Source organism: Capsicum annuum, chromosome 10 (assembly GCF_002878395.1).
Source record: "Capsicum annuum cultivar UCD-10X-F1 chromosome 10, UCD10Xv1.1, whole genome shotgun sequence".
NCBI lineage: Eukaryota > Viridiplantae > Streptophyta > Magnoliopsida > Solanales > Solanaceae > Capsicum > Capsicum annuum.
Window position 1 is genome coordinate 17,300,090 of NC_061120.1, and position 72,089 is coordinate 17,372,178.

The 72,089-nt window shown below is 31.6% G+C and overlaps 1 pseudogene; it reads left to right on the forward strand.

Annotated features, from left to right (window-relative positions):
• The first annotated feature begins 1,911 nt into the window (after nt 1-1,911).
• LOC107855742 lies at nt 1,912-51,480 on the forward strand (annotated as a pseudogene).
• Nucleotides 51,481-72,089: the final 20,609 nt, after the last annotated feature.

Here is a 72,089-nt window from a genome sequence, read left to right on the forward strand (position 1 = left end):
ATTTAACCATGAAACATTGGATCAGAGCGCTAAAGTTAGGAGAAACATCTGAGAAAATAGTAGAGTGCTGAGACATTTGGTGACAAGTTCAAGCCTTCTTTGAAAATTAAGGCCATTTATGTTGAGAATCACAAGAATAACTTGGTCATCAATTGAAAGACATGTCTCAATTAGGTCAAACAGTGTCTGCGTGATCCTATCAAGAGGAACAGAAAAAATCAACTCCACGAAAGCATGAGTCATTTAAAGTAAGGGATGTACAACAAATGTGGAGTTGTATGTTTGAAAAGTATAGAAAAAGAGGTGACACACATGCTCGGGGCAAGTTAGTGATGTAAAACATGTCATAAGTGATGTTGATCGTGCACTTTCACATTGTATGCTATGTACTAGTATTTTCAAGGATTAATATGACGAAGGCATTTCATTCTGCTATCCAAACATCGTGTTATCCTTTGTTTACCCCATTTAAGCTTTAGTCCTATTTTCTTTCATACCCATCTTTTGGAATCAAGATAAAGTCAGCAAAGCTCAAAAGAAAAATGTCGAGCAAAATAATAGAGTCAGAAAGTTTCAAAAAGAAATGAGAGAAAAAATGTGTCCAAACGAAGGAAAAGAAAAGAGCGTCAAGAAAAAAGTAGAGTTAGAAGGTCCCAAAAAGGAAAAAAGTCAATAAAAGAGTTAACAAAAGAAAAAAAATCAGAATCAAGCAAAAGAATATGCCGCCAGAACTACGCATGACCTGATTCTCCTCTCTCGAGGGTCAGATACGTAGGCTGCCATACTCTGGGCTCGGTCTAACCAAATAAATAATTTAGAATTGCCCAGTCAAAAGAAACTGGGACATGAGTTAATCCTCATTGTTTGAGTCGATTCCAAAAGTTGTAAGTCCCACCCCACTTCAACTTTCGTTTGGGCCGCATGCCATCCTTTCTTTCTAACCCTATTCAAAAACCAAACTACAACGAAAGAAAGGCCTTCAGATCAATCTTTGAGAATTCTAAGGCTAAGCATGCAATGGATGTGATGACGTATTTTAGGAACTACTTGCCTTCCTCAGCATAAGGAATTAGGAGAGAAATGAAAATGAGAGAGTCTTATCGGTGAAAACCCTCACGGGCACTATAAGATGATGGTGAGTTGAGATTAAAAAAATGAGAGAGTTTTATTGGTGAAAATCCTCACGGGCATCGTAAGACGACTGTGAGTTGAGAGAAATAAAAATTAGAGAATATCATTGGTGAAAAAACCTCACGGATACCATAAGACAATGGTGAGCCGAGAGAAAGAAAATGAGAGAGGCTTGTTGGCGAAAATCCTTCAAGGTGTCACTAGCCGAATGAGGTCTCTGAATGCAATTGACCTAAGAAAGTAACTCAATTTCAAGGTCGTTAGCTCAACAACAATTGGTGAAAGTTTGGATGAAAATATCAGGCAGCTTAATCCAAATGCATGGCATAATCATTAGAGTTGATTGTCATTTTAGATAAATTTTTCGTTTCTTTGTTTCAAATGAGGACATTCATTGTCTTTTCTTTCTTCTCTTTATCTTTATTTTTATTTTTATTTTTCTTGAGTTAGTTATCCAAATTAAAAAAATCATTGTCATTTTTCTCGTGTCTTTGAGTCAAGTCCATGACAAAATAAGTGAGAAAAGATTTCAAAACTGGCTACCAGCTTCTTCAATTGCACAAAGCAAGACAAAGTCAGCATATGAAAAAGACATGATTGTGAGCCGAATAAGACATGCAGAAAGTTTTGTTAACAGACAAGCTTGGGAACTGATGAAAATACCAAGGTTTAAAGAGTTTATCTGAGAAACATGGCAAAGCAGAGATACTATATTTGTTTCAGTCACTCTTAATAATCTGAGTTCGGGTTAGTGATTCAATAAGTCAATGATATATGTTAATGGTTGGAAGCAAAGTTAAAGGTGACGAGGGCAAGAGCGATCATCGCGAAAGGTAAAGCCACAAACCAACCACCATATTTTAAAATCACAAGTTTTCTTTGATGAAACAAGAAATATATTACCTTCAAAGAAGGGACTTCAGAGCATAAACATCAAGGGCTGCAATGCCTCACTTTTACTAATGCAGGAAGCAATATTGCTGCACAGGTTTGATAATAAAATCATGGTAAAAATTTATCATCCTATATCCCTCAGAGACACACTTGTCCAGGGATTTCAGTTTTAATTTGCTAAGTGATACACTTTTTAAATTAAACCTTCACTCCTAGGAGACGTACCTTCTAGTCGAGTCATTTCCCTTGAATCTTAGAAGGCGTACCTTTTAGTCGAGTCATCTCCCTTGATTCCTATAAGATGTACCTTTTAGTCGATTCATTTCCTTTATTCCTAGAAGACGTACCTTTTAGTCGAGTCATACCCCTTGATTCTTATAATATGTACCTTTTAGTCAAGTCATTCCCCTTGACCCTTAGAATACGTACCTTTTAGTTGAGTCATTTCCTTGATTCTTATAAGACGTACCTTTTAGTCGAGTCATTCCCTTTTGATTCCTATAAGACGTACCTTTTAGTCGAGTTATCCCCTTTGATTCCTATAAGATGTACCTTTTAGTCGAGTCATTCCCCTTGACCCCTAGAAGACGTACCTTTTAGTCGAGTCATTTCCTTGATTCCTATAAGATGTATCTTTTAGTCGATTCATCTCTTATGATTCCTATAAGACGTACCTTATAGTCGAGTCATTCCCTTGATTCCTAGAAGACGTACCTTTTAGTCAACTCATACCCCTTGATTTCTATAAGATGTACCTTTTAGTCGAGTCATTTCCTTTGATCCCTAGAAGACGTACCCTTTAGTCAAATCATTCTATTTGATTCCTATATGACGTTCCTTTTAGTTGAGTCATACCCCTTGATTCCTATAAGACGTACCTTTTAGTCGAATTATTCCCCTTGATTCCTATAAGACGTACGTTTTAGTCGAGTCATTCCCTTGACCCCTAGAAGAAGTACCTTTTAGTCGAGTCATCCCCTTTGACCCCTAGAAGACGTACCTTTTAGTTGAGTTATTCCCCTTGACCCCTATAATATGTAACTTTTAGTCGAGTCATTCCCCTTGACCCTTAGAAGAAGTACCTTTTAGTGGAGTCATTTCCCTTGATTCCTATAATATGTGCCTTTTAGTCGAGTCATTTTCCTTGACCCCTAGAAGACGTATCTTTTAGTCGAGTCATTCCCCTTGACCCCTAGAAGACGTACCTTTTAGTCGAGTCATTCCCCTTAACCCCTAGAAGTTGTAACTTTTAGCCGAGTCATTCCCCTTGACCCTTAGAAGACGTACCTTTTAGTCGAGTCATTTCCTTTTATTCCTATAATACGTACCTTTTAGTTGAGTCATTCCCTTGATTTTTATAAGACATACCTTTTAGTCGAGTTATTCCCTTTGATTCCTATAATGATGTGACTTTTACAGAAGTCCTTTGATGATAAATTGGGGCAAAATTTAATTCTTGTGTTTGGAACTTCACTTTCCTGACATATGAATTCTCTTTATAATAATATTGGTCTGGGATAATTTTCTTTTAGTTTTGATATGATCTCTGGAGCTCACCAGAAGAACAGGGCGAATAAAATGAAAGTCAAGAAACAAAGTGAAGAAATTGAAAGACAACATATGGAAATACCAAGTCAAGAGCCCGCCTGAAGAACAGGGTGATGAAATTAAAAGTCAGGAGACCGCCTGAAGAACAGGGTGATGAAATTGAAAGTCAGGAGCCTGCCTGAAGAACAGGGTGATGAAATGGCAAGTCAGGAGCCCGCCTGAAAAATAGGGTGATGAAATTGAAAGTCAAGTAACAAGGTTAAGAGATTGAAAGTCAAGCAATAAGGTGAAGAAGTTGAAAGTCAAGCAATAAGGTGAAGAAGTTGAAAGCCAAGCAACAAGGTGAGGAAATTGAAAGTTAACAAAATGAAAAATAGCAAGTCAGGATCCCACCTGGAGAATAGGGTGAAGAAATTTAAAGTCATGCAACAAGTTGAAGAAATTGCAAGTCAGGAGCCCGCCTGAAGAATAGGGTGATGAAACTCAAGTCAAGAGTCCAAAAGAAGCTGCATAGATAGGATTTTTGTAATTTCATTTATGTTTTTAACTTGTAATTTTTATTTTTAATGTAATGACAGAGCTGTGGACTGGAACCTCGACAGGGACCTCACTCGACTCTCCAACTCGGTTGTCCTTCTTCCTTTTATTTCTTCCTTTAAATAATGGTCGGGTCAAAATTTGGTCTCGTTGTCTACTTTTTTTGTCTAACAACACTCTGTGTTGACACTCAAAAAGGGGCATGATGTAGACACCTAATTTTGTCTCTCCTGAAGTCCAATTTTATCCATTTTCAGCTCACCTTATCACCCTCACCCATGTAATTATCCCTTCATAAAATGACCAAAAATATCAACCCCTAACTAATTTTATATTTTCTAACAACCCTTCTCTATTAAATTTTAACACCTCACATACCCCACCTCACCACCTACCCACATGCCCCCCCTTCCCTTTACATTTTAATTATCATTTAACAGAATAAGGCACAAAAAATTCTTCCATTTTCTTATAGACACACGGGCCCACAGAATACTACATCACTCTTTTGGACTAAATATAATTCTCACAGCAAAAGGAAGGTTTTGACCATTCTTTTTCATTTAGCATACACACAGACTCCACTCACGTAATAGGCACCAGAGTTGGAAAAACCTCAAAAAAATAATCATAATCCTTCATGACTACTCACAGAACACAACAAACACAATAAGCACACACCACCGTCTTCTCCACAAGCACCCGATTCCCATCTATTCACAATACACACTCAAGATACTCACTGAAAAAAGAGAATCCCACACGCACAACTGATCAAAAATTCATACGGACACTGGTCATTGGAAAGGGGGGAGAGAGAGGAACAAGGGGTGAATTGGAAAAGTTGTTCTCCAGCGAAATCCTGCCTGAAAACTTTGGTTCAGCCAGCAAGTTGGCCAAATCGATAGTTTACTTTGACTCTGGTGAAGCTGTCAGTCTCATCCCATCCCGAAAACATTGAAACAGCAATAAATAGCCAATTAATCGAGCCTAGCCCCCTGTTTCTTCTATTTTCAGGACCAAAATCCCATATCTTCGTCTTAATCTTCGCTGATTGAATTTTTCTTGTCGACGTCTAGAGTTACGAGATTTGGGGTCGAGTTTGGTGTTGTTGAGGTTCTGCTCGTTGGTCGAGGTTTAATTCGCGGATTCGAAATGTAAATTTATTCTTTTCATCCAAATAATATTTGAATCAGAAAAGCTTTTGAGGTCCACTCTTCATCTCTATTTCTTTAATTTTATATGATTATAAAGGTGTTTTGATGTGTTTGTTCTATCGGGTCATTTGTTGCTTGATATATGTTATGTTGAATGATTGACTTTGAATGGCATAAATTGGATAAAAATGATATCTGGTTGAATAATTAAAATTGGTAATTGAATGCCAAAATCGAGTTTGAGAATGCATTTGGGGGTGGGATTGAGAAATTAATAAAAAGGGTGAATTTAGATTTCTTTTGATTTACTGTTGTTTCGTTTAAATAAGCATGAATGTAGTTGGAACGTGATAGAATTATGACATGTTGAAATGAATAGGCAAATAGTAGGGTCAGGTAGGTAAATTTAGAACTCATCGAATGTTGAAAAATGTGTGTTGAATGGCTTGTTTTTTTTATGGTGTTTTTGGATCAAAGTATCATTTGGCCGGGGAATGCCCCAAGATATTCGTATTTATTCGTTGGGGAATACTCCAAAGTATTTTGTACCCGGAGGACGTTCATGATGAAGGCCCGAGGTGTCGGGTAGAGCATTAGTCTAGGATTAGCTTAGAATAGGATTTATTTTTACGCATTTTTCTATTTTTGAATTGTATAATTGGACTGGACTTTATATTTTTTGGGATGCATTTTGTTTGATTTGTTTATTGCTTGTTTTATGTGTTTTATGTGGTTTGTACATTTATAGTGTTAAATTAGCCGATATGCCCCACCAAGCGACCGTGGTCGAACCACAGGATCGCGGGGTGCCTAACACCTTCCCCTCGGTCAACAGAATTCCTTAGCCGGAATCTCTGTTCGCAAATCAGTTTTAAAGAGTCAAAACAGTTTTGAAAAGGATTTTCCAAAGGTGACTTGGCACACCAGATTATGCCAAGTGGCGACTCTAAGCAAAAATTTAAATAATCCTTTTTTGAAACAAATTTTCAATCTTTTGTCACTTTGATAATAAAACCCTTTCGGAACTTAAAACCATTTTCTTTTTGGTTGAAAAAGGGGTGTGATATACTGAATAATACACGTAGTTAAATGCACTAAATACTGAACATTAACTTTGGTTAAACATACCATTGACAACATGGATAAACCTCAAGACCATATTGACCCAGTACATGATATTAAGAAATAGTAGATCTTCAACCTGCTATCCGGATTCTAGCTCAAAATCTATCAACAGCTACACATTCGAACCGAATATATAGATTCTGAAGCTAGAACTCACTCTAGCCTCTTTCCTTTATTTTAAAAAGAAGAGTTAAACTTCAAATTTCATTTTTAATAATTCAAAAAACTAAAATCAAAGAAGAAGGTCACAGTTAGCTGACAATCAATCAATGTAACATTAGTCTAATTTTGATGAGTCCTTCTACAACAACAACAACATACCCCGTGTAATCCCACAAGTGAAGTCTCGGGAGGACAGTGACTTCGCAAACCTTACCCCTACCTTGGGAGCTAGGGAGGTTGTTTTCGATAGACTCAGCTCAAATAAAAGCATTCAAGAGAAATTCAGAAAAACGAAAAACAACGAGAGTGAACAAGCCAAGTCTTGATGAATCCTTCTAGTTCTAACAAAATTTGGAATAAAGTATAATGCACAAGATTCATTAAAAAAAAATGCTTCACCGGATAAGAGTATCTAATTCAATCAATTAGGATTGAGATATAGTTAATTGATTAAGCTAAGTAAAAATAAATAAGATTGAAACTTAAACACGAAAGCAAACCTGAAAATGTGATGGCCGGAGCTCGCTAGTAGGATGGTGTGGTTCTCCGGCGTGGGGAAGAGAACATAGCAGCAATGGAAGCTATGTCTTCCTCGCTAGCTACTGCTGGCGTTAGGCGGCGGCGACGTGCTCGGCTGAAGCAGTGGCGGCGTCGGCTTCAATGAGTGGGATGGATCAGTTATGTGGAAAGTAATGAAGAGATAACATTGATGGATCAGTGAAACATAACAGTGAAACAGATATTAGCACGAGGAATATATAGATGTGAAACTATAAAGTCAAGACATCTAAGAGAATAACCTGCCAAAACTTCGTTTACATTCCCCTGTGTATTTCCTTCTCTAAATCCTTTGAATAGCTCATCATTAATCTGAGCAAAGCTGTTGCACCACAAATATAAACCTTCCGCACATATGATGTATAAATATGGCGTATAAGTGAAATTAGTGCACGTTACATACTTCTGGTGTCGAAAAAATCTCACAAACAGAATGGATACATTATAAACAAGCAAATAGAAGATCTGACGGACAGGGAATGGGTAAATACAACTTAACTTACAGTTTTGCGGAGTAAGCATGAGAAATTATTGGACTCCACTGACTTCTTTTTAAAATTATTTTCAAATGCACACATTTGATGGCATTGCGACATATGAAAAATAAACTAGAGGAATTGGTGTACATAGTAAAAAAGATAGATATAGCTATGCTTTAAAGACATTAGCACTAACAAATAGTATTAAAGGACGTAACTTAGTCCAAATAATTATGTTGGCAACTGAATATCACTTGCTAGTTGGACATGGGGACAAAGACAAACTCCCAACTACTACAATACATGTCAAATGGGAGCCCACAGACCCAGGAAACTTCAAGAAAAACACAGATGGTTCTGCATAAACAATTGCAGCAGGGCATTGGAGGGATTGGTGGAGTTTTGAGAGATCGTAAACACACTTGGGGAGCAGCTATACCAAACCTTGTGTCAAACCCAATGCAGCTCACACTGAAGCTATGTTGCTCAGACTCTTCAAGGATCCGATAGGGGTGCGACAACATTTTTGAAGAGTCCGAGCAACTTAGCACTAAACTACTTGCCAGACTATATGGCCTCAAATTCGCGCTAAAAAAATGTCTGTACCCATTAGAGATCAACACAGACTCCACCACAGCTACTTCCATGATAATGAATGGTCACTTCCCATATGATGACATAATTTTTGAAAACAGGTCATTAATGCACAGATTGGGCTGCCCAGTGATCAGACATGTGTTCAGGGATCAGAATAGGGTCGCAGACATATTGGCAAAGGAGGGTGCTAGGAGTATGTATTTTGGAGAACCTCTTGTTTTGAAATTTTGCAAAAGAAATGAAGGTAGACACTCTTGGAACTACATATGCCAGGAAAATTTCAAGTTGTCATATTAATACTACTGGCCTTTACTTGGGCCAAAACTTCTCTCATGGAGCAACCCCCACCTCTTTCCCTGATCTATTTTGTTACCAACTGTTAACTAGTACTAATATATATGAAATTTAGCTTACCAAAAAAAGAAAAGGACATTACCAGTTTCTGATGTGAAGTTTCTGAGATATGAAGGAATTGCTGCAAAACAATGAGGTCGAACATGAAAGAGTAAGTCGTAGTATGACACGTTCGTCCCCTGGAATATTTCCAAAATAATGTATTACATAGTGATAATAAAAAACTAATAAGAAGAACAAATACTTCAAAATTTCTACAACCTGATCCAATAACCAAAACCAAGATACAAGGATAAGAAACAAAAAGAAAAAAGGAATAATCATAATCAAAAGGAAAGAAAACTCACGAAAATGCCATTGGCAATAGCTTTATAATCAGAAGCTGAATTAGGTTCTGGAGAATCTATGAACATCTTTCCAGCCACACCTATCAAAATTCACAAATTAAATTTAGAAAAAGAGAACTCCTAGTCCTATCTTCCTACTTTTTTCATAACCGTGATGTCCAGTCTATAGCCTCAAAATTGGGAGAAACATGAATGTCACCTTTGGCTCTATAACTTTAAAAATTATGAACTATATTCCTTCCTCCTTGGACCTTAGAGAATTCTATTCCTGCAAATTTTCAAGTGGGTTAAAGAAATTTTATATGCAATCTGAAAAAACACATATATACCTAAAAGAATTTTGACCACATACCTTATAAAGAACAAACTTTGAGAACCCTATTTGAGAAAACCTAATAATTTCTAGCAAAGAGCTATTGTGTTTCTGCAAAATAAATAAATTGCATGTGAAAATTCAAAAAATGAATAGAAAAAAGGCATCGTTTCCACTCCAAACTATACAAGAAAAGTCAAAGTCACACATAAACTATACTAGTGAACTATTACACACCTAAACTATAAAAAAAGTGATACTTTTACACTCTGTCAGGCATTATATCACTTACATGTGATGTGGTATTTTACACGCGCTGCCACATCAGTGCCATTTCAGCGCCACATCAGCGCCGCATCAGCATAATTTGAAAAAATAATAAATTTATTATTTTCATAAATTTTTATTTTTTCTTTTTAATTTAATTTTTTTCCCTTCTTCTTCAATGTCTAAAACCTCCATTGTTGTCAATGTCCAAAACATCCATTACACCATATTCACCATCATAAACTCTATCCCACCAACAAAATTACCATAACAATTAATTTCTTCTAACAATGTTCTTCATCCGTAACCTATGTCTTTTCTTAAAAAGAAAAACTAAAACCTCCATTGTTGTCAATGTCCAAAACCTCCTTTACACCATATTCACCACTATAAACTTTATCCCACCAACAAAATTACCATAACAATTAATTTCTTCTAAGAATGTTTTTCATCCGTAACCCATGTCTTTCTTAAAAAAAAAAAAAAAAACCTCCATTATTGTTAATGTCCAAAACATCCATTACACCATAGTCACCACCACTGTTTCATTACTGTGGAGACCACTCGAGTTTCGATATTTTTTTCTCTGATTGGTCCTTTGGGGGTTGGTAAACATCCTTATCTTTCCATGTTTAAAGTCAATGTTAAGTGAAATTAATATCTGTTGATTTGTATTATAAAATGGTTTGTTTTGGTACTAATGAAGGTCAGAACTCAACATGAGGCCATGAAAAAATTTGAAAACAGAATTGCAGCAAAGTAATGAGCTGAATTGGCACTATATAAAGAAATCTTATTTGAATTGGACGATGAATAAATTGGAAGGTGAAATTAGTTTCAATTTGATGAGGGGTGGAGGATGGGATGTAAAGAAATTACATGATTTGGGGGCGGGGTTGGACCTTGAGGGTGGGGGTGATGAAGAAGATGACTTGGGGGTGGGGGGGAGATGGATGCTGGGGGCAGAGGCTGGAGTATTTTAATTTTTTTTATGTGTGTTATTTTTAAATTTTGACACGCCATTTTTTAATTAAATAATTATGTATTTTTCATGTCAGATCTAGGGAGTAAAAAGTATCATTTTTTTATAGTTTGTGTGTGATAGGTCACTAGCATAGTTTAGGTGTGGCTTCGACTTTTCTTATATAGTTTGAGGTGAAAACGATGCTTTTTCCCAAATGAATATTACCAACAAATCAATTTGAGCAGATACCTGATAGAATAATAACTTTAGACAACCCTATTTCATCAAAGGGGAATGAGTTTGAGCAAAGCGGAAATTTTAGGCTTTAATAAACAAATTTGAGCAGCTTTGACCAACAAATCTAACCCATTTTATTTCAAATCTGAGATTTTGATTTAGTTTAGAGCAAAAAGGAAATGGTGTTGAAGATTTTGAGAGTAAAAAAGATGAATTGTTTGAGCTTCCGTGAGTAAAGAACAGGCGGTGTTGAGAGCAAAGAGACGACTGCTTTTTTCTTTTAATTTTTCTAAAACTTTACCTATATAATATCTACTAGAAGGTTCCACTATTATAGTTATTAATTAAAGTTAGAGGCGACAGGGTCACCACATAATAACATTCAGTGGAGACATTATATTTGTTGCCACTGTAAAATTGGAGCCAAAATTTTATTATTTGCGGGAATTAAAAATTTCAGTATAATGACGCCTATTAGAGGCAAAAAGAATTAGTCGACGCTAAAAGATGATGTATTGCAGCGACAACATTTGTCGCCACTGAATATGACATTTCTGCAGCAATAAATTGACTCGCCACTAATTATCACCACTATAAAGCCAAGCTTTTTTGTTGTAGTAAGAATATAAATAGGATCTAATAAGATCTATCAAAATCTAGTTGATATGTATCAGGATTTGAATTATCTATCTTTTAGTCAGAAACTAGGAATATTTTCTCCTATAAATAGAGAAATTGTGTTCACTGTATATCCTTGATAATCTCTTATCCCTCAAGAGAAATAAAGAAACCTCATCTCTCTCTATTTATTCTTGTTATTCTTAGTTTATATTTCATAACAACTATAGTATTTTATTGATGAGTTGTTATATAATAAGAATAGATGGAGAATTTTAACTCTCTATATAGGTATTTCCATTTAAGTAGGATTTCGTGATGATCCTTTCTCTCTCTCTTCATGTCTTTCTACTATATTTTTTTCATATCTGTGATGTATTTTACTTTGAGACGAAAATTTATTGAAAATAATCTTTCTATTTTCCATTACTCTCCTCAAATCTTACTTATGATTTATTCGATATATTGTTATTTTGTTTTCTCGCTTTGCTTGCTCATCTTTTCTTTTGTGATTTTATCCTACACATGAACCAACAAATAATACTTCCTCCGCCCTCCATTCATCTTTACTCAACTTGACTTTTTATTTTATTTTGAAATGTTCAATAATATTTGTCATGTTTATAAAATTAATGGATAATTTATTTATTTTTATCTATTTTATTTTTATTATTAAATTTAATTTTCATTATCTAATATATTTCTCAAAATATTAAATTAATTATATTCAAAAGGTAATGTGATAAAATTATTCTGTCATTTACTCTTCTTATGCCTGTGTCAATAAAAAATGGAAGTATGTGTCAATAAAAAAATAAACAAATTTATTGCTTCTTAAGCCTGTCTCAATAGAAAAAAAAAAAATGAACGAAGAAACTATTTTGGAGCATATATTTTTAGACATTGACTTATGTCAATAATGATTATAATTGGGTGAGTTTGAATTTTTTATAGCTGCCTTACTAAAAATGTAAAGATTCCCTTTTATATTTATGGTCTATTTTCCTCCTCTCTTTTTGTTTGTTTTGTTTCATTTGCCACCTTTCTTTCTTTCCCTCTACTTTCGGTTGCTTTCGCTCCACGCACTCATGATCACTATCGTTAACCTACCTGTTACATTCTCCTCTTTCTTCAACCTTCAAAAATATACTCTCCATTTAAAAACGAATGATTTATTTTTTTTTTTAATCTATTTCAAAAAGAATGATTCTTTCTGTTTTGGATAATACTTTAATTTCTACTTTGCATATGACATGTTTAGAATCATAATATTAAAGGACATTTTTATATATTTGACACAAGTTTAATTTAAGGCCACAAGATTCAAAAGTCTTCTTTATTTTCTTAAACTTTGTGTCAAGTCAAAGTAGTCATTCTTTTTTAAACGAGGTCATTCTTTTTGAAATGGAGGGAGTACTATTTAATTTTATTTTTCTATTTTTGTGATTTCATAGTTTAATTATTAATTATTTTTATGTATATTTTTGTCATATTTTCGACCAACAGAATTGTAAAAAGAGTATGTTTATTTGTATTTTATTAGACTGAATCGAATGAGTTAGATTAGAGTTTCTTTTATTTTTAAAAAGGAATATTTAACGTTGATTTGAGCTTTTCTATTATAAGGTACAGTTGAAAAGTTTGTTAGCAGTGCGGATAAATTTGATACCAAAGTATATATCAATGATAAATTTAGCTCCAAAAAAATAAATTATTTCATTAATATTTCAAAGTAGAAAAATAAATTTGACTTCTTTTCCCTTTAGTCTATCATTATTCATATATTAAAACATCTCAAATCTGATCAAGTTAAATTATCTTCATGTATTTAAATGTGTGTTTCATAAATGCATGATAGTATTAGTTAGGAAAATAGGAAAAAAACTAATGATAGTTCGGATGTGTTTCTTTTATCATTATCTCTTCTTTTTGTTTACCATATTTATCTTATATCCTTCTTTTTTCTATCTTTTATTTAGGAAAAATAAGACGAAAATATGCTTTGAACTATTCAAAATAGATTAATTATTTTTTATTATATTTTTTTTCAAAAATATTTTTTGTTAGTTAATTAGCTCAGATGCTCTCCAATAAGATAAATAGCTAAAAAGAGGCCAATAAACTATTTGAAACGTATTTTTATCCTCTATTTGATTAGTTGAAGGACATTTTTGAAGCAATTAACTTACATACATGGCATCTTTAGAAGAAAGTCAAATAAAAAAAGAGTTTGTTAGAATATATTCCACACCATCAAATAAAATTGATTTGCTATTATAAACTATTCCTTTTTTATAAGTTTTTTGTTTCTTTTTCAATTTTTAAGTTACTTATTTTTTTCTACAATTGAAATGAACTGCACTCATCTATTTCTCCGCCAGTGCCCTTCCTCCGTGTTATCTTTCTACCATGTATTCGTGTCTTCTTAGATAGAAGCATACATAATTCACTATAAGATTTAGATGTAAATTTTTATGTGATGTTTGTCATAATTCACTATAAGATTTAGATGTAAATTTTTATGTGATGTTTGTAATTTTGGATGTGGATGTCTTTTAACTTTTTTTTTTATTAAAACTAAAAGAAAAAAAACTAAATTTCGTTTGTAGAGCTTTTACAAATTTTAAATTTTGATGCAAGTTTTCCCTGCCCCCAAGATCTACAATTGAAGCATGAAATAACTATTTCTTACAATTTTAATAGTATTTGCACGTGAAGAATTTGAATCATGAAAAAATTACGTCTTGCAAGTCTAATATCATTTGAGGTGTGAAGAATTGTTTTTAACTGAAATAATTTTGTTGTGAAAGAAACATGAAAAAAATTAAATTTTGATTTACATTATAAAAGGAAACAATAGCTAATTTTGTTACAGTTCAATTAGGATTCTTCTTTTAATATTTCTGTTCTAAATTTAAATTATATAAATCTGATGCAACTCTCTAATTTGACTTATGATGTAAATTTTTTTTATATATCTGACCCTGTATAAAATTTAAATTCAATAAAAAATAAAATTGACCTATAATCCAGGAATATCTTTTGCCCCTTCTCTTTTATTGATCAAACAACTTATGCCATTTTCATCTGGTGTTTCTCATTTGCAACAATAGCAAGAACAATTACATTGTGAGATTCTCATTTATGTTCTTTCTTTTCATGTTTGCGCCCCCCCAGCCCTACCCCCCACCCCCAAAAAAAAAAAAGACAGAACATATATATTTTAATATATTTAGCCAGAAAAAGCATCATGAACTCTACCTTTTATGGATTGCACTTGTTTCTGTTAATATTGCTAATTGCAGTAATTAATTGATCTGATCTTTATATTCTTTAGCCAAATTAAACGAAAATATTATGTTTGTACTCCCTCCGTTTCATATTAGCTGGTCCCTATGGATTTGGCATGTCTATTAAGAAAAATATTTAATAGAGATTTATTTTATCAAATTAATCTTTTTGATTATGCTTTAAAAATATAAATTTGAATATATGCACTTTTTTTAATCATTTAATTATACGGGTAGAATTGAAAAAAAATATTCTGAAAAATAAAATAATTACATTTTAATATTTTATAACCAAAAAGATCCTTAAAAATGTTGGTAGATTGAATTTCATTGTTTTTTAATTATAAAATTGAATAAACAAGGGTTATTATTTATGTGTCAAATAATTAATGGAGGGTCACACAACTTTTGTTGGTTGTGACTCTCCCATTGTAAAATTTTTCATTTGGAAATGTTTGCTCATTCTGGGGATGTGATATGGTCACCTTTTTTCCCCTTTCTTGGAAATAGGAGGATCAAAAAGAATATCTCCAGGGCAGACAGTTTGGTTTACCCATGAGAGCAAATTAGTTACTCAATTAGGTAAGGGTCCTTTAAATCTTAAAAATTGGATAAAAAAAATAAATTTCTTTTTAGTTTTTTTTTTAAAATATTTTCACTCTAACAATTAAAAAAATTATCTCAGCAATTATATAAGTTATCTCAATAACTATCAAAGTTGTTTGATAACTTTTTAAAGTTGTTTGACAACTATTAAAGTTGTTCGATAACTATCAAAGTTATTGGACAACTTTAATTGTTGAGACAATTAATGCAGTTGTCGAACAACTGTCCTAGTTTTTTAAGCAACTTTATTTCTTTTAACTTAATAATATTGTGGGATCCACTTATCTCTTTTTTCTAATTAAAGACTTGAGAGGATCTATAAACTCATTTTTCATAACTTGTTCTTTTTGTTGAGCTTGATGACTCTGGTTTTTCATTAGCTATTCTTTTCGTTGTACTTATTCTATCATTTACTATTTCTAAATTTTCTTCTGTATCTATGTCTCTATAGGTATAATCATTATAATCTATTGTTTTTACAATTTGTTCGAATGGGCTTTCTATTTGTATTTTGTTAATCTTATTTTTTCCTGTTATTTTATGTTTTGTTGTTAATACATATAGATTTTTACATCTTGCTGTAAATATTTTACTTCCTGGGGTTAATTCTATTCCTGATATTTTTCAATATAATACTAGTGATTTATCTATATTTCTATCTGTTACTGCTACTGAATAATTTGCACTTATTATAAATTTAACTTTTTGATATATTAGATTTCCTTTTACGGCAGTTATTATGCTTTTTTCTATAGGTTTTATAATTTTATCATCTGCTAAATATAATTCTATTGGTGTATCTATTCCTTCTCTAAAACATGCTTTTATTAATATCTCTGTACCTCCAAGGTGTACATATTTTATTGGATCTCCTTTACTTTTTATATCATTTATTTCTTTATTAATTATTCTTTTTGTTACCAGTGGTATACTAGCTTTTTCTTTTGCATATCTGCAATCTATTACATGTTCTTTTTGGCATACTACATAATATTCATCCTTTTTCCTAGTAAAAATATTTTTTATTGTTGGTATTTTAAATATTTTCTCTACACTTAAATCTAACTCTTTTCCTTTTATTTCATCAAATATGTTACTGTCGAATATTATTTTTTGTTCCGTTCCTTCATCATTTAAATATTCTTCCTTTGTTATTATTTTTATATCTTCGTCAGTCATTTGATTCATCTATTTCACTATCTATTTCATTATCTGTTTCATTTTCTGAAATTTCATATATACTATCTTCACTTTCCAATTCATAATCTATATAATCTATCTGCATATATTCTGTATTATCTATTCTTATTTCTGATATTTGTTTATTTTTTGGATTTTTAGGTAATTTACAATCTCTAGCTAAATGTCCTAACTTTCCACAATTATAACAAATACATTCTTTTATAGATTTCTTCTTTCTATATGGTCTTTTATGTTTATAATTTTTTACATAATATCTTTTCCTTGGTTTCTTATATTTATATTTTGATTTTTTATATTTTTTATATTTCTTATGCCTTTTTCTTTTCTTATAATATCTTTCTTCGCATCCAAATTGGGGTGCTATTTTATTTTTGCAACATGCTAAATTTCTTATTAATGTTTTTTTCATTTTTAATTCTTCTCTATATTTTTCACATAAGTTTCTATACCATTGTTGTAAAAATTTTATTCTTGCTCCTAACGTATCTACTATTTTTGCTTCTTCCCAACTTTTTGTTATTTTCGAACTAAATGGCTCGGGTAATTTATTAAAATATAATTTTCTTATTTCTTTACTTTCTTCTATACTATATGCTCCTTTATAATAATATTCTTTAAATGCGCAAGTATATTCATCTATATAACACATATTACATATTGCTAATTTTAACATTAAATTTCTATTTGTATCTTTTTCTTCATTTTGTTCTTCTTCGATTGTTGTCGTACTACCAAATTCATCTTTTATAGCTGTTTCATATTTTTTTAATAATTCTATAGGTGTTAGTTTAGTTGTTGTCGATGATGTTCCTTCTATAGGTTTATTAGTTCTTAATACTTTTTTGCTATTTTCAGTTAAATTTGCAAACCATAGTTTTACTGATCCTATTAGGGTTTTTTCTATATATTCCGGTGCATCCGTTATATTTATATTATTATCTAATAATTGTTTTGTCATATATCCTATCCATAATTGTATTGTTTTTTCTGTATCTATTACACAGTCTAGATCTAAAAAGTTATAATTTTTATTAATTATTTGTTTTGGTATCCATTTGTCATATTCATTATATTTTTTAAACTTATTCTTGTAATATATAGGTTTTCTTATTTCTGTTGTTTTAGGTATTATATTTTTATTTTCTTTTTTATCAAGAGTATTTATTTCTGTGTGGGTATTTTCTAAGTTTTCCTCATTAATTTCTTCTTGTTCTTCATTGATTTTTAAATTTTTTGTATTTGTTAATATTTCTGTATATGTTTCACTATCTTCGGACTCATAATTATCTGTCTCTTCAATATCTATATTATTTATTTCTAATGCTTCGTTTTTTATTTCTAATTTTTCTTTAAATTGATTTATCTCGTTTAGTAATTTCTGTTCTCTATCTTTTTCTTCTTTTTCTTTTTGTCGTTGTTCATACAACTCTTTTAATATTTGTAGTTCTTTTTCTAATTCAGCAATCCTACTATTTTTAGTTTCTTCTATTTTTCGTATTTCTTTCGTAGTTTGTTGTTTTATTTTTTCTATTTCTTTTTTCTTATCTATCTCTTCATTTTCTTTTTCTATTCTTACCATTGCTGTTAATTTATCTTCTAATTTTAATTCTTCTTTTTCTAACATTAGATATAAATGTTCACCTATTTTCTTATATCTTCGTCCTAGATTAGAAAATACTATTTTTATTTTTGATCCTTCGTAGTTTTCATATATTTTTTCATCTATTATAAATTCTTCTTTATTCATTTTATTGTGAATAGGTCATGTTGATATATATATTCTAAACTATCTATTTGTGATTCTAATTTTGATATTTCATCTTTTTGTGTATTTATTGAATTTTTACTAACTCCGGCAAATATATTATAATGTAGTCTTTTAATTCTTATTTTTAATTCTTTACGTTTTTCAGAGATAATTTGTTTTAATTCTTTATATTGTTGTACTTTATTCATTTTAAATTATATTTATAATATCTTGGTGGATATCTAAATCTAATTTTATCATAATTAGGTGGTATGTGTTTCATTCTTCTGGATTTTAAATGTGTTATTAATTTTGATTCAATACTAGATATTAGTGTAATTAAGTAGGCTAATTTTTGTGGGTTTTCTTTTGTTTTATTTAGACTTATATATTCTGAATAATTACTAATTAAAGATTCTTTAATTTTTCTAAAAGTTTTTCTATTTTTAAATGGTCTTCGCATAATTAATTTAATAATTTTGTAGGTAATTTTTTTTTTATCTAATTCTAATAATTTTAACTCTAATCTAATTTCTAGCTCTAACATATATATTTCTCTTCCGTACTTTTTAAATTTCTGGGCTCTGATACCATTTGGAGGGGGGTGCGCTGATTTAATAGATCTAATAAAAAAAATCTACCGCAAGAGCAATAAAAAAAGGATTTATTTCAGACGGACTGCTAACAAGATATTGTAAGATAATTGGACATAAATATCCAGATCACCAATGTTCGAGGTGTAATGGAGAAGATAATATTATTCCAGAGGTACATCTAGAATAAAAATCAAGAAGACAAAGTGTCAGCTGGAAAGATAAAATAAGGAGCAATAATGGAGCAGATACGACAAAATCAACGGAGACAAGATACTGTACAAAGTCTGAATTATTGTACAAAAGTCTTGATTGAATTATTCTACATTGATTGAATTATTAAGACTTTTACGTAGATGTAGGAAAATAGGTTAGGCCTATAGCCCCTTTTATTGACTTTTTAGTTTCTAGGTTTATAATTTTTGTAAAGTTTGGATGTAAAGATACTTTTTCGTTCTATAAATAAAGAAGGCAGAAGGCATTGCAAAGGCAAGTCTTCATGCGTTGAAGCAACTTTTCTCTCCACTCCACAACAAATACTTTACTCAGTTAATCAAATAAACATATTTCAATGGAAAAAGCTATGGAGGAACAAAACTCAGAAATATCAAAGCTACCCGAACAGGTATATCTATTTATGATTATGAATAGCTAAATTCATAATTTCCAACAATCATGATATGATAAAATAAATTCATATTAGTTACTTTATAGTAGAATTATTCGACGAATAATATGTTAAGAAGTTTATTAACAAAGAGGAAACGGAGAAAAATCCCTAAGGACTATGCCATCCTAAAGGTGAAACCAATGAGGCAAGAAGCCGTGGCGGGGAGTAACCAGAGTAGAGGCGCTGTTTAAGGGAAAAAGTATCCGGATTACCATGTTAATAGTGACGGAAGAACATATTATTTAAGAATAATCTAGTATATAGTAAGCTAAGATGACCATATTTTGTTATGTACATGGTTGAAGGGAATATTTTGAAAAAAGCAATTTTATGAAAATGAATGATAATTTATCTGATGTGATAGTAGATAAATTCAAAATACTTATTTTGTATGCACTTAGAGATATAAAAGTAGCAGATATAAGAAAAATCATATTAGAAAAAGCTTTTGGTATATACTACATGACTAGAGTAAATTATATACCATATCTACCTAACTACTCTTACAAATACTTACGATGATAAGTTACACAGAATTTTTAGAAAAAGATATAAGAAACATACAGTTACTAGAAAAACAGATAAAAATAAATATAGGCGAATACATGGAAAATAAAGATATAAAATACATAGAATTTCTTAATAAAAATATGCAAAAACTATTAAGGCTAAAACAAACAACTACAAAATATTATAATAAAACCAATTTTAAAAGATAGATCATTTAGATTATCTTAAAATTTTAATCTTATATATACTTAAAAACATAGAAATTATAGATATCAAGAAAATAATATTAGATAAAGTAATAGACTACGAAATTGAAACTACAAATTGTCTAAAACAGTTATACGAAGAAATTTACCCAGAAGGATATTATTCAGATTAAAAAATGTTAGAATATATTAGAAAAACTAGAGAAAATCAAGAAAATCTAAATAATGAAATTAATTATAGGAACCGAATTAGAAAAATAATGGAAAACCTAAAAGAAAAATTAGTATGGATAGAAAAAACCTTAGAAAATTTAGATAAAAGTACATGTGATAGTTTATATAATTTAAAAAACTCACTACGAGAAGAACAACACAAGATAATAAATAACATTGAAAATCTAGAATTAGATATACATTATAGTACAGATAATATAAATTATTATATAGAAATTTGTAACTCTGCAATTACTACAGGATAAAATAATTAATGAATATATCTTACGAAAAAAGTAACCAATATTACATAACAGGAAAAATAAATGAAAAAGAATATTTAATACTTTTGAATACAGGACAAGAAGAAAATTATATAGCAAAATATCTAGTAAAAAATGAAGAAATAAAGACTGATAATGATATGTGCCCAGATCTACCACGAAGTTTAATAAATAATAAAAATATAGCAGAAAAAGAAATAATAATAAGAGTTAGAAAAATAAAAATAGAATTCGAAGTAAAGGAAGAAATGCAAAAAGCAGATATAATATTAGGAATAAAATGGTTAGAACAAGTAAAACCATATAATATAGAACATACACAATTAACCTTAACATATAACAAAGAAAAGTTATTCTTAAAAAGAGCCTTAACATGAAATGAAGATATATGTATTAATGAAGATAGTAGTAGAAGGATATTACAGTAGATATTATACGCCTATGATAGATACAGGAGCAGAAGCTAATTTATGCAGATATAATTGCTTACCAGAAAGTAAATGGGATAAACTAAAAACACCAATAATTTAATAATGAAGGAAACTTAATTACTTATAAAGCTAGGAATGTAAAAATACAAGTATGGGACAAGATATTAACAATAGAAGAAATTTATAATTATGAATTAACATCAAAAGATATACTTTTAGGAATGTCATTCTTAGATAAATTATACCCACATATAATAACCAAAACAGACTGGTGGTTTACAATACCATGTAAACAAAAAGTAAGAGCAAAAAGAGTTAATAATAAAATAAGAAAGAAAACTGATTGGATAAAAGGAAGTGAAAAAATTACACAAAAGTTAGAAAATATAAAAAATACTGAAGATACAATAGAACTAGTAGTATTTTCGATAAATAAAATAGAAATAACTATATTTTCAATAAATAAAATAGAAATAATTCAGAAAAAATTAGAACAATTATATAATGAAGATCCATTAAAAGGATGGGAAAAACTAGCTAATGACATTTTAATTAATATATTCCTAATAAGATTTATCATAGATCAACTTCATTGACTTTTCAATTGAAAAGTAAGATAATGATCAGATTAAAGCATTATCATATGAAGAAATATATTAATCTAGGAAGATAATTATTTCTTGAATCTACAAGTGTCAAAGCACCATTATCCAACTTTAATCCATGATGATTAATGATTGAACCCTTACCAAAATATAATCAATTAGTACTTATTTTCTGAAACTGCATTATGCTGTAACAACAATAATAATATATTCGTGTAATTCAATAAATATGGTTGAAAGGAGTGATTTGTATGTAACGTTATTTATATTTTGTGAAGGTAAAGAATTGTTTTCGATATATATATTATCAACTTAAGTAAAATATATCAAATAAGATATGAAAAGAAAAATCAATAGAGAAAAAATAGAATAGAAAAGAACAATAACAACAATAAATAATACAAAAAATTAAAATAAATAAAAAAATAGTAACATATAATGATAATAATAATATCATTAAAGAAAAAATAATAATAAAGTATAATAATAATAATATTAATGTGAAAAACTAGACAACACTAGATTATATAATGACCTTCTATCTTAATTTTCAACTTACATGTTCTCTAAGAAAGTCATTATGCAAAGTGCACAATTATAATTATAATTAGTAGAATCTCTTCATCTCAATTCACCAAATTTAATCTCTGTTTACTTAAATTAGTTAACCAAATCAATACTTATAATGATTGTGTCGGTTTAAATGGGATTTATAGTTTAGATGGTATGCCAAGCTCAATCAAAATAAATAAATGAATTGTTCGTTTTTCTTTTCAGTGAGTTTATGTAATTTACTAATTTAATAAGTTAAAAAATAAAAAATGGATATTATTTGAAAAATAAAAATATACTGCAATTAGAGGATTTATAAAATTGAATAAATAACCTTAATGGGTGATAAAGAAAAGGAGAACAAATTGAAATTTTAATAATATGTTTATAGATGATAGCACACAAAAGAAAGAACAACAACAACAACATATCCTCTGAATTCCTATATTTCAAATAAGTATTCGTTTATTAATTTGGTCCTTTATTTCTACTTCAATTTTAATATAGAGAAACTAAAGTTTGTAAAATAGGTTTTAGAAATATTTCAAATTTTTAGTCAGGAAACATCATTTTTTATGTCACCAATTAGCCTTTTTTTTTTTTTTGTGGAAAACAATAATAAAAGTTCAGTCAAACTGCAAATTCTCAACTTTTTAAAGTTTGATCACCATCAAAGGATGCAGTGCAGTGGATGAGGTTGTTTCTTCTTTAACCAGAGGTTTCAGGTTCGAACCTTGAGTATGAAAAAATCCTTGATAGGGAACGCTATCCCCCGAATAAGGCCCTATCCGATATGAATCCGAATTAATCAAACTCTAATGCGGGTACTGGACACCAAATGAAAACCAAAAAAATAAAAAATAAAAAAAACTTTTAAAGTTTGATACACTCCATATTGGACTTGAGATGTGGACTGGACCTTGGATCCTGCTACTTTTGATCCCCAAAAATATCATTAATTGCACTTGAACCTTATTATTTTTTTCCCCAAATAACTAACAAATTCTTTTTTGTGTTATAATTCCCAATGTGTAAAAACTACAAATCTAATTATTTCGGAACAACTTCAAACATGCAGTGTCTAAAGTTAGACATTTTCTAAAGTTATATCTTATATAAATGAAATTCAGATACGTTGAAGCATAATCGTTCTACTTGAAATTTAGAAAAATCCAATCACATTTTGCTAGAACTTCAAGCAAATTTGCTTGAACTTCAAATACTTTTATCTGAATTAGACTTTATCAAGATCACTAAATTCAAACACCAATTTCTGAATTTGTTCCAAAATGTATAGACATGCCGAAAAAAAAAAGTGGATACAAATTATGTATTGATGTCAAAAAAGGTAGCTCGTGCATCTAAAATTTGTATTACGTATGACTCGTTAAAAAGGAAGCATTCCATGAAAAATTGCATTTCATTATTATTCAAAATTAGAACTCAAAATCACTAAAGAACAATGAAATAATTTTATCCATCCTCTTACAACTCTGATGATAATGAACGAAAACATGAACTTCGAGCAACAAACTTTCCTTGAATAGTGTTATTCTACACCAGTTTTTGTTCCTTATTGGGGCTGTTCAAAATCGAACTGCAACTGATAAGCCAACCGCAAAATTGACTCCTTGGTATTGAGTTATTGGATTAACAGTTGAAAAATGGATTAAAATTTTATAGTTAATGGTTTATTGGTGCGGGGATGGATTACTCAATTTTCTTATTGGATAAACCGTTAACCCATTAAGGGTTATTACAGTTAAGTTTTACCATTAGCTATATACTTTAAAGTACTTATTATTAACCCTAAAGCTCCATTTAATATTCTACTACTCCTTAAAATTGATCAAACCAAAACGTCGCTCTTTAAAGATCAAATCAAAACAAGTTGTTTTACTCTCTATTTTGGACTTTCGATTATGACAAGAAAGCTACATGTTTTATTAGCTAGCTCACAGACGCCATAGTTATAAGACGATACAATTTGCAAGTTGAATTTCTTATTGATCTACTAGCTCGTTAGTCTGGAGTTTGGACCCTATTAGACTTGTCTTCACTTCTAATATATAAATATGTATACTTGAACTATACTATGATTAATATTTTTTAAATAAATATTTATGTGTATGCACCCTCCAATTTAAGTTTTTATGTATTTTTCACTCTGTTTTATATTACAATTATAAGCTTAAGTAGAGTATGAAAAAAAGGTTTTATGGGAGATTAATTTATTGACAAGTGAAATTGTGAAAGTGAAAGAAGGGAGCATGAAATGATTGAGCCAATACACCGCCCGTTAATCGTTTGATAATTACTAATCCGAACCGAACCAACCGATATCTTATTGGTTGGTTAGTGAATTAGTATATTTAAAAGCCGATATCTAATAAGCCGAACCGTTAAACATATTTATTCGTTCGTTCCGCCCAATAAGCACCTGATACGAGACAAACAAGAGAAACACGAAACAGCCACAAAACAGTCTAATACACCCTCCAAAACAGTCCACAAATCACAATAAAATTATGGACCAAATGGAGACCTCACTCGGATTCGACAAATACAACAAGAATACAAGAAACAAAGGTGTATTTGACACCTAAAACATCCACAAATCGTGAAGAACAAGATGACAACAAGAACACAAATTTTGGGATTCAACAAGACACAAAAATAGTTCACTACAAACAATAACAAGAATACAAGAATAAAAGGATAGATAGTGAGATATATATTTGTTACAAGACTTAGGAACAAAGTGTGATTCAAACACTAAACCCCTAATTAATGTAACAACAACACCACACTCTTACGGTGACCGCCAAGGAAATCACTCACCTCAAGATCCACCATTTCCAAGCAAAGAACAATATTGGCTTTTTCAAGCCCTATACTAAGGATGACTTTATCAAGCCCTAACTAAGAACTATACTAAGGTGTTGCACCCTCCAAAGAGAGAATAAGTCTTTCAAATGTTCATCATTCATTAACTAAAGAGAAATGACCTAAAATAGACTATATATAGTAAATTACAAAAGAAAGATAAAATGACTCCAATGCCATTAACGAGGTAGTGGCAATGGAGTGTCATTTAGACAAGGCTAAAAGACCAAAATGACCTTGAGGCTAAGTGACCAAAATGACCTTAATAAAAGGGGCCAAAACCGTTAACCATCAAATGTGGTCCAAACCTGTGAGTCCTCTAGTCTTCAAGGCTCTAAGCAATCTTCCATACACAGGTTTGTTTGATGGCATGCTCAAAATAACCCCTACAAGTATGATCCCGTACCCTCCATGGGACCAAAGCTTGATTCTTCACGTAGTGACTTTGAATGATGTCATCGAAAGCTAAGGCGGCCATTTCACCTGTATCGTCATCTCCTTCTTGAAAAGGATTCAACGTCGCATCCTTACCTTGCAAAACAACAGAAAGGACAAATAAGCACAACATCCTCATGGCATGAGGGTTAGGGTTAGAACAATAATAAACATTATCACGCCAAGGGGGTACATACTTGAAATATAACCAAGAATCCTTTGAAGTGAGTATTAAAAACTCAATGAAAGATGTACAAAGGATTTGGTTATGGGATACACCAAGAGTGATACTTTGTTTGTCATGTAGACCAAGCAACAAGTTGGGTGCACCAACATCACCATTTCTACATTTGGCATCAGGGTCAAATGGGAAAAGTGAACATAGACACGGTTCTAGACAACACTCCCATTTCCCGTGGTCTACTCCCAAACTAAACGACATACTCTCTATAATAGCATACATATCATTCAAAGCAAATAGAGAGTAGAAAAAGGTATCACTCAAATCGACTTCTACCAAGGTTCCCTCATGTGTGTACTCCCTACTAGTTTTCCAATAATAACCATGAGTAGTCTCAACAATAATGTCACACAAAGTAAAAGAAGAAGTAGCTTCCGCAACTACACATTCCTTACCCTTAAGAGTACTCTCATCTTCCAAGAAGAGATTTCCATCTTTAGGAGGAATGTTGTCACACCAAAGTGGGCTAGCGTATAGGCTATAGCTTACAAGGCAAGCTATACCATCATTTTCACCACTAGCTTTATAGAAGTGTTTAAATCATCTTCAAACGAGCATTACACCTAAAGAGAGTGTGATCTACCTCACAGACAGATTTGGAATAAACAAGTTCCTCACACTATCAAGTTTCAAGGATGTTCCAAACACAAGATTACCCCAAGAAGAGATCTCGGGTTCACTCCTACTTTGTTGACCAACATTTTCAAATACTTCACTCACTTGAGTTCTATTAAGCACATCACACACATACTCAAGTGGGGGACAATTTTCACAAACAAGTTGATCAACACCAATTACACAAGACGATGTACTTTCGTTCAACATATAGGCTTCAACACTAGGTGGACATAAATTGATCTTACAAGAAGAGTCAATTTCGTTATCAATAGGATCAACTGGTGTATCCAAACTCACAATATATACTTCATTAACAAGAGGTAAGGAATCATTAGACTCATAAATAAGTAAGCTACTACTCACACTCAATGGTTTACTAGCCACACAATTGTCATTCACATGCACTAAAGTGTAAGAATTAGCTATTTTACCCTTAAGATCTTGAGTAGACTCTTCCTTGCCGTGAGATGAAGGTCCTCCACAAGCTTGGGCAGCAACTTTCTTTTGGCATTATTCGTCTTCGCTTGCCATGTTGGTACCTATACAAATATCCTTAGAAATGGAAGGACAACCAATGTTAGCACGGTTTGGTGGCAATCCCCTCACTTCGCTCCACATATCCTCTCTTTTTTCCACTCTCGGATTACCACCTTGAACTCTCTTACTCCTCTCAATCTTTTGTCTCTCATCATAAATCAGATTGGAGTAGTTAAGTATTTCTCTTTGCGGTTTGGGTAGCAAGTACGTTATAACGCAATTTCTCTATTGGTCTCTTACAACATTAGGCCAATTTTGCACGTTAGGAACTTGATGTCGTGCAAACCAATCGGCACCCAAGCTCATATGACCATAGGTTAATGAAAAAACATCGCACCACACCTCCTCATGGTAATCAAATTGGGAGAAGATGACTTTTACCCTCTCGGTAACCTTGAACTCGCTCAAGTAGTATGGAACAAGTAAAGGATCTCGAAATAACCCCAAGTAGTCAACCATGGACGAAAGAATGTAGTTTTCATAGTACCTATCATTCAACACCATAAGGCATCCCGGTATCCCACAAATAGTCACCTTTCCGGAGTTACACTCCTCCTTGGATCAATATTGTAAGGCATACGAGTACCCATCGGTTTTTGAGATGCTTGCCCTCTTCTTCTCATGGGACAACCTCTACTATAGCTAGTATAACCAATCACGCCATGTTGACCTTGATAAGAATTACTACAAGGTGAAGAATATGATCTTTCATACTCCACTCGTGTACTCTCATGATAGCTCTCATAAGCTTTACGAATGAAAGGGTTATACCTAACACCAAATATAGGTTCAGAGAGGGAAGTATAAGACTTCTCACATGCCTCAACTTCATCATAAGAACCATCACGAGGTCCTACATCATCTCCAAATTCATCACAAGCACTAGGCACATCATTCCCCTCATTTTCTCCCCTAAACCCGAGACCCTCAAATCTGTCCAAGTTTTGATCATGGCTATTTTCATAGCCTCCACAATCTCCCTCAACTTCGTAGCCATAAAACCCCTCACTACAATCATAGTCTCCTATGTTGTAGTCACAATAATCTCCAGCTATCGAAGACATGTTCCCCCTTATATCACCTTTGTACCTACATAATGAACAAACAAGATTAGCAGTAAAGCTTCTCACTAACACTCGTATACACTCACCTTTGTGATTCTCACAATTGAAGCGGCGAATATTGAAAGTTGCTTATACTCCGGTAGTTAAAAGAATGTCAATTCTACTTGGCGGTCGGAATAGATTCTTGTTTGATCGACTCAAGACACAAAAAATAAAATTTACTTACGAACTTGAAACAAAGAAGTTACTACGAGTTAAAAATGAGAGAAAGCACACAAATAACGAAGACACAAAAGGAACGGATTCAACAATTAATCTACAACTAAGTAGGTGATTACTAGTTGTTAATTAATTCTAGAATCAAGACAGGAAACTAAGGAAACAATAAAGTGAAACTAATAATCTAAAATTTGAGCCAAAATTCGATGCGTGAACAGTAACTTGATGACGTCGAAGCCACGTATTGATTGCGGTTTCTACAATTTTTATTTTCCAAAGCCCAAGTCTTGACCAATTTTAATTTGGATGGGTGGAATTTATTTTAAGAAGGGAAGAATAAGTCTTGAGCCTTTTTTTTTCAAGTTTCAAATTTCAAGACTTGACTTTGGTAGTACTTTTCCTTAAAACATGGACCCTTGTTTTTTTTTTTGAAAAAGTGATTGAGATGTGATTGACTTGTTGATGAGTGATGGTAAGTCTTTCAAGACTAACAAAGTTCTCACACTTTTTTCTTCACCTTTTTGGATCTAACTTTCACCTTATTTTAACAAGGTATGAAGGTTTGGAAGAACATCAATAACACTTCAACAATCACCAAGAAAATCAACAACAATCTCCCAAGAACAGCAATAATTCCGCAACAAAAAGGTCAACTACAAACTTCCAACAAACGGTCATGTCCTTTAGTGTGGTGTTTTAGTCTTACCAAGGGGTGAAGGTTGGGATGAACAACAAGAACACAAAAACTTTTCAAGAACAATAACAACACCAAAAACGTCCAGCCCAAGTCCACAAGAAAGGTCACCACACGACCAAGAACAACAACATCAATACCGGCCATTAACTTGTTCACAACAACCATCTCAACAATTCAAGCTCAACTTTAGATCTAGACTCAAGAGTGTTAGAGAAGAAGAAATCTAACACTAGAAACAACGAATCAAACAAAACAACACCTAGATCTAGACTCAACTTTTCAGCCAAGACAATAACAACAAGAATCCAACTTCTCGGCCAAGGACACAACTTTTTTTTATATATTTTTCAACTACGAAGCCCAAGATTGATCTTGTAGGAACAAGATCAAGCCATGCTTTGATACCAAATGATACGATACAAACAAGAGAAACACAAAAAATCCACAAAACAATCCAATAGATCCTCCAAATTATTCCACAAATCACAACAAATCGTGGACCAAATGGAGACCTCACTCGAATTCGACAAATACAACAAGAATACAAGAAACAAAGGTGTATTTGACACCCAAAACAGACACAAAACGTGAAGGACAAGATAACAACAAGAACATAAATTTTCGGATTCAACAAGACACAAAAACAGTCCACTACAAACAATAACAAGATTACAAGAATAAAAGGATAGATAGTGAGATATAGATTTATTACAAGACTTAGGAACAAAGTGTGATTCAAACACTAAATTCCTAATTAATGTAAAAACAACACCACACTATTACGGTGACCGCCAAGGAAATCACTCACCTCAAGATCCACCATTTCCAAGCAAAGAGCAATATTGACTTTTCCAAGCCCTATACTAAGGATGACTTTTCCAAGCCCTAACTAAGAACTATACTAAGGTGTTGCACTCTCCAAAGAGAGAATAAGTCTTTCAAATGTTCATCATTCATTAACTAAAGAGAAATGGCCTAAAATAGACTATATATAGTATTTTACAAAAGAAAGATAAAATGACTCCAATGCCATTAATGAGGTGGGTGGAAATGGAGTATCATTTAGACAAGGCTAAAAGACCAAAATGACCTTGAGGCTAAGTGACCAAAACTTAATAAAAATGGTCAAAACTGTGAACCATCAAATGTGGTCCAAATCCGTGAGTCCTCTAGTCTTTAAGGCTCCAAGAAATCTTTCACACACGGGTTTGTTTCATGTCATGCTCAAAATAACCCCTACAAGTATGATTCCATGCCCTCCATGGGACCAAAGCTTGACTCTTCACGTAGTGACTTTGAATGATGCCATCGAAAGCTAAGGCGATCATTTCACTTGTATCAGCACCTCTATTCCTTATTAAAGGACAAGATAGATACACTCCCTCTCAAATCATAGTAACCCTGGTCCTTACAAGTAAGAGTTAGTTATAATAAGTAAATAAATAAATAAAACCAATATAAGATAATTTGAGTGATGAGTATTGATTAATCATGTAAAAATGAGGCCAATTAAACAAAACTTTGAATAAGAGAAAGATTTTCTAAAATCTAAATCTACAAGTGTGTGTCATATCGTGATGAAGCGCTAAGTATTCGTTCATTCTTAGTTTAAAGTTTTGAATTCGAATTTTGAGAATGAATTTATTTTTTATGGTGAGACTTTCCTATGTGAATTTAGACAAATCAAACTCTAAAGTGAATATCAAATATCAGATTCAGACAAATCAAACTCCAAAGCAGATATCAAACACCAGATTTAAAAAAGTAACCCCTCCCCATCCATTTGAATTTGTTTGGATTATTTGATGTTTACTTTAAGAAAGTAAAAAAGATTTTTATGAAACTAGTTTATGTGTACGCGCCTTGTGCATGTACCTCATTTTAATGAGTTCAAACTTACACTAATAGGATATTTATTTAAATAATAAAGATGAATATAGTAATTAAATTTAATATCTTTTGAGTATGTAAACAATAACAAAATAATACGATAATAGAGATATCAAAATAATACATTAAACCTAACCTTTACATAAAAAAATTCCTCAAAGCCGACCAACATACAAAAAAATTTGAAAGACGATAGAGATTCATCTACGAACTGTAAACTACCACAAAATAACAAACTAATAAAGATATTACGATAATATAATTAAACTTAACCTTTACCTAAAAAAAATTTTCAAAGCCGACCCACATTCATTTAGCATCTATAAATTAAATAAAATAATAAGATAATAGAAATATCAAAACAATACAATTAAACCTAATCTTTACATGAGAAATTTTTCAAAGCTAACCGACATTCATCTACGACCTGTAAACTATAAAAAAAAATAATATAATAATGATCACAAAGCTTCGATTTTGATCCAATTAATTCTAGTCTGAGCAAAAATTTTGACCCTAAAGAATGATTTTTGAATGAAAATAAAGAAGATATATATATATATATATATATATACACACACACACACACATGTTGAATTCTATTATCCTGACAAAAACAGTGAAGAAGTTGAAGGTTAGAAAATCAAGCATCCACCAATCTAGACATGCAATCGAATTAGACGAGCATCAATCATATTCTCCCAATCGGTAAATCGGTTTGTTTTCTAGCTTAACGTACATCTCAATATTTATAGAAGTATTTCCTTAATTAATCGAGTCCTATTTTAGGAATATTTTTCTAATTGAACAGTAGAAAGAAAAATATTAATTAATTCTCCTACCATATATTTTAGCAAGTCTAGTAGAAAGAAAAATATTAATTAATTTTCCTACCATATATTTAGGAGTCCCATATATTTTAGGAAGTCTAGTTAATATAATAAAAATAATTAAATAATAAATTTTAAAAAATAATGAAAAAACAGTTTTGTCCAAAGAGTAGTCTTTTAATGAAGGGTAAAAAGTTCAAACCAGTTTTCCAAGGGTTTTTACACTTTTAATATATTATAGATTATAGATATAGATGTAGATTATATATTATAGATATAGATTAAAGAGTTAAAAGAGTTACTAAAGAACAAAAAAGTAAGTAGTCATTTTTTTAAAAATGGATTAAAAACGAATATATACGAGAGAAATTGAAACGGAGAAAATATAATCTTTTTTATTTTGTATTACAAAAGCTAAGTACCAAAAGTATTTGAGATATCATTCAGATCTAAAGAACGATAAAATATTGAAATCAAGCATCCACCAATCTATTATGAAGTTCAAATTCTATTATGCTGATAAAAACAGTGAAGAAGTTGAAGGTTAGAAAATCAAGCATCCAACAATCTAGACATGCAATCGAATTAGATGAGCATCAATCATATTCTCCCAATAGGCAAATCGGTTTGTTCTCTAGTTTAACGTACATCTCAATATTTATAGAAGTATTTCCTTAATTAATCGAGTCCTATTTTAGGAGCATTTTTCTAATTGAACAGTAGAAAGGAAAATATTAATTAATTCTCCTACCATATATTTTAGGAGTCCCATATATTTTAGGAAGTCTAGTTAATATAAGAAAAAATTATTAAATAATAAATTTGAAAAATTTGTGAAAGAACAGTTTTGTCCAAAGAATAGTCTTTTAATGAATGGCAAAAAGTTCAAATCAGTTTTCTAAGGGTCTTCACACTTTTAATATATTATTATAGATATAGATATAGATTATAAATTATAGATTATAGATTATAGATATAGATATAAATTATAGATATAGATTAAAGAGTTACTAAAGAACAAAAAAGTAAACAGTCATTTTTTTAGGCAAAAAGGATCAAATTTACCTCTCTACTTTCGAAAATTGGCTGAATATACCCTTTTTCATACTATTGGGTTAGATTTGCCCTTATTGTTAAGAAATTTTTCGTTTGTACCCTTTGTCTAACCTTCATCTAACGGAAAAGCATAAGTACCCTTTTTTTGAAAAAAAGAAAATCCATACCAAAATACCAAATGTCTTTCCTCCATGATTTCTCCAAACAAAGAAGGGAAAAAGTTTATATGGTTCTTCAAGAAAAACTGAAAAGTTTGCACATTGAGAATCAATTATGGAGGGATTTGGTACAAACAAACAACGCAACAACAAATTCTTTAGGCAACAACGTAGAACAAATATTGGTTCGCATTTGTTCTCAATAATCTTTCCAATGAGACTGTTATTATTTCCCAATTCCACAAACAACCCAGAAATTCTTGAGCAACTAAAACCCAAGAAAGGCGATAATTTCAACACCCCTTCACTTCACTTCACTTCACATGATTGACTGAAAAAACAAACCAAGAAACCTCTAATTCCCGATTTGACAACAACCCAGAAATTCTTGAGCAACTAAGACCTAAAAAAGGCGATAATTTTGAAACCCCTTTACTTCAATTTAGATGATTGATTGACCTCTAATTCTCAAATAACCCAGATATTCTCGAGCAACTAAGACCCAAAAAGGCAATAATCTCCCAAAACCCTTCACTTATTCCCAAATTCTCAAATAACCCAGAAATTCTTGAGCAACTAAGACCCAAGAAAGGCAATAATTCCAACACCCCTTCAGTTCAATTCACATGATTGATTGAAAAAACAAACCAAGAAACCTCTAATTCCCGATTTTGATAACAATCCAGTAATTCTTGAGCAACTAAGACCCAAAAAAGGCGGTAATCTCCCAAAACCCTTCACTTATTTCCAAATTCCTAAGCAACTAAGACCCGAAAAAAACGGTAATATCAAAAATCCCTTTACTTCAATTTACATGATTGATTGAAAAAATAAACCAAAAAAAGCCAAATAGTCAAAAAAAAAATAAAAATTAGGAGGGGTTTAGCGAGAGGAATGATTAGCTAAATTGTCAGGAGCAAAAGCATTCAAACCAGGACCAAAAACACGAAGATTAGTAAGCTTAATTGCATTAATAAGAGAACAAGGAGCAAAACGAAGGAAGAAAAATATCATAATAAAATATTGTTTGGAGAAACATGGAGGCAAGACATTTGAGGGTATTTGATATGGATTTTCTTTTTTTTCTTTTAAAAAGGTATTTATGTTTTTCCGTTAGATAAGAGTTAGACGAAGAGTACAAACGAAAACTTTTTTAATAGCAAGGGTAAATTTAACCCAATGATATGAAAAAGGGTATATTTAACCAATTTTCGAAAGTAGAGGAATAAATTTAATCCTTTTCTCTTCTTTTTTTTTTAAATGGATTAAACATGAATATATGCGAGAGAAATTGAAACAGAGAAAATATTTTTTTTTCTTTCGTATTACAAAAGGTAAGTACCAAAAGTATTTGAGATATCATTCAGATCTAGAGAACGATAAAATGTCCCTTTAAAATATATTCTCTTATAAAGTTCAATTTGCAAAATCCTTTCGAAGGACTCAAAATCGAAAAGCATAAAGCATGGGGCCAATGGTTGGTAGAGATATGATAGTATCTAATGTATCTATCTAGGAAAATATCATAGTTGTTAGGAAAATATCATAGTGGTGCCATAGTCTAACAGTAGGAATGTCAAAACCACAGTCATTAAGATAAAAAAAAATTTTACTTTCTTGGAAATGTATTTTATCTTATCCAAACATCATTATAGGTATTAATATCATTAATTATAAAGGTCATGGTAAAGGTGATAAAAGTACTCCATTATTAGAAATTTTAGGTTTGACCTTGAGAATAAAGTTGCCCTTAGTAATTGATAGAGCACTTTATAATTCCTACTGTGAAACTTTTCAATGCAAATTTAAAATAATTATGTTACATAGTGATAAATACTCCTTCATCTTTAAACATAAATTTTAGGTTTGAATTTGGAAATAAAGTCACCGGTAGTAATTGATAAAGAGCGCTATGTCCTTATAGTAAAACTTTTCTATACAAATTTGGATAAATCATGCAACATATTGAAAATTGGAATTTAGTGAAAAATAATAATAAAGACCATTATTATAGATAGTATCTATCACTATGAGGCTTTTTAGCACCTCCTTCATGAACCTATAAATTGATAGTTTGAATCACGTCCGAGGATAAGTGAAAACACTATTAATCACCTGTTGAAGTTACTTAGTTACTGCAGTAACATTTTAGTATAATATGTTTCTAATTTTTAGGACAAATTTAAATCTGAAATTTCTATTAGATAGAGATTAGTTTGTTGAGATAGTTTAGGTTTTTGAATATTAAGTTATGCAAATTTATTGTTTTAAGTTGGCTATTTAAAGCCTCTTATGCTTAATAAAACTATTGAAAGCTGTTAAAAGCTTATGAGAAGCTATTGAAAGATTTCAATCCATTGAAAGCCATTTTAAACTCCTTTTTCGCTGCCCCATTTTTTTTAAAAACACAACAGCAGTGGTATTAAGAGCCTCATTGATCTTACGGGATCTGTGAGTTCTTCCAAAGTTTTACCATACCATTTTTAACCCGTAAGGACTACCTTTTTAACCCGTTAAAGCTATCCATTTTAACCCGTCAGGGCTACTAGTTTCTGTAAGATATTTTAAAATATTTTACAATTGAATATTTTTCATTTTCAAGTGAAAAATAAATATATTAAAGTTTTTTTTTTTAACTAATGAGAGAAAAAAAATTAATTTGACTATGTGGCAACTTAATGGCCAATCACTTTACTCGGGGGCCAATTAAAATGTGTACTAGGTGAACACATAAAGTAAAGGGGAAATTTCAGAAACAGCAACTATAGAACTTTAATTGTAAGTTTTATAGCAACCCTTTCAAAATTACAAAAAATAGCAATATGTATTTTGTATTTGATTAAACTGTTGCTAGTTAAATACATATACAATTAAAGATTCTATTCCTAATTTAACTCCAATCTGTTTCAGTTTAATATGAAAAAAACGGTCCTTAATTTAAGGAACATTTAATTTGATAGATTTCTTAATAAATACATTTTCCTTTAATGATTCTATTTTAACCACAACTATTACTTTACAGCAACATAATTCAAAATTCAAAAATGTTTTTCATAATCTACAACTCATATCAATTTCAAAAAAATGACTGCTTCCAACATTTATGTTCATCGCCTGATGTTTTGAGAAAAGTTTGATAAGATAATGCTGCAAATACATGTATCAATAAACAAATATGATTTTATTTGTGAATTTTTGAACTATATTTGTGAAAATTACTGAAAAAATCGTAACAACAATGGTTTGACCAGTTCTCGAACAAAGTGATTTTATCGATAATTTTTTCTTACAAATTAGAGTTTTCCATCGCGTTATGTAGGTTGAATATTGATATCCAATTGTTACAGTTTATTTTGTATTCTTTTTCATTTTCAATTAAACAATTTGTTCTTGTTGGATTTCGTTTTAAAGTTTTGTATATACTAATAAGTTATTGTATCAAAGGGTTCTAACATTGTAGACCATTAATAATTGTCGATGCAAGTCATCTCAGAAAATTGTATACTGGTACTTTTGTAGCTTCTTATACCATGGACGGAATTTTATATATATATTTAACATTACATATGTTGTCAGCTCTATGTATTTGTAAAATACATATGCAATCTGTTTATGTGATCATTGGTAGTTACTTTTACGTATTTCCTTATACATATGCTGCCAGCTATATGTATTAAAAAAATACATATGCACTCTGTTTTAAGTGTTTGACTGCATTTATTTTTTAAAAAAAAAAAAAATATACAGACAATACATTTCTAAAAATACATATTGAGACATGCAATATACATATGCAGAGTTGGTAAAAATATAATTGCTAAACTGGAACAATTACAAATGTCAAATGAATAATTATTGTTATAATTTTAATTTTATTTTAATAATTTTAGGTTATACCAGCCTCGGAGTATGTCTATACAGTACACGACAAGGATAAACATTTTATTATTTGCCTTAAGGAAAAAAAATTCTTGCCATGCATTTCAGTAGGACGAGATACTGTGTGTTCATGCTTTGCAGTACTTGGTAGAAAGAATTTTCAAAAGGGATCATATTGCTCTGATCTATACAAATCAAAAAATTATGTCAAGAACATATGATCTTCCTATTTATCCTATACCACACAAAGATGATTGGGTGATTCCACAGGAGATATTGGAGGAGATAGTTTGCTCTCAAAATACAAGCGACTCCCTGGAAGACCTGCAAAGAAGGATCGTGAAAATAGGCAAAAAATATGTTGGGGAAGAAAAAAAAATTATTGTAGTTCATGTGGATTTAAAGGTCACCATAGACGTTCATGTAGGAAATATAATAAATGATAATTTTACAGATGTATTCAGTTCAAAAATAATTATTTTTTTCACTGATTATTTTATGATTCGAAATTTTGATACAAATTTTTGATGATGTTGACCTTTTTGTAGTTAAACTGTTGCAAATGTTATCATCATGAATATATTTTATAAGACATATACCATTATTTATTTATATGTAAAAGAGTGTACACCACACAAGCTAATTTTTTTGGTCTGAAAAATACATATGAGAACTAAAAATAAGTTAACATATATTTATGTAATAAATAAAAATAATTAAAAATACATATAATGACTTATCAATTACTTAACCAGAACTTGAAATTCATTTTTTTTTAAAGAAAATATATGCAATAATCATAAATAAATATGCATTATTCATAGCTATATACGAATAACTAAGTATATATGAATCATAAATACATATGCTTCATAAAAATGCTTAGACTTATGCAAAATAATACAATAACTTTGTATTAGTTGAAAGTATATGTGCATAACCGAAAAAAAAATGCATTGTTTAAAATACATATGCATTACAAAGGAATATATATTCATACAATGAAAAATATTATATGCAACCTCACCTTACCTTATATGTATTACAAAAAAATACATATGCATACAATGAAAAATATAAATACATTATTGAAAAATACATATGATGACTGAAACATATATATTCATTACTGAAAATTATACTCAAAACTGAAAATCACATATTCATACCAAAATATGCGTAACAATAACATAAAGTAAGATAGAACAATTCTATTTTAGAAGAATAACGATCAAAAATCTAACAATTACATAAAAAATATTAAGATATCATCTTTCAACTCTATCTTAATCCTCCTAAAGTTCAATGTAGTCAAATACAATAAATACAAATAAACTTCAAATATCACGCACTTCAGGATCTTCTGTTATCCCAATATCCCTAGGAGGCCTTATTGGTGCTTCATCATCACTTTCAACCTTCTCAACTTTTTTCCTCAAAGCATAATTTCACAACATTAAAACATATCTTGTGCGAAAAAAATCTGGATCAAAGTCAATATTTGAAACACAGTCACCAAAAGTAAGGCACTCAGCATATGTCACCATATATAAACCACAATTCCTGCAAAATATTCTTGTTTGTAACACAATTCAAATCAGTCACCAAAGAAAATTCTCTAGAAGTGAAATGAAGAATTGTGCCTTTTGCACGAATGACTATGACACTTGTAGAACTTTCTTAGTTTCAGGTGACATAATGCATCTCCCTAATTGCGCTTGAACGACACAATCTTTCTTCTTCATGAAGAAATCAAATATACTTTTAATACAAAACATCTTGTACTGATTCTTCATTAGCATTGACTTAATACGGTCTTCAATGTCGTTGACCGTATGACATCCTATATGAGGAGCAAATTTGAGCAATACTTGTGCCATGTAGATTTGAGCACGCATGATCTATACAGCAAAAAACATACAATTATATGACAAAATAGTGACTTATATGTATTTGTGAAATACATCTTAAAATTAATTTATACAAACAACGTCTTATATATATTTATGAAATACATCTTATATTTAGTTTATACATTCTATACATAAATCTATCATATGTATTTTGTGAATACATAACTAGTTAATATCTAAGTTATCAAAACATTTTCAATGCAAAAGTTTTCTGCACTTGATGAATAACAAATATAAATATGTATGTAAAAAATACATTTCAACAAACAAGAACTAGATATCACATTAAAAATCTAATGACTACCAAATATAACTTAACATCAAATACAATTCTTAGCGATAAATATAAAAACACATATCTAAACTGTATGTCTTTTCAGAATACATATTACAATTATATTTCAACAAATACATATGTATTTTGTGAATACATGAATTGTACAAATTTAATTAACAAGAAAAAAATATAACAACACATATACAAATTATATAACAAATGTATTTTCAGAATACATATTACACTTCTAAATAAAAAATATATATACAAAACCTTGTCAGTGATAAGTACAATATCTTATACAAATGTCATATATATTTTAGAATTACATATGCTCATTGGAATGGTCTTATGTATGTAAAAAATATATTTCAACAAACAAGAGCTACATATCACATTCAAAATCTAATGACTATCAACTACAACTTAAAATCGAATCCAACAAATGTATTTTCAAAAAACATATTACACTTATATAACAATACATCTATAAAATCCTTACCAGTGAAAAATACAAATATCATACACAAATTTCAGATATTAAATACATATTTAAAATATATTGTATATAACATATACAATTCATATCAATAATAAAATTTTCGAATATCACCATACCTCCTCCACTGTCTCTTGTTCAGATTCATAATTTGATGCCACGGTACTTGAAATTTTACTACATTCTCCTTTTTCATTCGACTTTCTTCTTTTTACAAACCTTATCAGTAACAAATACAAATATCTTATACATACAAATCAAAAATCTTAGATATAACAGATGCATATCAACACATTAGCAACAAAACTAAAAAAATAAACACGTTATAGAATGTATATATAAAATACATATATGAGCATTTTTTTTCAGAAATTCTAAAACTTTACGCATATCAAAATACCTCCTTCACTTTCACTTCTTCAGATTCAAAATCAGATGAATCAGAATTGTAATTTTATTGGATTCTGTTTTTTTCATCCGATTTTTTTTTCATCGATTTTTAAATTTCTGTAGATTTTTGGGATTAAGATTTTGTCAATGCTTTTTATTTCAGGATTTTTACAGTCTTTACAAGATCGCTACGCTGCTTCATCCCAACTCTTCAATGCTAGTAGAACACAAGTTAACTTCATCTTGTGTTACATTAAGATTAAACGATGAAATTTCATCGAAAACTAAATTTAACGATTGAATATCTCTAACTGAACTATTACTATTTGCATGTTTGGTTATTATCGCAAAAATCCAAAAAATACAACACGAAAAAAATAAATTCAAAAAATCACCTTCATGTAAATTTCAGATCCCAATTTTTTGTGTAGTTAAAAGAAAAATAAAATCTTGAGATCTGAATAAACTACTACTACTGTGTAGGTAAAAGAAAATAAAAAGATGGTATTTCATCAAAATTCATATATCGTATGTTTTGCCATTATAGAAAAAATAAAAAAAAATTTAACACACAAAAATTAAACCCCAAAATCCTAAACCCCAAATTGAAAACGCAGAAAAAATGCAAAAATAATGACGAAAAAAAAAAGATTATATGAAAAATATAACATGCATTAACTGTAAAAATCAACTTACCTTAATAATTGGAACGAAGAATTATCAAGCTTTAGAGAGAAAATTGCGGATTTTGAAAAAAAAAATAGCGGAAGATTGATATTGAAGGGAATTGAAAATATTTAGAGTGGCGTGAAAGTAAGGTTAAAAGAGATAAAGTAGCGTGAAAATAGTAAAGTGAAATTAATTGGGTGAAATACACGCGCCAGTTAAAAAAAGAGGTAAAACATTGCTACTTTTGCTAGTAGTTGTAATTTTGATAAACTATTGCTTCTACTTGTAATTAATGTCTTAAGGTTGCTAGTCTATGTAATTTTTCCTAAAGTAAATACTTTTTGTCAAACTAAATAAATTGTTTTATTAATTGCTTTTATTTTCCACCCACTAAACTTGGCTATAAATAGCCAACACTTAAAAGCAACACAACATATATATTCTCCTACTCTCCTTCCATTCTCTACTAACTTTTCTCATCTTGTTTCACTTTGCTTTTATTTATACTCCCTCCATTCCACAATAAATTAATTGTTGGATTTTGACACACATGTTAAGAAAAAAAAGCAAACACATAAATTTATCATGTTTTTTCATTTTTACTCTTTTCAAAAATCAAAGACACATGATACATCACTCCCAATGCACATTTAATGGAGGGTGAATTTGGAAAAAAATTTCAACATTTACCTTGAATTGTGAATCATTCACTTATTTTGAAACACAAAAATTGCTCCAACAATTTACTTAATGTTAAAACAGAGGGAGTACTAATTTTATTATTTCCTTTTTAAGTTAAAACTTGTTGGTTTATAATTAATTTTGTTGATTTCTGTATCTTTTGATTAATTAGGGAAGACTTATTTAGTTTTGAATATCCTCTAATTGATCAGGAAAGTGCTTGTTTAATCCTGAAAAAATATTTCACATTGCGAAAATAATTTCTTAGGACAATGCTTAGCACGACTTAAATATTTTATATATTACTAAAATATCATAATAATAATATTTATCTATATTTCAATCTTGTTATATTATTATTATCATCATCATTATTACTATTATTATTATTGTTGTTGTCATTATTATTGTAACTTGTTGATACTACTATATAAGAAATATTATTATTGTTGTAGTTCATTTATTTTTCAGAACTAATAGTGATATTTACTATTGTTTCCCAACAGTTTCAACCCGTGCTTATTTCAAAGCGTAGGTGTCAAGCAGCAGTCTTTCTTTGAATGCTCCAAAAATTTTCACCGACAAAAATTATCAAATTTAGTCTGGAAATCATATCTTGAAATTTATCCTCTATGTGATGTTTTGATGAATTAAAATTCTTAAAACAGTTTGCAAAGCCTATGAAAGTATTTCCAAACAAAACAAGATTATTGATGGTATTTTTTCATCAAAGAATCAAAAGAAAAAAGAGAAAGATCAATATCAAAAAGAAAAAATGCAAGTTCAAATAAATTAAAAAAAAATCAGCATCAACTGTCAAAACAAAAATTGAGCAGGAGCAGTTTTTTAAAATTGAAGTATTAAAGGAAAAGAGGAGTGTTGAAGTTTATTCAGTTACTGCAGCAATTTTTAGTATAATAAGTTCCTAATTTTTAGGATAAATTTGAATTTGAAATTTCTATTAGATAGAGATTAGTTTGTTGAAATTGTTGTCTCATCCTTTTCTAAAAAAACCAACATACTCAATTTTGCAAATAAATAATAAATCCAGAATTTAAACTTGATTGGTTCTACCTTTCTTATTTGTGAATTTATTATATTTTAAAATAATAATTTCAAAATATAATAATTGTTAAACGTGAGCAAATTTTATTTTAAATGGATGATTAAAATTTAGTTAGACCCCAAAATGGTAAGATCAAGCTATTTTCGCTTCAGTGATAAATCTGTTTATTCCTACCTAATCCACTTATTTATAAGTCAATTTGTACTCAAAAGGGTTATTAATAATTAGCAAAAGGATGATAGCCTTATCAATCCAGCTTTTAGGGTTGTTAAAGATATTTTAGTAGCTGTCTTTATCTGATAATTGCTAATGACAACAAAATATTTCGTTTTCATATAATAATTTGTATTTATCTTTCTTTTTAACCATCACATATTCGAAATTCACTAGTCTAACTAGTATGAATTTGTGTCAGGTAGGTCATTCAGGTAGGTCATTAGGGCGTAAAACACTTCCTATCGGTGGCAAAACCATATAAAACGAAAAATTATCATATTATGTATATCAAAAATTATAGCGCATATATAAATCAAAATTACTTGAACAATTATGAAAATTTATTTGCGGGGGTTATTTCAACCTTTATAAAATTACATAGTGAAGGTTAAATATATTTCACCAAAAATTATATATTTGCGGGAGTTTTTAACCCCGATATTCATCGAATATATTTGTGGGGTTAACAACCCCCGCTGTTCATCAAAAAAATTGCGTCTTAGCTTGCCTCCTTTTTACTTAAGAAAAATATTTGATATTTTTACCCCCAAAACATTTACTAACCCAAAAAGGTTCTCTCTCGTACCTTACTGAGTTCAACCAGTAACCAGTAATTGCCGGAGTAAGTTCAATATTGTGGGAAGCAAATTGCAAAACGACCCTTTCTTGACCCCGACCAGTAATAATAGAAGGTTCTTTCTCGTTTTTCTCCCAAATCTATAGACTCCGGCCAGTAATTGCTACATCTCCATCGGCCATTGCTGCTCCGGCATCTCAGGTCTGCCATTGCTACTCCGGCCAGGTAAATGTTACTCTCCTTAACCACATTTTTTTTGTTTTTTGTGGGGGTTTTTTCGATTCAGTGACATAATTATCTTTAGCTCCACAATTTCTACAGTAACTTGTTGATAAGTTGTTCAGATCTAGTGATTCTTAGTGTAATTTTATACTATGTGTTTTGGTGGTGTAAATGAGAAATATGTTTTTGTAATCGCAGCAGTAGTTTGATTGATGGTGGAATTGCATTTATTGAGTAGGAGATCTGAGTTTTTGGTGAAATAGGGTTGTGGAGTTTAGATGAAGGAAGAAGTTTAATTTAGTGAAATCATGATTATTTTACAGTATGATAAATTATCTTGCATAGTTGATAATGTGGTCATTTTTGTAGCTTTGGAAATTGCGCCAGTGAGCAAATTATCATCGAGTTTGAGCTAATTCAACTGAGTTAACTGGCAGATAGAACTCGGTATGGGACCAGTTAATCGGTTACCCAAGAAACTCAGTGCATAAAGTTGGGTCAACGAATACAGGTTTTATATGATCTCAACAAATATATGGTTAAATCGAATTAGATTTTCACACTAATCTGTAATTTCAATAAATGAATGCAGGTTTTAGTGACAACTGTGGTGGTCGGGTTAGTTGCTAATTTGGTTGCCGGGCAGGATGGACCTGCTGCAATTGTGATTGGAAATGGTCTTGCCTTATCTTACAGTGCTGTTGTCCTCTAGGTAAATCATTCTATATCTTTAACAGGTTTTCCTTGCTCTATGAATGATGCGCAAGATTTGACACTTAAGTGATTTTGTGTACTCATCAATACATTGATTTGGTGACTAATTCGACACTCTAATCTAAGTTAATCCCTAAGAACAAAAATGCAGAAGCAGTAATTCTTGATAATTGCTTACGTTGAGATATCAAATCAGTATTGAAATTTTTCTTATTATTTCCTTGTTGATTCAATATATTTTCTACAATCCAAGGCATTGTAGTTTATCGATAATTGGTTTGTCTACGTGCCTGTGTCGCTTACTCATCAGAAAATGTAAACTAATTGCTTATATTGCATACCTGCATACCTGCAGGTATTTCAGGAGCGTGGTAAGAGCACATCATGACATGGACGAGCTACATTTTTTGTATTGCTCTTTCAGGTATCTGCATATAGACAGTACAAAACTGTCATATCTTTATCATGAGATGGGTGTTGAAATTTATAATATTATGTCCATGTAGGCATACACACGATTCACATATATTTACTTTCCATCACCGTATAGGCTGCTGTCATGAACTTGAGATGATATGTTGTGCTGTGGCACTTTTAGATTTTTCTTTGTCATACAACAACAACAACAACAAACCCAGTGTATTCCCACATAGTGAGGTCTGGGGAAGGTAAGATGTACGCAGTCCATACTTCTACCTCTAAAGAAGTAGAAAGGCTGTTTCCGATAGACCCCCGGCTCGAGACACGGAATACTAAACAAATTCATAGTAAAGCATGGAACAAGATGGCATAACATAAATACGACACCCACAAGTAATAGTAAATAGAGAAAAGTAAACAGACTCGTAATAAAGCATGAAACAAGGTATCATAACAAGAATAATACCCTCACCAAGTAATTCCCTACACTAGCGACCCAAACTGACCCTAGCCTTCTACCCTAATTCTCGTCTTCCAGATCTTCCTATCTAGGGTCATGTCCTCAGTGAGCTATAACTGCTCCATGTACCGCCTAATCACCTCTTCCCAGTACTTCTTCGGCCTACCCCTACCCCGCCTAAAACCATCCAGAGCTAGCCTCTCACACCTAGAACCGGGGCATCCATGCCCCTCCTCATCACGTGTCCGAACCATCTCAATCGGACTCCCCGCATCTTATTCTCCACTGGAGTCACACCAACCTTCTCCCTTATAGTCTCATTTCGAACTCTATCCCCCCTAGTCAGCCCACACAACACCTTCATTTTTTGAATATGGGAGTTCTTAACTGGCCAACACTCCGCTCCATACAACATGGCCGGACGGACTGCCACCCTGTAAAATTTGCCTTTAAGCTTGGGCGGCATCTTCTTATCACACAACACCCCCGAAGCGAGCTTCCACTTCATCCATCCCGCCCCAATACGGTGCGAGACCTCCTTGTCAATCTCACCGTTACCCTGAATCACGGACCCGAGATACTTGAAATTATCCCTTTTACATACCACCTGTGATTCCAACTTCACTACCACCTCATTCTCCAGCCTCACGTCATTAAACTTGCATTCCAAATACTCTGTCTTGCTCCTACTCAACTTGAACCCTTTAGACTCAAAAGTTTGTCTCCACACCTCTAATTTATCATTCATACCCCCCCGCGTCTCATCAATCAAAACTACATCATCTGCAAAAAGCATACACCAAGGCACCTCTCCTTGAATACGCCGCGTCAACACATCCATCACCAAAGCAAACAAAAAGGGTCTAAGAGTAGATCCCTGATGCAATCCTGTCAAGACAGTGAAATGCTCTGAGTCTCCTCCCACCGTCCTCACCTGAGTTTTAGCTCCATCATACATGTCCTTAATTGCTCTGATATATGCCACCGGGACCCCACTCACCTCCAAGCATCTCCAAAGCACCTCCCTGGGGACTTTGTTGTATGCCTTCTCTAAGTCGATAAACACCATGTGCAGCTCCTTCTTCCTTTCCCTATACTGTTCCACCAGCCTCCGTACCAGGTGAATTGCCTCCGTCGTCGAGTGGCCAGGCATAAATCCAAACTGGTTCTCCGAAATAGACACTATCCGTCTCAGCCTCACCTTGAGCACTCTCTCCCAAATTTTCATAGAGTGACTCAATAACTTAATACCCCTATAGTTATTGCAACTCTGAATGTCACCCTTGTTCTTATAAAGAGGGATCATAGTACTCCATCTCCAAGCCTTGGGCATTTTCGCCGTCTTGAAAATTTTGTTGAACAATCTAGTCAACCACCTCAAACCAGCCTCGCCAGAAAACTTCCAAAAATCCACAGGTATCTCATCAGGCCCCGTCGCCCTACCCCTCTGCATCCTGCGAACAACCTCTCTAACTTCCTCTACCTTAAAACATCTATAATAACTAAAATCCCGATACTCCTCTGAGTGCTCCAGCTCCCCCAACCCAATAGCTCTATCTCTTTCGTCATTCAAGAGCCTATGAAAATACGACTGCCATCTATTCTTAATATAGCCGTCCTCCACCAATACTGTACCGTCCTCCCCCTTAATGCACTTCACCTATCAAGGTCACGACCCTTCCTCTCCCTAGCCTTAGCGAGTCTAAACAACTTTTTTCCCCTCCTTTCTCCTGTAATCCCGCATACAAGCTTTCAAATGCTGCCGTCTTAGCCGCCGTAACTGCTAACTTAGCCTCCTTCCTAGCTAACTTGTACTCTTTCCTGTTTACCCACTTCTCTTCTTCGTCCTTACTCTCAACCAACTTAGCATACGCCCCTTTCTTGGTCTCCACTTTCTTCTTAACCTCTTCATTCCACCATCAATCCCCCCGATGATGCCCGGCCCGGCCCCTAGAAACACCCAACACCTCACTAGTATTCTCCCTGATGCCCCTAGCCACCCTATCCCACATACTATCCACGTCCCCCCTACATTCCCACACCTTCATTCCCGCCAACTTCTCCCCTATCTCCCACGCATTCACTGGTGTCAAGCCGCCCCACTTAATTCTAGGTCTACACTCCTCACCCCTTCTCTTCTTATCCTTCTTTATACCCAAATCCATAACCAAGAGCCTATGCTGGGTCGAAAGATTCTCACTCGGGATGACCTTATAGTCCTTACACAACACCCTATCCCCTTTCCTAAGCAACAAAAAGTCAATCTGGGTCTTGGCTATCGCGCTTCGGAAGGTGATCAGGTGATCGTCCTTCTTCGGGAAGCCCAAGTTCACCACCACCAGCCCAAAGGACCTCGCAAAATCCAATAGAGTAGCCCCCTCTTCATTTCTTTCCCCAAAACCAAAACCACCATGCACATCACCAAAGCCTCCCGGTAACGCCCCGATGTGCCCATTGAAATCTCCTGCTACTGCAATCTTCTCCGAGCTAGGCACGCCTCTCACCACCTCATCCAAAGCCTCCCAAAACCGCATCTTCTCCTCCCCATCCAAGCCCGCTTGCGGCGCATAAGCACTACACACGTTCAGGGTAAACCCCCCAATGACCAACTTAATAGTCATCAACCTATCGCTGATCCTTTTTACCTCTACTACCTGACCTCTAAGCTCTTCATCTACTAAGATGCCAACTCTATTCCTACGCCTCTCGCTCCCAGAGTACCAAAGCTTGTAACCATCCACATCCTTAGCCTTAGACCCTACCCACTTGGACTCTTGAACACACGCAATATTAATCCTCCTCTTTCTAAGAATCTTCACAAGCTCTATGGATTTACCCTGAAGAGTCCCTATATTCCAAGACCCAACCCTCTGCCTACCAACTCTATCAACACGTCTTCCTCTACCGCCCCTGAGGCCAAACCTTGGCCTCCCTCCCACCCCCGCCCTTTCCTCTTCCCCCGCCCCCACAACAGCCCCCCGCCCCAACCCTCTCGGACATGACCCTATCCAACCATCAACGCCCACAGCCACTACTACAAGAAAATATAAGAAAATATAAACAATGGTAGTAACAAAACAGCAGCAGGAAATACAAGGCTCACACAAATTAGAAGAAATAATTAAGAAACAAAACTAAACTCAAATAGGTAGAAAAAACAAAACCAAGGTAAGGACAAAACTAACAGTAAGAAAAATAGAGCACACTAATGGCCTGGCACCAAGGACAACCAAACAAATAATAAGGAGCGGTGCAAGTCACGAATATATTACAGCAGACACGCAAGTCAAGATACAGGAGATAGTACGATAAATAATATGAAGCAACACAAGAGGTTCAAAAACAGCAAGACAATAAACACACCCTCAAAGCACACACTATATCCAAATTTTAAGAACAACAACTACTAGAAATCCAAATAACAGATAGGAAAATCCCACGCAAATTACAGGCAACGAAAATATCGAAAAATCGTGCAATAAAATAAAGTTCAAGGGTTAGAAGTCACCGAAATACGTATATCATGTAATCTGCTCTTGCTTGTTGTGCTGGAACCCGGCAAATTGGGTCGCCGGAATCACTTCGCCGGAAAGTCGCTGGCTCAAATCTTCTGTAGTGCAGAAATAAGGACAACGATTTGCCGCGATGAATTTCCACACACTTGAGTCGATGAGTTAAAGAACTGAGAAGGGTCTGTTGGGAAAAAAATCTTAAAATCCCAAATTCAAGTGATTAGCTCTGAAACAACAATGCTTCCAAAATGAAATACTGACTCTCCGGAGCTCCGATCGCCGCTAACTTTTCCGTCTTCTTTTCGGCGGTGGTTAACAACAAGCTGATTGTTAAGTTTCGATCCACTCTTACCACAACCAAACAGCAACAATGGGAATTACAGTAAGTCTAAAGCCCACTATCAAATTACAGTGTAACTTTTCCCTCTCCTTTACTGGTAACTAGTTCCTCCAACCACGAAAGATTTTAGAAACACTACTCACAGACAATTGGAGTTACTCCATTGCAGAGAGCAATCAACAATTGAATAATTTTTTTCTTTTATCTTCCAGGATCTGGCAGTGGTTGTTCTACTCATATCGATACCACTAATTTCACCAAATTCATCAAAATGAGGGGTATGGACTCTTTTACATTACAGTCTTGTCTTCTGAAAAGTAATTTAAAAGTTTCTTATTTTTATTATTACAGTTCCTGCTATATGAGGTTCTGGACCTAAAATCATATGCAGAAACAAGATTCTTTCCTTTTGATAGCTGTGAGTACACACTATTGTTTTATCCAAATTAACACTTTTATAACCAAACTTTATTATTAGGTTAGTTTCCGAGCCATAGCTCCCTTGGTTTGATTACTGTAAAGGCGGTTGTAGACATCACTGCCATTATTGCTGGAGGACGTCTGGTAAGCTGTCTATTCATGTAGAATCTCTTCCAGTATTATAAATGCTTCAGATAAGTAGTATATGTTTTTTAAGTTCAACTACATCTCTCATGACATTTTGACTGTGGTTTTTCATTTTCTATTGCCTATACACTGTTTAAGTTAATTTTTGATTTTTGATTGTTAAAAAGAAAATTAGGGTATTAATTCCACTTTTCTTTTTTGCAAGTCTTGTAAGATATTTTGCTGTTAAATCCGAGGACATTTATATGTTTGTTCTTTGTTCTAATTTCAGCTATTACGGCCTATCTATAAGCAAATTGCAGAGAACCAAAATGCCGAAATATTTTCGGCAAATACGCTCCTTGTTATCCTTGGGACTAGTCTTCTGACTGCCAGGGTACTTACAATCACGTTTTTTATGGGTCCATGTATACTTCTCAAGTTTGTTAGATTCGTTATCTTGTTAAGGCTACGATGTGTTATCTGATGTAAATAAATGCAGGCTGACCTTTTAATGGCTTTGGGTGAATTTTTAGCTGGTCTGCTTCTGGCAGAAACTGAATTTTCATTGCAAGTTGAATCAGATATTGCTCCATATCATGGACTTCTGTTGGGTCTCTTTTTCATGACGGTAGGTGATAATTATCTTATTTACTGTACAGTGTGAATGCAGTTTTTTAATCCTACAACTAGTCACTTAGAGTTAAGGTAGGATAGGGTATGGTAAGGTTCTATTTACATTTAAAAATTCTTTCTCTGGAATCTCCAGTGTTCTCATCAGCTTGTAGAGCTTAACCGTCTCCCCTGAGTTGTCCTCATTGAATGACTGTACTTCTAAGTTCTGTGATACAACTTCTGCTGCTGCAGACAAAACTTAATCTATTTTAATAAACTTTTATCCAGGCTGAAATGAGAACTTTCCATGAATATATTATTATAACTATGGTTGCTTTGTATCTTTAAAATTGAACTAGCAGTATCTGGCTTGCAGGTTGGAATGTCCATTGATCCCAAGCTTCTTCTTTCAAACTTTTCAGTGATTATGGGCTCATTAGGACTTCTACTAGGTGGCAATACTATTTTGGTTGCATTAGTTCGTAAACTGTTTGGTATTTCAACTGTATCGGCAATAAGAGTTGGTCTCCTACTTGCTCCGGGTGGAGAGTTTGCCTTTGTAGCCTTTGGTGAAGCTGTCAACCAGGTTTAAATCTCTGATAGCTTTTACCTATCACGAGCAATTCGTACCTGTTAATAAAATTCTTTTTTTCAATTTTCTTTTTCTTCGTCTCTTGCGATGATGCTGTTTAAACCGCTTCTCTTCCTTTATCAAGGAATTGTGGACCTTTTCTATGATTGACCTGTGTGCTGAAATCAATTGTTGAGCTTGTCTGATCCTGTTATTGTGAAAGTGGAGACAGACTACCATCAATGTCTTTCCAGTTTCTATCTATGTCCGGCATCTTACTTCTATTTATATTTCCTCTTATTTCATGAGGCTTGTTCATTCTTATAGCTACCGTTAGATAGATTCAGAACTGCAACTTATCTGAATATTACAATGCTAAGCTCTCTGAGGATTTTTCCTCATGACAAAAATATATCATGTTAGGATTTTTCTCGTTGGTTTTACCTTTTTTTTTCAGGAAATAATGTCTCCTGAATTGTCATCTCTGTTGTTTCTTGTGGTTGGTATTTCAATGTCCCTCACACCATACTAGATGTTGGAGGTCAACTAATAGCATCTCGTTTTGAGCTGCAAGATGTGCGAAGTTTATTGCTTGTGGAAAGTGAGGTACTGTCTCCTACTTTTGGGTAGCGATTTCTTTTGTGCTTGATTGTGTTGCTGTATGTTGAATGGTACTCAGTTTTCTAGTTTGATATTACCTGTATATTGAATGGTACTCAGGTTCCTAGTTTGATCAACTGATTGAGTAGTTTGAAACTGTAGCGTGGAGTAGTTGTGGATTGATCTATTTATATTATCATGATGTTTTTTAGTTATATGCAGATATAAATGTAATAAGGACTGAGAGTTTATCTGATTGATTTTTATACTTTGCATTTTTATGTATTCAGCTGATGAGGCTAGTGGATCTATTTCGCCCATGGATGCAAGAAGATCACGTGATGATAGTGACCCTAATGACAGTCGTTGATTTCGTTGCTAACTGTCTTGGATATTCAATTATAATGATGTAATTGTGTGGTTGGAGTGAATCTTGGAATATTGAAGGTTTTGTGTTTAAATTTGATTTTGGAGTTTGATGATACTAGTTAATGTTGAAAATTTAGAGTTTGAAGATGTTAATGTTGAAAATTTAATTTTGAAGTGTAATGTTCAATGTATTTTTGATATGCTTGTCAATTACAATGTTTAATTACTCATGTTGTGTTAATGATATATGAATTGAACAATTGGATTATAGGTTATGCCTAAAGGAGCAATTAAATTTGAGCTAAAATTAGAATCTATAATTAGTTATTGAAAACTGATGGGCTCTACTATTTTTTTTTTTTTTTAAAATTACTGAGGTTTTAAACCCCCGCAATTTTTAAATAAAAATTTATTATAAAAAGAATTAAATTTAGAATAACGGAGGGCCAATTGCCGCAAAATAACCCCCGCAACTTAATTATGGGGGTTGAGAAAAAACTGCCGCAACTCGTTTGTGACGGTTCGTATTGTGGGGGTTTTGGGAACCGCTGAAAAACCCCCCGTAAATCTTAAAATTAACATCCGCAATTTGACCCAGTTTTTGTAGTACTTGGTCTTTCTGTGAAATGTCTATTTTATTTGATTTAACATCTTAAAAATTAAAATATAAATAGTTCAGATGTCTAAAGTGCAAGTCAAATGATCTTCGGACCTCTACCATATTATGAAATGCTTACTATCGTGAGACATTATCGTCCAAAGTTGGTATTGCATGAAAACAAGAGACTTGTCAGCAATAACCATATCATGATTCTCTCTAAACTTCATTATTGGTATTGCATGAAACACATTAAATGAGAGATACCGTTAAGGACTGCTATCTAACATAAGGGTGATACCTTCGAACATTGATGGAATAAAATAAGAAGCAGTTATTGAATTTTCTATTATTGACCTTACCAAGTCAAATTAGCATCATACATCAATTGCATCTCCCTGGAAATTTTCTGCAAACACCCTGGAGCAGTCAATTGCATCAATAAAAGAAAAGTTGCGTTCTTTATTTAGCTGGATAAAAGAGAAATTTAATAAAAGAGATTGATGGATAATTTGATCATTTAATTTTCTGATCCATGTATTATTTGACCCTGTATAAGTAATTCCCAGGTTTTCTCCGTATAAGATAATACATCCTATGGTGTATTAGTAATTCAATGTATAAGGAGGGATTAGGTTGAGTTGTGCAATTAAACAATGTATTAGGCTGGATTAAATTTTAATACACGAACTATTTTAATTAATACAACCTACCAAACGTGTCCTCAAAGTATTGATTGCATACCTCATCTGCCGACATTTTTCATGTGATATAGATTCAAGTGCTTACTATCAGGTTCATAGTCAGACAGATCACAACTTCCAGCGTGACGAATTCTCTTTATTCGATGACTCAAGTCGGTTTGTAGTTTTATTATTTTACTTCTGTTAGGTGTATTGATTAGGGATAGCTAGGGGTCATGTCCCGACTATCTATAGTTAGTATTATTAGAGGCTTCATAGACAGTCAGCCAGAGATAATGTATTTCAATATAGTTTCATTTTGTATAATACATTGTTGTATATCGCTTTTACTTAGTATTTCTAATTTCACGTGTTTTAGTTCCGTTACTTATGAATTATACCAGTATCATGTGTTAGCTTGGTATCACTTGTAGTTCTAAGCACCGCATTACGTTCAGGGGATTGTCTCAAATATGTCTAGATGGTAGTCTTGGGGCATTACAAACTTGAAATCAAAGCACAAGGTTCAAGTGTCGTAGGGTGTCTGTGTAACCGTGTCTAGTAGAGTCTTGCGAAGTAGTATGGATACTTTTGTACTTTTCTTTGAGAGGCTACAAGACATTTAGGAAAATTCTCTTTTTATATCCTAAATCGTGTAGTAGAGGTGTTCTCTAAGAAATCTATACAAATTCAAGTATTTCCTCAGTCTCAGCTAACTATGCCATGCCTCATTTTCGAGGGAATAGAAAAGTTAAGCTTAACATCATACTGATCAAGTTTTTCCAGAAGAACCTACAGATATCTATGTGACTACACACAAGCTTAAGAGGAGCCACTCAATTCTTTTAAATTTATTTATTCAAAAGCATCTACTCTTGTTCATGCAAATCGTGCATTTGAGCCAAGGTATGATATGCTCCCAGACCCCTCTTCGAATCCTATGGCAGAATAACTCCAATGTTACAAGTGTGAGTCTAGAAATATAGCATTTATAGAGTTATTCGAAGATTCACACTTTTACCTCAGTAGTTCAGTTTCATGTTCAGTTTAGACTTTTATGCTTTTGGGTTAGCTAGGGGTTTGCCCCAACAACTCTTTAGTATGGTAGAGGCTTGTCCAGACTTAGTAGTATTTTAAGTTTTAATCCGCGATGGGATTTTTTCAGTTAAATTTGACAGACTTCAGACTTGATATTTTGTATCCATATTCTTATGAATAAATGTCAGCCTCCACCCATGTTTTTAAGTAAATTGATTATGGTATGCCATGGTTTGCTATGACTACTTGTAGTCCTAAGTACCGTATGACGTTTAGGGGTAATCTCGGGGCATTATAATAAGTATTGTATCAATATTGTATAAATAGTTATGCAATATATATGTAATGTATCCATATTGTATAAATGGTGTATAAATATATATCAATAATATTTTGGAGGAAAAGAAGCGAAGTTTATTACCAAAAAGTGATGGTTACAAAACCAAAGAGGCTTGACCACCTCTTTATCAAGCTAATACAGACGCAATGGGCCTGAGAACATTTAGACTCCACAAACACGACTATCAAACTAAAGCAATACAAGCTAACACATAACAGAAATAAGTGAATGACTCAATTAAAGGAATACATGTTGAACTTGACTATCATAGGATATGATGCATGATTAAAGCAAACAAGCTTCTAAAGATACCTCCCCTGCCAGTTTTTCTCTTTGCCCATGTTGTTGCACAAACAATCTCTTCTTGCCAGGTACCGCAGTCCTCTGTATGTCCATCTATCAATATTGTATAAATGATATATGAACATGTACATATAATATATAAATAATTATGTAATGTATTGGTTATTGTATAAATGTGTATGGATATTATATAAATAGTAATTAATTTATTAATATTGATTAAATGGTGTATCAAAGATGTATATACATCCATATAGACTGTTTAAACTATATACTATATATACATTACAATCTAGACATTTTTCATGAATCTATTTCAACCCAACTCTGAAAAAGATTTGGATGATAGATGCAGCTGCATCAATAATAGTATACTAGGTATAACTTTTGCTTGCAACAAAAAACATTTTTTTTTTGGTTTAACTGGAAATTTATATTAATGAAATGGCAATAAGTACATCTAACTCACTTAAACTGGATATAATTTAGCGGACAACATGAATTATCTAACGGGGATATTGATTGAGCTTTGCCAGAACAGAATTCCATTTTCATAAACAAAACGGGCTAAAAAGAAAGAAAGAAGAAAGTCTCAATCAATTGTGAGAAAAATCATCTAGTAACAAGTTGTTTCGGGAATTGAAGAACAAAATTAAACAATTGGAACCTCACTGCATAATTCAATATGTCAGCACAAGAGCTATTCGAAACAATGACAAAATTCAACCGATAATGAAAAAATCTCAAAATCTCGCCATAGCCATTAAAGAACTCGGTTCAATTTCGTTCAATACATAGTTTTACATTTTACATATGAGATCCTCCAGAGTCTTTTGATATGTTATTCACTAAAGACTGGTCATGTTTGTCACGCCCTACAACTTTGTTTTAAAAATTAAACTCTCTCCTCAACTTTGAAAAATAATCATACTCACACCTTATCCCATTTAATGTTCATTTACCCTTATAATTTTAATCTTATATTTATGTAATATCTTTTTATCTATATGGATATCTATAATCTATCTATAGTCTATATCTATAATATATTAAAAGTGCGAAGACCTTTAGAAATATAATTTGAACCTTTTGTCCTTCATTAAAAGTTTCCGCAATAAAGAAAACTGTCATTTACTATTTTTTTTAATATTTCAAATTATTATTAATTTAAAAATTTCACAATTAAATTTTTTCTAATTTAATTTGAGTAGGAATTCCTACTATTAGGTTTTACATGTAATCAAATTCACCCTATACAAATTTTGTGTATGAATGTCTATATGTGTACTAAAAAAAAACACACCTAAACTTCTAATAGTCACTAATCCTAACTAATGTTGGATGAAAATTTATTATTACTTAAGTCTTTGTTCTTAAAAAATTGGAATTTGTATTATACTTATAAATCGTTAGAAATATGATTTGAACTTTTTGCCCTTCATTAAAAGTTTTCGCAATAGACAAAACTGTCATTTACTATTTTTTTAATATTTCAGATTATTATCAATTAAAAAATCTCACAATTAAATTTTTGGTAATTTGATTTTAGCAGGAATTCCTACTATAGGCTTTACATGTAATCAAATTTACCTTATATAAATTTTGTGTTTGCATGTCTCTGTGTACTTAAAAAAAACACCTGCACGTGTAATAGTCACTAATTCCAACTAATGTTAGAAGAAATTTTATTATTACTTAAATCTTTCTTAAAAAATTGACATTTGTTTTACACTTCTAAATCAATTTAAATACTACTTTATATTACTATTTATTTATTTATTTATAATAGGTAAGAACTTCTATATTTAGTACACTTCTAAATCAATTAAAATATTATTTAATATAATTATTTACTTAAACTACAATTCTGTTTAAGTAACCTTTTGTAAATCGTTATTTAACCCTCACTAATGTTCATTCCACCCTTATTTAACTTTTACTAACGTTCATTTCTTTTTCTTTTTTGTTGGTCTTTTTATTATTTGGCTTTGATTTGATTTATGTTATTTTTCTGTATTCAATGTCATTTTTTTTCTTGTCTTTCTTTTGGTTAATAAATAGTGATAGAGTGATTTGTTTTTGCCAATTGTTATAATTATGTCTATGTCTTTTATATGTTATGGTGTATGATGACATCATGTTTAATTTGTGCAGGTATTCTTGCATGCAACAACATCAAAGAAATACGTAGCGTAGTAAAAAAATGAGGAATATGATATGGTGGATGAGGAGAAGAAGGTTGCCTCAAGAATTCCAGCAAGAAATCTCAAATAATGAGCTGCAAAGATTTACAGCAACACATTGGATTGATGAATGCGAGATCATAAGCAACCTTTCTTATGGCTTTAGAAGAGACATCAAATATGATCTTTGTTTGGACTTGATTAATTAAAGAGGTAAACTTTTGTTGCATTCTTTTTCTCAAATTAAGTATCTTAATTTGATTTTTGATTAAGCACAAAGTTTAAGAAATATAAAGAGACTTTTGGATTTTGTGATCTTAAATTAAAGATGCAAACTATATGAATTCCACATGAATAAAAACACTTAAAATTATCTCTTACCACTATAATAAAGAGTTAAATACTTGTAAGTCACGTATATTTTGATCATGAAGTGCAAGACTTCATGCTACAATATCTTACAACGAAAGTGCAATACACTGTCTATTTGATGTTTTAATTAACACAACACTTACTGTATGTACTTATGTGGTTCATAAGATAAGTTTTTCTCTTTTTTATTTTTTGCTTTTATTTGGTGTTTATTTATTTTAACTGTTAATTGCTATTTTTAAATAATTTTATTCTATTACATATAATTTTATTTATTAACACAAGACGCACGTGCACATGACTAGTATATTAAAAGTGTGAAGGACCTTAGAAATGTTATTTGAACTTTTTGTCTTTCATTAAAAGTCTTTGCTTTAAACAAAATCGTCTTTTCACTATTTTTTTCTAATATTTAAGATTTAAAAATTAATTAAATATATTTATGATAAATCTTTCCTTATTAGAAGTCATCAGAATTAATGACAACTAATACTTTTTTCATTAGTTTAAGAATTCTAAGTCAACTAAATTTAATTTTAAGAGGATTTGAAAAATCTAGAAATAAATATAAATGCATTAGAATAAGAAAAAATTTAAAAGTCTCAAATTTTTTAAAGTTTTAAGTACGTAATAAAAATATAACTCATTAAATAAATAAAAAATTTAAAATCTAAAATATAAAGGAAGAATTCTAAATTATAGAAAAATAATTAGATGTTTATTTTCAATAGTAGAAGAATAATTAATTTTCCTTTCGAATGAAGAATTTTTTAGGAGTTTGAAATCAATTCAAACTTCCATAATTGGACTATTATATACGAATTCCTAATTATAGATAAAAAAGAAAAAACTAAGAACTAACATTAATTTACAACCAAAATACATTATAATCACTATACTTTTGATTGAAAAGAAATGAAATTTTTTTCATTCAAGCCTCCTTTGCTTGGGATTCTTAAATCTTTTAGGATTCATTATAAGTTTAGTTTTAAAAATAACTAAATATAAATATTTTTAATTAGAGATATTCAATCAAATTAATCTTATTACTCAATTGCATTCTTACGAAACTCATTCATGTTCAACATAATAGCCAAATTAATCTCACGACTTGCTGCAATATTTCACATCTATATAAATTATATTTTTGGACAATTATATCACAATAAAAATATAATGTTTAATATATGAAAAGATTCCTAAAATACATTGCAAAGTGAAAACTTCGTCCCCAGCTCCTCTACTTCTTTTGAATCCAGTCAAAATTAAATAAATAGGCTTTGCTCTGTCTTGGTGAGTTGTACGTCTATTCACTCTAAACTATAAAATTTTATGTATAAAATCTGTTTCGATAGGTTATATGTCTATTCTTTCTGAACTATAGAATATTTTAAGTATAAAATCCATCTTGATGAGTTATATGCTAGGGTCAAGATCCATTAATCTTTGAGTTTGAATTATAAAATGTTCTAAGAATCAAATTTTGAGCTTTGTTGAAAATTAAGAGATATGATATGGTAAGAATTCATACTGAATATTTTTTAATTAAGGAGTTTTGTATATGTGTTAAATTTGACTATTACCTTGATTTTTATATATGATTTTATGTTGCTGCATCGTTTATCTTAAGGTTCTTGAGAGCCCTGAAAAAATCTAAGTATTTAGTTTTGGATTTCAAGAATGTTAGGGAATTACCAACTCCGTCGATTCCATAATATTATGTGTATAAAGTATCAATTCAGTTAATTTCAATTATCCATGATACACTGTACACATGAGTTTATGCTTCAGGAACTTATCATCATTAGGATTTACTTTGCTTTTTGATGGCAACAACCATACCAACAATTTATCTATCAAAATCATGGAAGAGTGACAGATTACAAGACACATCCAAATATTTGCAAGGAGTCTTCCACCTTCCAACAAAGGCTCATAAGAGGCTTCTTAATATTCTGCAACATGCTAGATGTGGATTCTTTTAAGTAATAGATCTCTGACCATCGGTGGACACTGATTGAGTGGAGGAAAGTACCTCAATGTGTAGGATCATTGATAATCGTTGATGATCATGAAACCTTTGCAAGACCGCTCCCTTTGCACTACAATGAACTTCTGTCTCTTATATTTTCAAATTTTTCTAAAAGTAGAACTTATTTTACTTATGAGTTGTTAGGAATGCCTCTCTCCTATTTCAATTTTCTAGACAGACATTATTATATTAAAACGTGAAGAATATTTGAAAAGTGAGTTAAACTTTTTACATTTCACTAAAAACCTACACAATGGATAAAATTATTTAATTTTAAATAATCAAACATTATACATGCGAGACATGTGCAGTTAAACTAGTATATAAATAATATATATTTTTTAATAAGGTATTTATAGTTATTTAACTTTGTTAACAATATAAGTTCGAAAAATTATATATTTTTTTGAATTTGTCATAAAATTTAATATTATTATTTAAGACTGTTGTTTCAATATTATATGCAATAAAGAGTTGTTTGATGTGAACTATAAGATATAATAATTTGGGGATAAAATTCAGGATTATTTTATCCAGCGTTTGGTTAGAGTTACTAGTTAGTTTCAAAATTATTTGAGTAAAGCATCTAGTACCTTCCTGAACTATGACTGAATTTGGTACGATACACTCCAATTTCACAGGGTCCTATTACCCGCTGAACTAAATATTAACATATTTTTATCATCCTTTTTAGCTGACATGACCTGTAACGTGGGCCCCATTTTATGAAATAAAGGTGGCACGTCAGTATAACAGGGTGACCAAAAAACATTAACATTGAGTTCAGAGAGGGGGGGGGGGGGGGGGGGTAAATGGACCCCTGTAAAATTGAAGTATGCCGTAGCAATTTTGATCGTAGTTCTAGAGGTACTGGATACTTATCTGAATTTATTTATCCCACCATTTATATACAGAGATGAGATAAGTTATCACATAAACATGCTGGTACAACTTATTTCAAGATAAGCCACGGAGAAGAAGCGGCGAAAGGCTTTGCACAACAAAATAAGCCGAACAACTATTTTGAGAAATAAAATAAGTCGATTGCTTATTTTGAGAAGTACAACTAAAAGGCTATTTTTTGTGTAAGAAATTTGATCCAATGGCCATTTTGTCTAATTTTCCCTAAAATAAAGCTCTCATTAAAAAGAATATACACAATAGAATAAATTGCATGTTTATGTGAAGGATCTTTATAAATTATCGTATAAATATGTAACAAATCATATTTTTGGTACTAATCATCGTATATACGTTTAACATTGATATTAGGATTATATATGTTTTACTGTTGTTGTTGTTGTTGTTCTTCTTCTTCTTATTATTATTAGATAAAAAGGATATATAAGGGGAAAATGAGGGAGGACATTTAGTTACTTGATAATGTTGATTTCATTGATTATTATTCAAAAGTTGAAATAACCATGGATATTATCGAGTGTATATATTGGCTCTAGTAGCACTTATGAAGATACTAGGTGGCTTAGCCGTGCTATGCACCGGTCCAATGTTGATACTTAAAAATTTCATGATATGTGTAATTTTAGTATTTAATTAAAACCTTAATTTATTTAGTTGATAATTTAAGTTGTTAATATGACACTCATAAGATTTAGAGAGTCAATCAAATATTTTATATTTTAAAATATTTTAATCGTTAAATATTGTGATTAATATATATTTTTACGTATTATTTTGAAATATATAACAAATTAATTATTTTTAGATATTTTAAATTGTTAACTATGACAATTTATAGCACTTTTTATGTAACTTATAAATAATATTTTTTTTTGAATATATAACAGATTAATTATTTTTTTAGATATTTTAAGTCGTTAACTATTGTAATCTATAATACCTTTTTGACATTGTATTTATTATTTTAAGTTGTTAGCTAATTTATAATACTCTCCATGTTCAAATTTTTGTAGCATTGATAGTCAATTATATTCTAAATATAATTAAGTTTTAAATTATTATGATTTATAATAATTTTTCTTCTACTCCAATATAAGAGATATAATTTTGATGTCAATCAAATACCACGATTGAAGCAGCAAAGTAGCATGTCTAAATGACTCATAATAACTAATTAGAAGTGATGTTATAAAAATACTTATGAAAAAAGTCTAAGTAGATCTCATATAAAATGTCAAATTAATTCAAAATATTATTGAGGTAATTTATAATTTTATGTCTATTTTATCTTTTTAATTAAATATTATTAATTTTTTAATATTTAGATGACCTCTAATAATTAATTAGGGGTGATATAGTAAAATTACGATTGAAGCAGACTTGTCAAAAATGTTCTATTTTACTTTTTTTTTTTAATTAAATATTGTTAAACTTTTAATACTTAAATGTTATATAATAATTAATTAGGAATGATATTGTAAAATTGCGGAGCAAGCAAGCAGGTGACAAACTGACATGTCGACGGAGTGGAGTCAGGCAGCTCCACTCCCACTTATTATATAGGAGAAAGCTCATTGGGACAACAACAACAATGGAGTTTTCTCACTTAAGAGTGCCTGCCACTCTATCACTAAGTGCCACAACTTGGATAAAAGAGAGGGAGCTAAGGAATTTAAGTGGATCTGGAACATCAATGCCCCCCAAAATTAAGACATTTATTTGGCTTCTCCATCACCAAAGGCATACTTCCACCACATTGGCCTCAATTATCCTCCTATATTTAAGTTTTAATGACAAACTTAATAAGGAGATTTAGAAGGATCACTAATGATGAAAGGATATCTCACACAAAAATATGAAGAATCAAAGAAGGATAATTTAGAATGAAAGCAAGCAAGAGAGCCGGCTTAAAAAATGAAAAAGCATCAAATCATGGAAATCCACGATATCTAAAGATTATGGCTAGCAAATCAATCAAATCATGGAGATCTACGCCATCTAAAGATTATGGCAAGCAAATCAATTAAGTACAAGAATGGAAGGATGAAGGATCACAGTCCCAGAATCATGACATATCAAATCAACTAAGACTGAAAGCAAAAGGAAGGAAGATCACAACCTCTACATGGACATATTTGATATAGACATGTATAGTTGTGAAAGTTGTACCGTGTATGGACATATTTGATATGGACGTACTTTATGGTGCCATCCCTCAATCAAGGAATCAATTCAAAATCCTGGATTGAGAAGAAATTTCTTGGATTTCCTTACAAGGAGAAATGACAGAAGAAGCTGGAGACTATAAAAGAAAAGAGAAAAGGCTAAAGCATTCACACAACTTCGAGAAGAAATCTCAAAGTGTCTCAATCTTAGTCTCGCAAAGCTTTGTAATTCTTAGTTTATAATAGTTTTATAAAGAATATGATCGAATCAAATTTGTAATACAAATTGAAGCTGTGTCACAAGATTTGAAGAACAAAATAAGTCTTCGAAACTTGTTTCCCATCATTGTACTCGAGCCCGACATCGAAAGATCTAAGGAAACGTTGAAACCCAAAGGGATTGAAAGTAGGCACCACATTAATGTTTCGAACCAGAACAAATTTTTGTGTCTTTACTTTAAATTCAATTATTTATTTGCTTGTTTATCTCAAATCTAATCTGTGTGCAGTGATCTGCAGGTAAGTCAAGTATGAGGAGTCAATAGTTGGCTCACACAAATTTTTAATTCCCCCCTTGACTTTCATCAATGTCACTCCCATGTGCCATCACTATAGCACAGCTGAAAAAGATATCACCTTCATCTTCACATGTCCTAAAGCTATTAGCTTTTAGAAATGAAGTGGCCAGCCTCGACAGTAGTACCGAGTACATTGATTCCTCCTCTATGAATGCCAACAACTGGCTCATCACTTGGGACTCCCTTAAAGGAAAAATTTTAACACTTGGATCAGTTACTCTAATTTCCTTCTACTTTGGAATATCTGGCTCCATAGATCGTGATAATCTTTTCAACAATGGGACAACTCCAATTCATGTGTATCATGCCATAGCTCAAGCAACTAGATTCCACTTTTTGAGTAGATAAAGGTGCAAAAGAAAATAAAAACCTCTTACTATCTACCTAAAATGGGAACCACCTGACTTAGACTATTTTAGGCTAAACAGTGATAGAACTGTCAAAAAATAGCCCGATAGAGGTGGAATTGAGGGTGTGTTCAGGAATCATATGCAAAATTGGATACTAAGCTTCAATAGAACTTGTGCACATGTCTCCTTAAATCAATCTGAGCTCCTTGAAATCATGGAAGACCTAAGAATTGTCAAAGAAAGAAATCTCAGCCCTCCGGAAATCAACACATATTCGAAGTAAGCTCTCCATATGACACAACATGGTCATACACCTTATGATAACCTAATTTGTGAATGTAGGCTGCTGATAAAACAGTTGGGACCTCCACGTCTCAACCACATAATCAGCAGAGCAGAATAGTTCAGCAGACTCAATAACAAAGGAAGGGGCTAGCAAATGTCTTTTTTTATGTAGCACCAATTTTGACAGTTCCTCCAATATTTATGGCAAAAGATTTTAAAGCAGACATTTCAGAAACTTCTTTTCCTAGAAAAGTTGTGGCTTGTAATATTTTCTAAAAAACTTCTTTGATTTAATAATAAAAATTAAATTTACTGCCTTGATTTGTAAATTATATATAAGAATTCAGGTTCGTAAGTTAATATATTTATAATCCTATTTCGTTCAATTTCCCTGTCAATTTTAGACAAATAACTTTTGATACTTATCAATTCATTCTTTTTTTGTTGTACAATTTTCCATGAGCTTGTTCTTTATCATTTCAAGCATGATTATTATAATTGCTTTGTCTTTTGAATAACGTACCTCTGAATTGTAACAGTGTCAATAATAATAATAATGCATAAGCCATTAAAGATAAAAAAGATCAAGTTATTAGGAATCCTATTGAATCTTTCACAAATATTACTCAAAAGCATATCATATTTGTCATGTCTTTCAAACAATGCCCTAATCTGTGACTGGAATAACCTTTTAATTGGATGATCAAATCATTTTCTTGCATCTCTATCCTCTTGTTCAAGTTGTTCCATGCACCTCTAAAACTTCACCTTGTTGCTTTCCCTTGTTGTCAACATACTAAGTCCTTTATCGTTTGATACACGGGATAAGGTGGGATATCCTATGATTAAGTTTGTTACTAAATTTATATCCTATGATTAAGTTTGTTACTAAATTTATACCATATAATTTATTCCACCAACCAAACATGGTATAAATCTAATAACAAACTTAGTCATGAGATATCTCACCTTATATCATATATCATGAAATTATTTTATACCACTTCTCATCAGTCAATAGAATTATATATGAAACGAGCAAAATTGTTAATTAGAAAGTAGCAATTGATGTTAAAATAAATTTTATATCTATTTAAATGATATAACTTGTACCCAGAAAAAGACAACTATTAGAGCCTATTATCTATCTATATATAACGGGAGAGACAAAAGTGACAAGTGTCAACACTACAAAAATTGAATTTAAAAAGAGAACAATTAAATTAAACTAAACATATAAATATAAAAAAAGTAAGAAAAAAATAAAGTAATTTGCACATTAACTAGCCCTGTATAAACTGATCTCATTGTTTATTCACAATTGCTTGTATATAGTTAAGCTTTAAAGAGAATTCATATAGAATTAGAATGACTAACCAATTTCTCGTGATCGAATGTAACATTCTACAGAATCTGGTCGAAATTATAAATAAGTCAATTTCAAATCATTAATTCTATATGAACCATTATAAGCAAAAATCACCAAACACTTCTCAATTCCATCTAGAGTATGTAATAATTTTTTATTATAAATTTCAAGAACATACTAAAAACAAAAAAGAAAATTTCTTAATTAGCAATTGTCAATAAAAATAATTTGAAAAAAATAGTAAATTAAATTTTATCTATGATAGAGTATTAAAATCAAATCCGAAAAAACTAACACATTTCTGACGTTCATGACGTTAATATGACTTTAGAGAGATAGATTTGTAAAATTGAAAGGAATTAAATGAATTGCGAAAAATAAATACAAAGAATTTGCGAAAAATTTCTTCTCCTTTTCTTGATTGATAGATCATTTTATACAATTTCCTATGTATATATACATGTAAATAAAATGACAGCAAACCCAAAAGAAAAACAAACCCAAACACATAAGGACTCCTAAATAAGGTACAAAATAATACACTCCTAAATAAGATAGGATACTAGCCTAAACAAGGATATGCAAAATATTTACCCAGGTTGTATAAAAGGAATAAAATACAAAAGGAATAAAATAATATTTATAATAATTTCTTGCCGACCGGACGAAATCAACATGTTAAGGCAAGTCCAAGTCATGTACTGAGCAGGTGACTATAATATAGCAATCAGATAAAACAGGTGAACCAACCCGATTCAATGAATAAATTATAACATTATTTCAACACCCCCTCAAATTAGAAAGGACAAACGAATACCCAACTTGTACAAAACACTGTGATGAAGAGGACTAGTGAGTGATTTTGTGAATAGATTAGCTAACTGCGAGGAAGATGGAACAAATGAAAGTGAAATAAGTCCATCCAAAAATTTTTGTCTAACGAAATGGCAATCAATCTCAACATGCTTTGTTCTCTCATGAAACACAGGGTTCTTGACAATATGTATTGCTGCCTGACTATCTGAATGGAGAGACAGAGGTAATGATATTGGAATGAAAAGATCTTGAAAGAGACGAACCAACTATGTGAACTCGGCAACGGCACGCCTCATAGAACGCTACTCAGCCTCTCCGGAGCTAAGAGAAATAGAGGTTTGCTTTGCTTCTTTGACTTCCAAGATATTGGAGAATCCCCAAGTGATATATAAAACCCACTAACCAATTTCTTGAACTTGGACACGTTCCTCAATCCAAGTTACAAAAATGAAGAAGCTAAAAAGAAGAAATATTGAGAAAAAGGCCCAAATCTGGTTCTTTTGATAAATAACAAAGAACACTAATGCAGCAGTAAGATAAGGTTAACGATGATCTTGCATGAATTAGCTAAGATACTGAACAATGAAGGCAAGATCCAGCCTTATGTGAGTAGGGTAATTCAACTTACCAAGAAGATGTCTATATATAGTGGGATTAGGAATAACATCCCATTATTTAAACTTAGCTTTACTGTAAGATCAAGAGGATATGAAACAGGTGACAAATGTGTGACATCAAATTCTTTGAGAAGATCAATTGTGAACTCTCGTTGTGAAAGAATAATTCCATTAGATTCTCTCAATACCTCTATGCCTAAGAAAAAATGTAAATATCCTAAATCCTTTATTCTAAACTCCTCATGTAGAAATAACTTCAATGCATGCAACTCAACATTATCATTACCTGTCAAAATAATGTCATCGACATATACTGTTACTATTGAAATAGAGGAGTCAAATTTCTTGACGAATAGAGAATAATCATTAAGAGAACGGAAAAGGGCCTAAAACGTCCTTCAACTATGTGAAATGGTGCAAAAATATCCTCCATGTACCTATTGGGCCTAAAATGCCCTTCATGTCTACCTATTGGGCCTAAAATGCCCTTTTCTTCTACCTATTGGGGGTATTTTGCCCTTTTATTTAGGCAATTACATGAAATGGCATTTTTATATACTATATTAATATTTTATGTTTTTCATTTTTATTGTCGACTTTCACGATGCCTCCATAAAAATATATGGTATATTTATACCATAAAAATTCATGGTATATTTATATATTATATAAATTGTATTTATATCATAAAAATATATGATATATTTATACCATATAAATTATATTTATACCATAAACATGCATACATGATATATTTTAGATATAAAAGTTTATACTGTGTAATACTAAAAATATATATTTATATTTAATAAATAATTTTTTAACAAGAAAAGTACTTCCGACATAATGAGATATACGATGAATATTCATCCCATAAATTATATAAAAAATATAATAATAATCTGACTTTTACATAAATTATATTTATACAACAAAAATACATGGTTTATATGTACTTCCAACGTAATGATTTTTATTCCATAAATATTTATTCATAAAAAATATTGTTAAACCACTACATTAGAATTAAAAATACACGATAATAAAATAATACTAGATGATTAACATACATGAAAACAAAATGAAACACACACGAGCAAATAATGGAATACTTAGTGTATTTAAAAATATTTGAATTTTGAATATAAGAGAGATAGATTTGAAAGTAGGGATTATCTTTTTCACTTATAATTTGAAGATTGAAAAAATATCTCTTAAATTAAGGTGAAATGATAATTAGTTATAGCATTAAATTAGGAATTATAATTATCTTTTCTGATTTTTTTAAATGGCTATATATGTAAAACAAAACTTTTATTTTTATAATATTTAAAAAGTACTATTATATATGTAATTAAGTTTTAAGGATGGTCTTTCCATGTAATTTGCCTAAATAAAAGGGTAAAATAGGCTCAACAGGTAGACAGAAAGGGTATTTTAGGTCTAATAGATAGGTGAGAAGGACTTTTTGGCCCAATAGGTAGACGAAAATGGCATTTTAGGCCCAATTGGTAGACGAAGGGCGTTTTTGCACCATTTTACATAGTTGAAGGGCATTTTTGGTCCCTTTCCATTTATTAAACCTAATCTTTACCAAAAAAATTTTTAAAAGTCGATTGATATTCATCTACAATCTGTAAATTGCAACAAAATAATATAATGATAGAGACATCAAAATAATACAATTAAATTTAATCTTTACACACAATTTTTTTTAAAGTCATCTGACACTCATCTACTACCTGTAAACAATAACAAAATAATACGATAATAGAGATATCAAAATAGTACAACTAAACCTAACCTTTACATAAAAAGATTTCTCAAAGTCGACCAACATTTATCTATCACCTGTAAACTGCAACAAAATAATACGATAAAAGTGATATCAAAACAATACAATTAAACTTAAATTTACACATAAAAATTTATCAAAGCCGATCGAGATTCATCTATGACCTGTAAACTACCACAACATAACAAACTAATAGAGATATTACGATAATACAATTAAACCTAACCTTTACCTAAAGAAAATTTTCAAAGCCGACCCATATTCATCTAGCATCTGTAAATTAAAATAAAACAATAAGATAATAAAGATATCAAAACAATACAATCAAACCTAACCTTTACACAAGAAATTTTTCAAAGCCAACCGGCATTCAACTACGACCTGTAAACTATAAAAAAATATAATAGTGATCACAAAGCTTTGATTTTGATCCAACTAATTCTTGTTTGAGCGAATATTTTAACCCTAAGGAATGATTTTGAATGAAACAAAGAAGATATATATATATACACACACACACACATGTTTAATTCTATTATGCTGACAAAAACTGTGAAGAAATTGAGGGTTAGAAAATCAAGCATCCACAATCTATACATGCAATCGAGTCAAGTTAGATAAGCATCAATCATATTCTCCTAATAGGCCAAACATTTTTTCTCTAGTTTAACATACATCTCAATATTTATAGAAGTGTTTTCTTAATAGATTCCTATTTTAGGAATATTTTTCTAATTGAATAGTTGAAAGAAAAATATTAATTAATTCTCCTACCATGTATTTTAGGAGTCCCATATATTTTAGGAAGTCTAGTAGAAAGAAAATATTAATTAATTCTCCTACCATATATTTTAGGAAGTTTAGTTAATACAATAAAAAATAATGAAATAATAAATTAAAAAATAGTGAAAAGACTGTTTTGTCTAAAAAAGAATCTTTTAATGAAGGGTAAAAAGTTGAAATCACCTTTCTAAGGGTCTTCACACTTTTAATATATTATAAATATATATATTGTAAGACCCCAAAAATTTGGATGATTTTATTTTTGACCCTCCCGCATGCATAATATCGATTTTTGACTTGAATTATGTTTAGGAATGTTAAAAGGGCATTTTGGAAAAGTTTTGAATTTTTTTGAAGGGGTTCAGAGCTATTTTGGAACTCTGAGGCAGTGTGCCTCTGCGATTGTGGTGTAGCACGCCACTGGAGTTCTGCGATAGTTGCGTGGCATGGAGGCTAGCCTCCGCAATATTGGCGTGCCATGCTGCTGTGTTAAAATTGCCCGATTTTTATTTTTTTCACTTAGGATGAGGAGCTTTTGGTCTTTTAACCCTTTCCACGACTTATAAATATAAAAGTGACCTTTTCCTCATCAGTTTTAAGGATCAAACACTCCTATTCCCTTCTTTACCACCTAAACCAAGAAAGTTTAAGGGTTTTTCAAGAAATCAGTAATCCAGGTTCCAAACTTCAAATTTACTTCAATTTCTATCTAATTTCCTAACTTTAATTTACATTGTGACACTTATTTAATCATTATCCATGTGTTTTGATTGATGAGTTTCAAACTGGGTTGAGGGATTTTGATTGGTATCACTTGAATTACTTCTACCATATTTTAAATTAATGATTTATGCTTTAATTTATGTTTTTGGGACTGAATGAGTGCATTGTCATGAGAATTGAAATGGGGAACATGGGTTTTCCCAAATGGATGACTTTTTGGCTTGGTAATGACATTAACCTCAACTCACTCTATAAATTTGGGTTTGAACATAGATAATTGCATATATGTGACTTATCTTTTGAAACTATTGCACTACATTAGTGGATAAATGGATAGAATGGTTTGGAAAGACCCCTGGTGGACATAGTTTGGATTTTTAAATAGAACTTCGGAGTCAAATGGTTACATGAATTGGTTTGGCATACTTATATAAACTTGCAAGCATAATTAGTATGATGATAGCAAGTGGTAAATGCATTATATAAGACTCATGCGTTAATGGTTGGGTTTATGTGCAAACTATTTTAATTTGGACTTAAAGGGAATTGTGAAGATTACCGTAAAGATATAGTCACGAGGGAACCAACACTGAAAACCATTTTTGTCGGTGGGGTCTATATAACCATATGCTTGGTACGCACAATATATTTTGAGATGGCTAGGGCCTTTGTATCTTTAGCCCTTCCTTCAATTTCCTTGGTTCGTACGGCTAACACGCACTAGGGCTCTTTAAGCAAGGAGAGCTGAACCCATATAGACCGTGGGTGTCTTTAGGACGGAGAGAGCTACACAATTCAGGTTAATGGTTTAAAATCTCATGTTCATGACCCTTGTCCCTATCCCACTATCCTATATATGTATATATGATTATTGTGGATGTAGTTTTGACTTTGATATTGGCATTGCTTTAATACTTATCCCTGATTTATACACCAGTGCTTGCCCCATTAACCATCCCTAAACGCTACCTTGTTTCATGATATAAGGTCCAACGGCTTTTCTGTTGCTCCTGTGCAATATTAGGAATTCAGTAGTCCAATGGATCTATTGTGAAGTGGTGAGCCTCCATCACCAGGAAGGTTGGTCATTTTATTATTTATATTAATATCTTAGTACTTTTGGATTCATTTTGTCTTAGTTGGGGGCATGCCCCAACTTAGTTTGATATTTTGGTTTTAGATGCTTTTGTGGACAAGTGTAGGTTGGATATTTGTTTTGATTCATAGAGTTTACATTTGATTATCTATCCCTCTTATTACTATTTGGTTGGCTTTCGCTGTATTATTTTATTCTATTCTGGATGTTAGGCTAAGGGGGTGGTCTCCGGCTCGCGTTGGGATTTAGATACCCGTCATGACTAGTCTCAGGTTTGGGTCATGACAAGCTTGGTACCAGAGCACAGTTTAGGGTTATTGGGTGACCACACAGTCATATCGAGTAGAGCCCTTTTTATGGATGTGTAGCATGCCACACTTATAAGAGTAAGGCTACGAGACATTTGACAATGTTTTTCTTCTTGTGTTCTATTTCAGGCTATGGAGTCTAGTTATCTTGAAACTTCTCTAAGTCTTGACTTACTCATGTTTCAGATCATACCTTTTTTGACAATCTTATAAACTTTGCTGGACCCTCTATCCTACCTGAGAAAAATGTAGAGGGAGTTCACCCTGTTTATGAAGTGCAGACCCAGTCTAGGGTTCCTACTCTTGAATTTACTGCTCTACGTGAGGTCCACCGGTCCCTACTAGTCCTTATCGAGCTTTCTGCTCTGGTGAAACTTATGTCCAGTCACCTCAGAGAGATATATCTAATGCGGAGTTCCGTCAGTCTATTCATATATTTGCTCAACTGGTTGTATCACAGTTTTGTCGATCTGATCATGTTGGTCCTGTTGTTAGTTCATCTGAGGTCACTCGGGTTGACTAGTTTATGAGGTTGAATCCCCCAACCTTTAAAGGCTTTAAGGTTGAAGAGGATACTTAGGTATTTATTGATGAGATGGAGAATATTTTTAGGGTTATACGTGCTATTGATTTAGAGGGGGTGGAATTTGTTGCCTATCGGTTGAAAGATGTAGCTTACAAGTAGTATGAGGAGTAGGAAGCGATAAGGGGTGATGATGCTGAACAGGCGGTGTGGGGAAAATTTTCAAGTGCTTTTCTTGATCACTTTTTTCCTTAAAAGTTGAGGGAATCTAAGGCTAAAAAGTTTGTGAACTTGAAGCAGGGTAAGATAAGTATTAAGGAGTATGCTCTGAAGTTTCAGCAGTTAGCCCGTTATGCTCCAAAATTGGTGTCTAATATGAATGATCAAATAAGGAATTTTGTTTCTGGTTTGTCCCGTGATTTGGTGTTAGAGTGTAAGGCTACTATGTTGAATAATGATATGGACAATCTAGATTGGTGGTTTATATACAACAGGTGTAAAATAAGAAAAAAAACACGTAGAGATGAGAGAAGATGCAGAGCAAGAAGTTTAGATATTTTGAGCAGGGTATGAATAAGAAGAATAGTGGGAGAGATGGTAGGCAGTGGACCATGAAAAAGAATTAGGGATATTCTTATTCATCTGTCAATGCTCCTTATCCTAATTTTTTTGGTGATCATCATTTTTAGACTAGCAATGGTCCTAAGGCACAGGCTGCCCAGTCTTAGGTCAGTAGAGCTCAATCAACCCCACCTTATCCTCCTTGTCATTTTTATAGGCAACTTCACCGTGGTTATTATGAGGAGGGGAGGAATTTATTTTTCAATTATGGTTAGCCTGGTCATC